Source organism: Amblyomma mixtum, chromosome 1, assembly GCF_055824585.1.
Source record: "Amblyomma mixtum isolate Tamu chromosome 1, ASM5582458v1, whole genome shotgun sequence".
In the NCBI taxonomy this organism is placed as follows: domain Eukaryota; kingdom Metazoa; phylum Arthropoda; class Arachnida; order Ixodida; family Ixodidae; genus Amblyomma; species Amblyomma mixtum.
Window position 1 is genome coordinate 168,109,382 of NC_143012.1, and position 68,590 is coordinate 168,177,971.

Below are 68,590 nucleotides of genomic sequence, written 5' to 3' on the forward strand. Positions count from 1 at the left end.
TTTATCGATTGACTATTGCTCAACTGAAGATAGATCTTGTAAATGTTAAGGGGAATCCCCCAATGTGCAGTAGATTTGCAATAAGGGAGTAATTACTCATTGACATCCACCCGAGCGCCGCCATACTGGTACAACCATGCCACCTACAACCTCGGACCGGGACGAATTATTATTTAACTACGTAGTTTCTGAGAAAGCTGTATAGCTTTCTTTTGTAGTCGTATGGCTCCGTTCGGGTGGATGTCGATCTGTAATTACTCCGTTGTGAAGATAGATCTGAGCAAAATGTGCAGTGAAAAGCTGAAGCAGCAGTTTCTTGCGCAGACAGCCGCTTCGCCTTTTCACTGTGCATTTCGCTAAGCTTTATTCCCAAAGACTGCAAAATGATCTTCTCAGAGAACTCCCACCCCTTCTTCGCGGCCGTGGTCTTGGTGCAAGCTGAAATAAAGACCACAGTTATTTAACACATGATAGATTATATATGTGTGTTTGTCGCTTTCTGTACATCTTTCTTTATATCTACTTTAGTCAAATGATTCCATTCAGACATCTGTCTACTCAATCTGTACAACTAAATGACTTGATCGTGCGCTTTGGGAGTAACTGAAGAAGAAGGCAGAACACAGACCAAATTAAAAATGAATACTTTAAACGACGTTTCGGCTCCCACACGGGAGCCTTGTTCACAAAAAGGTACAGACGTGAAAAGGCTGTCTATTTATGCTTGAAAATGTGCCCTAGGCAGCGGGCGTATGCACTAGGAAGTGCCCCGTCATTGCTATTAAGAGTGTGTTCGGTTGCCTGAATGATTAAGGATTCCAGATATAGGCGGCTTTTGAGATTCTCTTCTGTTTTTAAAATGCGCGCATTGCTCCAATCTATGTCATGCTGCCTGCTTTCAGAATGTTCGGCGAGTGCATTTGACGAAGCTTTCTTGTTTTCAACATCATACTGGTGTTTTCAATCTTTCAACAAAGTTCCCACTTTCACCCACATACACATGGTGACAGTCTCTACACGGTATACTGTACACTACGCCCGGAAACTTTTCCTTTGGCAGGCAGTCTTTTACGTTGACGAGAGTTTGCCGCAACTTTTTCGCCGGCACATGTGACACCTCGACGTCGTAAGAACGCAGGATGCGCGCCAAGGTCTCGCTGATCCCGGGCACATATGGCACAGGTGCCCGTTTTTTGGCGGCTGGGCCACTGTCAGATCGCGGGGGTCGCAACAGTTTGCGTTCCACAGCGTTGACGAAAGGCAACGGGTAGCCACATTCGGAGAGGTCCTTGCGAAGTCTTTGACGGTCGGCTTTGGCGTCCTCTGGCTCTGCAGATGCGGTCTGCTCGACGAAAAAGCGAGGCAACCACTGATCTCTTGTGAGAGGCTGGGTGAAGGGAGTTAAAATGAAGATAGCGGCCAGTATGACTGCTCTTTCTGTACACTTTGAATGAGCGTGCAGATTTGCTTCGTTTCACTAAGACGTCCAAAAATGGAAGCTTTCCATTCTCTTCTTTTTCGACTGAGAACTGGATGGCTCCTGCGATACTGTTAAGATGCGCTGTGAAATCAAGTAAAGCATCCTTCTTGATAATAGAAAAACAGTCATAGACGTACCGCACAAAAATCTTTGGTTGTGGGCTGAATGAATCTAGTGTGTGGCTTTCCAGCCATTCCATTCTTAGGTTTGAAGCGGTAACAGAAACTGAAGCGCCCCTGGCTGTGCCATGAACTTGTTTGTAAAACACATGGTCGAAAGTAAAATAACTGTTACACAGGCAGAAATGCAGGAGTCGCCTAAGATCCGGTACATCGATTGGCGACCTGCCAGGCAGAGCGGCATCAGATTCCAGGGCTGCCGCGCAAACTTCGACTGCTAAGTCAATTGGAACGCTCGTGAAGAGCGACTTGACATCAAAAGAGACCATCATGTCACAGTCGTCAAGACGCACGTTTCGAACTTTTTCTATAAAGTCAGCAGAATGACGAACATTGGTGGGGGTTCTTCCGACGAGCGGAGCCAGTATGCGATGCAGGAAGCCGGAGAGCTCGTAGAGGGGTGAACGGGTGAAATCTACGGTAGGCCTCATTGGAGCATTGGTTTTGTGTATCTTAGGAAGGCCATACAACGCAGGAGCTGAGCCATTGTGACATAGTAGCGCGAAGTAGAGGGACTTGTGCTGGGGTGGCACCACTCGAAAGACGTCCGATAGAAGCTTTTGCAACTGTGTCTGTATCTTTGCCGTTGGGTCCTTCTTGAGACGCACGTAAGTGCTCTGGTCATTCAGCAAGGCCAGCATTTTGCACTTGTAGTCGACCTTGTCGAGAAGAACAGTGGACTTTCCTTTGTCAGCTGGTAGAATGACCAAATCGGCATTAGCCTGGAGTTGCTTGATTGCGTTGCGCTGAGCTGAAGAGAGTGTCGAGGAGGCCTAAAGCGGACGCAGCCTCGAAAGAGCGCCGATTGGGCGACTACGTGCTTCTTCGCGGCGGAAGGGTTCCTTCCACCTTGCTGATTGCATTCTCCACCGCGCATACAATTTTTCTTTTGTCTGGCGCCGGCGCCACATTGAAGTTTAGGCCTAACTTGAGTACGGACATTTCAGCCGGATTAGGCTTATACGAGGAAAGGTTGCGAACTGTTGACAAAGTGACTTTGCTGCATGCCGGCCTATCCTGATGTGCAAGCCTGTTGAGTTTGTTTTCGTGAGACTGTTCTGCTCTGGCTGAAGATAATTTGGCCTGAAAATTAGCGTGTAGCTGCACGCTTGGGAAAACTGCTGAGTACTCGTGCTCTAGCTGGCGTCGTGCAAAGAAAGCTTCGTTTTCTAATTTCCTAATCGTTTGTTTGAAATCTAAATTTCTTGCCTGTAGTAGAAGTCGTTCAGCCTTGGCGACCACGCTGTAGCCGAAACTTGTTGCAACGGGCCTGTTGAGGCGGAGGGACCGAGGAATGAGACCAAGGGTCTTGCATGTCATGTTGAAGTTCAAGTGACCTTTGAATGATGCCACTCGAGTAGTCACGGAAGTAAATCGACGGATTTCGGTTATTGCTCTTTGGCCATACGACCGGCGTAAGTTAATGAAGTCGAGGGTTGGACGGAAACCCGTCTGGTCGGGGGTGTACATGAAGAAGAAGGCAGAGCACCGAACAAAATAAAAATGAATACTTTAAACGACGTTTCGGCTCCCACACGGGAGCCTTGTTCACAAGAAGGTACAGACGTGAAAAGGCTGTCTATTTATGCTTGAAAATGTGCCCTAGGTAGTGGGGGTATGCACTAGGAAGTGCCCCGTCAGTGCGATTAAGAGTGTGTTCGGTTGTCTGAAGTGTAACGACGAAGAAGTTCCTGTTCAAGCGAAGACGACGACGAACTTCTGACCGTTGTGTTGAGCGGCATTGCCATCGCTTTGGGTGTGTGCTCGTGGTGCTCGACCTCTGTGTCTACGATGCCTGTGTCTCTGTGTCTACCGCCGGCGCACAGTAATCTAACCATCCCAGTACCCATCTTACATTTGGTGGAGTCGCGGGGTAGAAATCTCCATCGTGGAGCTGCGTAACCGCACTCTTCCCACGCTTGAAATGCCAGAAGACGCCCAAAACCAATCTGTGCAAACGGGACCAGCTCCCATCTGCGCCGGCTCCCTTCGCCAGTGAGATCCGGCAATCTTCAGCGCAGCCGATGAGAATGACATGGAAGACTGGCTCGCGTCATACGAACGGGTGAGCCTGTACAATAGATGGGACGACGATACTAAGCTGAACAACGTAATTTTTTATCTAACGGGGGTCGCTAACCTCTGGTATCGGAACCATGAGGGAGACATTCGAACATGGGCGGCCTTCAAAACGAAGCTTGCCGGTGTCTTTGGTCGCCCCACTGTCCGGAAACTTCGGGCTGAACAGCGTTTGCGTGAACGCTCGCAGCACGTCGGCGAAAGCTTCACCAGCTATATAGAAGAAGTCATTGACTTATGCAAACGTGTCAATGCGAACATGCCCGAAGCCGACAAGATAAAACGCATCTTGAAAGGTATCGACGATGATGCCTTTCAGATGCTATTGGCCCGCGACTTGCGCACCGTTAAGGATGTGTTCACGCTCTGCCAGAGCTTCGAGGAGCTGCGCAAACAGCGGTTAATGACTCGGCAATACCAAGCCCAGGTTGAATCGCTTTTTGGACTGGCGCCTGCAGCTGACAACACCTCTATGCTGCAGCAAATCAAAGATTTCGTCCGTGAAGAGGTAGCTCGGCAACTTTCTCTTCTGCCTAGCCCTCAACAGGCCCCGCCTTATTTGGCCCCGGCTCTTTGACAGGCCATACAACACCAGGTTACTGAGGCGCTTCCATCCTTCCATCCTCCGCCACCTGTCGCCGCACCCTTGATTTACGCCGATGCTGCTCCAAGGTCTGTCACCAGTCCCATGCCTTGCGCCGACGTAGCCCCAAGACCTGTAGCCGGTCCTCGGACTTACGCCGACGTCCCAGTACAGCCCCCGCCGTCGTCCTATCCTACAATGTACGTGCCTGTGCAAGCATCTGCACCTTCCCTGCGACCAGCTCGAAGAGCAAGCAATCCGTTGCGCACGAGTGACAACCGTCCTGTATGCTACACTTGCGGAGTGCCTGGCCACGTCTCGCGCTACTGCCGTCGCCATCTCCAAGCGCCAGCACCACGCGCGCAATCTTCGGGGTACTGGCCTCCAACCCATCAATATTCTGAGGCTGTTGACCAAGCGCCAAGTCGTCCTTTCTCCCCTGATCGTTCAGCCCTCTCCAGCCGCCGCTCCCCTTCGCCACGACGCCGCTCTATCTCCCCCATGCGACGTCGGCCTAATTCTCCTCAGCAGGAAAACTAGGCGCCGCAGTTCCGGAGGCAAGAACTGTGCCCCCGTCGAAATTTCGAAGACCTCATCGATCACCTGCGAATCTTATTGATGTTTTTGTTGAGGGCGCGTCTGCGATGGCTCTGATAGACACCGGTGCAGCGATTTCGGTAATGGACGAAAAGTTATGTACTTCTTTAAAGAAAGTTAAGACGCCAGTTTCGGGACTAATGCTGCGCCCGGCCAGCGCACAGCCGAATACGCCGTTAGGAGCATGCATCGCTCGAGTTCGAACCCAGGACACACTATACTACATCGAGTTCGTCGTGCTGCCTTCTTGCTCACATTCTTTAATTTTAGGGTGGGATTTCCTGTCGCGTCACGAAGCTGTCATCGACTGCGCTCGCGCAGAAGTTGGGTTCTCCGCTTTGCCTAATGTCTCGCCAGACGCTGCTCCTTCTGTTCCCTGCGCTAAAGCCGTCGTCACCGAAGACATCGTCCTTCCTCCCAGCTCCACTGCGCTTGTAAGCATCTCTAGTGACTCTGTTTGTGATGACGTTGTTCTCTTCACGCTGGCCTGCACTGTCCTGCGCCGCAAGTCCCTCCCGTTGCCGTACGCTGTGCTCACTATTTCTGCTGGCCTCTCCGTGCTATGGGTCTCTAACCCGTTTTCCTTCCCTACTGATTTGCGCCATGGCGAATGTCTCGGCAGTGTACAATCTATTGCGTCCATTCTCACCTGTGAGGACCCCGCCGATTCGCCTCATCTAGCCATGACTGCGCTCAGCCCTCCATCTTCTGCGCCTGATTCCTCCGCTACAGACCTCTTCCTTCGCTCTATCGCCACCGATCTTCCTTCCCCGCAACGGACGCAGCTTCTTAACCTCCTTCACCAGTTCCGCTCCTCCTTCGACTGTCATCGGAGTTTCTTGGGCCAAACTTCAAAGGTCACCCATCGTATCGACACCGGCAACCACGTACCAGTGCGGCAGCGCCCCTATCGTGTACCTGCCACCGAGCGCCATGCTATCGAAAAGCAAGTTGATAAAATGCTCCAAGACGGCGTGATCCAGCCCTCCAGTAGCCCTTGGGCTTCGCCTGTTGTGCTGGTCAAGAAGAAAGACGGCTCCATCCGATTTTGTGTCGACTACCGCCGCCTTAATACGATTACGCGGAAGGATGTCTACCCTCTTCCGCGCATCGATGATGCTTTGGACTGTTTGCAAGGGGCCGAACTATTTTCTTCCCTCGATCTTCGTTCCGGATATTGGCAGGTCCCCATGGAAGCGGCCGATCGCCCCAAAACCGCTTTTGTAACCCCCGACGGCTTATACGAATTTACAGTTATGCCATTCGGCCTTTGTAATGCGCCTGCAACATTTCAGAGGATGATGGACACCATTTTGCGGGGATTAAAATGGAAGGTATGCCTCTGCTACCTCGACGACATCGTCGTCTTTTCTGCGGATTTTGACACCCACCTCCATCGCCTGAGGCACGTCTTGAACTGCCTTTCTGACGCCGGTTTGCAGCTAAACTTGAAGAAATGCCGTTTTGCCGCTCGTAAACTCATTATCTTAGGGCACGTTGTCTCCAAGGAAGGCGTTTCTCCAGACCCAGCCAAACTTCGTGCGGTCGCTGCTTTTCCCAAGCCTACATCTGTCAAAGAACTGCGCAGCTTCCTTGGCCTGTGTTCCTACTTGCATCGATTGCTGCACCTTTAACACAACTCCTATCCAACAGCTCCGACATTTCACAGTGGTCACCCGCATGCGACAACGCGTTTTATACCTTACGCCGCATCCTCACCGCACCACCTATCCTGCGCCATTTCGACCCGACGGCCCCTACCGAGGTCCACACAGACGCCAGTGGTGTTGGTCTCGGGGCTGTACTCGCGCAGCGCAAACCTGGCTTTGCTGAGTACGTTGTCGTCTATGCAAGCCGCACCCTGACGAAGGCAGAGTCCAATTACTCAGTAACGGAAAAAGAGTGTTTGGCTATCGTTTGGGCTCTTACCAAATTCCGCCCTTACCTCTACGGTCGTCCCTTTGACGTCGTGACGGACCACCATGGGCTTTGCTGGTTATCCTCACTGAAAGACCCCTCCGGCCGCCTCGCAAGATGGGCTCTTCGTATGCAGGAATACGACGCCCGCGTAGTTTATCGCACCGGACGCAAGCGCCAAGATGCCGACGCCCTTTCTCGCTGCCCCCTTCCGGTTGAGCTCGCCGGCCTCTCAACACTCGAAGACTCCCCTCCGTTGCTTCAGATCGACGACATGCCTTCAGCGCAGCGCATGGACCCTTGGGTTGCGTCTCTGCTTGATTTCCTCTCTAACCCTACGGCGCCTTCTCCATCACGCGCTCTCCGTCGCCAAGCTCCTCACTTCGCCATTCGTGACAATCAATCTCCTTTACCGCCGCAACTACAGCGCCGATGGTCGCAAGTGGTTATTAGTTGTTCCTCGCCATCTCCGCTCGCAAGTCTGTGATTATTTCCACGCTGACCCACAATGCGGACACGCAGGAGTCTTCAAAACATACAATCGGATCCGGCTTCGTTACTACTGGCGCGGTATGTATAACTAAATCCTTAAGCACATCCGCTCATGCCTGCCCTGCCAACGTCGCAAGCCCCCTGCTCACCGTTCTGCAGGCGAGTTGCAGCCGCTACATTGCCCACCGCGCCCATTCGACCGCGTAGGCATTGATTTGTATGGACCTCTTTCCTACACTGCAGCCGGTAACCGTGGGGCTATAGGCGCCGTTGACCACTTGAAGAGGTATGCAGAAACCGCCGCCCTTCCATCCGCCTCAGCGGCTGACGTAGCCTCCTTCATTTTGCGACGGTTCATTCTTCGCCACGGCGCACCGCGCGAACTGCTGAGTGACAGAGGCCGCGTTTTCTTATCGGAAGTTGTCAAAGCCTTGCTCCGCCAGTGCAACATCATTCACAGAGCAAGCTCTGCCTATCACCCGCAAACTAACGGCCTTACAGAAAGATTTAACCGTACCCTCGGCGATATGTTCTCTATATACGTCTCATCAGACCATTCCAGTTGAGATCTCGTCCTTCCGTATGTGACGTACGCCTACAACACCGCAACGCAGTCGACTACCGGCTTCTCACCGTTCTATCTTCTTTACGGCCGTCATCCTTCTGCTCCACTCGATACCATCCTCCCATACCAGCCTGACGCATCTGAGTGTACTCCTATTTCGCAAGCTGCACGACACGCAGAAGAGTGTCGCCAAATCGCCCGTTCTCTCACAACTGAGGCCCAATACCGTCGGAAATCCCGCCACGACAGTCATCACACGTCCCCGCACTTTTCTTCTGGTAGCCTTGTGTGGCTCTGGATTCCATCCAGTACTCCGGGCCTCTCCTCAAAATTTCTTTCAAAGTTTCACGGCCCCTACCGAGTTTTGGAACGAACCTCGCCTGTTAATTACGTGGTGGAACCGCTGATGCCGTCTCCTGATCTTCGCCGGCATGGACGCGAGACTGTTCACGTCCAGCGCCTAAAGCCGTATTATGACCCGGCCATCCCACCTACGCCGTAAGTCGCCAGGATGGCTCCTCTTCTCTTCGGGGGGCAGTTGTAACGACGAAGAAGTTCCTGTTCAAGCGAAGACGACGACGAACTTCTGACCGTTGTGTTGAGCGGCATTGCCATCGCTTTGGGTGTGTGCTCGTGGTGCTCGACCTCTGTGTCTACGAGGCCTGTGTCTCTGCGTCTACCGCCGGCGCACAGTACTCTAACCATCCCAGTACCCATCTTACAGACTGATTAAGGATTCCAGATATAGGCGGCTTTTGAGATTCTTTTCTGTTTTTAAAATGCGCGCATTGCCCCAATCTATGTCATGCTACCTGCTTTCAGAATGTTCGGCGAGTGCATTTGACGAAGCTTTCTTGTTTTCAACATCATACTGGTGTTGTTTCAATCTTTTAACAAAGTTTCCACTTTCACCCACATACACATGGTGACAGTCTCTACACGGTATACTGTACACTACGCCCGGAAACGTTTCCTTTGGCAGGCAGTCTTTTAGGTTGACGAGAGTTTGCCGCAACTTTTTCGCCGGCACATGTGACACCTCGACGTCGTAAGAACGCAGGATGCGCGCCAAGGTCTCGCTGATCCCGGGCACATAAGGCGCGAGTGCCCGTTTTTTGGCGGCTGGCCACTGTCAGATCGCGGGGGTCGCAACAGTTTGCGTTCCACAGCGTTCACGAAAGGCACCGGGTAGCCAGTCGATGACTAACAAGTTTCGGCTACAGCGTGGTCGCCAAGGCTGAACGACTTCTACTACAAGCAAGAATTTTAGATTGCAAACAAACGATTAGGAAATTAGAAAACGAAGCTTTCTTTGCACGACGCCAGCTAGAGCACGAGTACTCAGCTGTTTTCCCAAGCGTGCAGCTACACGCCAATTTTCAGGCCAAATTATCTTCAGGCAGAGCAGAACAGTCTCACGAAAACAAACTCAATAGGCTTGCACATCAGGATAGGCCGGCATGCAGCAACGTCACTTTGTCAATAGTTCGCAACCTTTCCTCGTATAAGCCTAATCCGGCTGAAATGTCCGTACTCAACTTGGGCCTAAACGTCAATGTGGCGCCGGCGCCAGACAAAAGAAAAATTGTATGCGCGGTGGAGAATGCAATCAGCAAGGTGGAACCCTTCCGCCGTGAAGAAGCACGTACTCGTGCAATCGGCACTCTTTCGAGGCTCCGTCTGCTTCAGGCCTCCTCGACACTCTCTTCAGCTCAGCGCAACGCAATCAAGCAACTCCAGGCTAATGCCGATTTGGTCATTCTACCAGCTGACAAAGGAAATTCTACTGTTCTTCTCGACAAGGTCGACTACAAGAGCAAAATGCTGGCCTTGCTGAATCACCAGAGCACTTACGTGCGTCTCAAGAAGGACCCAACGGCAAAGATACAGACACAGTTGCAAAAGCTTCTATCGGACGTCTTTCGAGTGATGTCACCCCAGCACAAGTCCCTCTACTTCGCGCTACTATGTCACAATGGCTCAGCTCCGGCGTTGTATGACCTTCCTAAGATACACAAAACCGATGCTCCAATGAGGCCTATCGTAGATTTCTCCCGTTCACCCCTCTACAAGCTCTCCGGCTTCCCGCATCGCATACTGGCTCTGCTCGTCGGAAGAACCCCCACCAATGTTCGTCATTCTGCTGACTTTATAGAAAAGTTCGAAACGTGCGTCTTGACGACTGTGACATGATGGTCTCTTTTGATGTCAAGTCGCTCTTCACGAGCGTTCCAATTGACTTAGCAATCGAAGTTTGCGCGGCAGCCCTGGAATCTGATGCCACTCTGCCTGGCAGGTCGCCAATCGTTGTACCGGATCTCGGGCGACTCCTGCATTTCTGCCTGAGTAACACTTATTTCACTTTCGACCATGTGTTTTACAAACAAGTTCACGGCACAGCCATGGCCGCTTCAGTTTCTGCTACCGCTGCAAACCTAACAATGGAATGGCTGGAAAGCCGCGCACTAGATTCATTCAGCCCACAACCAAGGATTTTTGTGCGGTACGTCGATGACTGTTTTTCTATTATCAAGAAGGATGCTTTACTTGATTTCACAGCGCATCTTAACAGCATCGAAGGAGCCATCCAGTTCACAGTCGAAAACGAAGAGAAAGGAAAGCTTCCATTTTTGGACGTCTTAGTGAAACGAAGCCAATCCGCACTCTCATTCAAAGTGTACAGAAAGAGCACTCATACTGGCCGCTATCTTCATTTTAACTCCCTTCACCCAGCCTGTCACAAGAGATCAGTGGTTGCCTCGCTTTTTCGTCGAGCAGACCGCATCTGCACAGAGCCAGAGGACGCCAAAGCCGAACGTCAAAGAGTTCGCAAGGACCTCTCCGAATGTGGCTACCCGTTGCCTTTCGTCAATGCTGTGGAACGCAAAGTGTTGCGACCCCCGCGATCTGACAGTGGCCCAGCCGCCAAAAAACGGGCACCTGCGCCATATGTGCCCGGGATCAGCGAGACCTTGGCGCGCATCCTGCGTTCTTACGACGTCGAGGTGTCACATGTGCCGGCGAAAAAGTTGCGGCAAACTCTCGTCAACGTAAAACACTGCCTGCCAAAGGAAAAGTTTCCGGGCGTAGTGTACAGTATACCGTGTAGAGACTGTCACCATGTGTATGTGGGTGAAAGTGGAAACTTTGTTGAAAGATTGAAAACACCAGTATGATGTTGAAAACAAGAAAGCTTCGTCAAATGCACTCGCCGAACATTCTGAAAGCAGGCAGCATGACATAGATTGGAGCAATGCGCGCATTTTAAAAACACAAAAGAATCTCAAAAGCCGCCTATATCTGGAATCCTTAATCATTCAGACAACCGAACACACTCTTAATCGCACTGACGGGGCACTTCCTAGTGCATACGCCCGCTGCCTAGGGCACATTTGCAAGCATAAATAGCCAGCCTTTTCACGTCTGTACCTTTTTGTGAACAAGGCTCCCGTGTGGGAGCCGAAACGTCGTTTAAAGTATTCATTTTTATTTTGGTCGGTGTTCTGCCTTCTTCTTCATGTACACCCCCGACCAGACGGGTTTCCGTCCAACCCTCGACTTTGTGAGTAACTGCTGCAAAATAAATTATTGTATGTTTCAGCTTTGTTTATGAGTGCTTAGTTTTCCTCAAATGAGCGAAGAGCAACAGAACACAATAATTTATATCACATATAGAGGCTGGCTGCTTTTACTTGAAAACATGCACATCTTCCAGTGGTGAAGTCTTTATGTGTGGCCTCAAAAAAATCTCCTTAATGATAGGAAGTGCTTTTCTATCTCCTGAACTGCAAATGAGTAACAAAAGTTGTGATGTGACAGCCACAGTTTCTCTTCTAAAACACATGGTAGCATATATGCATGAGGTTTTATCGTACCAAAGCAACTTTTGGACGTTTTGCACCACCAATCCAAAGCCCTTGACTACAGTATCTTTGATATGCAATTTCGACCTCTCTGGATTTTTCAAACTGCACTGCCATCGAACAGAACCGTCGCAAACAATTTCAGCCCTAATATATCCTTATTATATATATGAAAAGTTCCTAATTTGAGAAGTTTCGAATTAACACTTTCTATTGCTGGATGCAGGTAGCTTATCACCACAATCTTCATATCATCTGCCTGTCTAACTTGCTGCTACCCCTGCTGTGCTTGCTTTCATTCCCTTCAAATCCACTCTTTTACGTTAAATGACCATCAACTGATTATTTTCACTTAGCATTATACAAAGTGCTCATTCTGTCAAATTTTAAAAATATTGATGGTGCAAATCTATTCCAATCAATACAGATTTCCGTGTACCCTGGGCAGGCTTTCGGGAAATATCCAGCTTATTTCTTACAAATGATAAACAATGCATCACAGCAACAATTAAACCTTATCATATCTTAGCACTCATAATTCACACTGTTCATACAGCCACTGCAATCAGTTAATTTGTTTCATCAGTAATCAAGAATAAACGACAAAAAAAACGTCTGTAGTACGCCTCAAACAATGAGCAAAGCACCCACATGAATTAAAGCAGGAACAAGACAGCAGCTAATTTAGCAGAAACCAAATAGTCACGGAGTCAAAAATGCAGGAACTCACTCAAAACGGCCCCGACCGCAGATGGCTCCAACGATGAGCGTTGCTGATTTGTCCTTTGAGTTATCTTGGCACGGGTTCCTTTCACTAAGCTTGCTCCATAAAAACGGCTGTCAGCAGGCCACGGCGGTCGCTGTTGCAGTCTTGGACAGCTGTTCTATGTCTGTGGCAGGCAATGGCGACACAAAAAGACCACATCCAGGCTCCAACTCCATTACCTGCAAAAACAAAGCAGGCACCAAATAAAGTCAAGTTTTAAGTTCAAATAGGAGACTTTGAGGAAAAGATAGATTGTATCAACACTAGAGATTTAAAATTTCAAGATATTTTGAATGGCATGAAAAAAACCGTTTTTTTTTTCAAGGTTTTTTTCATGAAAAATTGGAAATTTTGCAAAATGTGACAAAAACAGATTTATTTGCAACAGCACAACGATCAATAATAATGCTCCGAAGTTCAGTCGCATATGCAGTTATAGATGTCATATTGTGAAACAAGCTTCTTGTTCTATTGCACCGAGAAGATAAATAATGATTTGCACTTCAGGGGAACATGGAGATATAAATATCATATTTGTGGAACGAATTTCTTGTTCTATTGCACTGAGAATGGGAACATGAAAACTGATCTATAAGTCACTCTATAAGTCACTCCACGTTTCTCTACGTAAGTCACTCCACATTTTGTTAGATGGCAGTGCGAGTCCATTACGCTTGATCTCGTTTAGTATTACCAGAGTTTCAGGTGTTATTGTGTAGCCGTCCTACCCAGTCTCTGTCGCCAAGAAGCTGGGCGTATTTGGCTAAAACCGCTTAGGTGCATAGCAGCCTATGTTATTTATGCCGTGTGTGCCGCGCTGTAGAATTTGCAGTCATTTTGTTCTACTTCAGCGATGAGTTCAAGTATTAGTGTGTTTTTAAGTCATGTCCGGGTCTTATATGTGACCTGGCCTTCAAACCGCTTGCTCGCAGTCCGAACATTTTAAAACCACTACCTGGCACCGATGACAACTGCTCTCCAATCATTCAACGATGCATGCTATATTGGTTTTCAAAGCAAAAACAAAACCTCAAACTGAAAGCAAGCAATCCTAAAACCTTGAAATTGCATTGTGAAATTTTCGATGTTTTTTTCCATTTTTTCTCCTCTGAAAAAAAAACGAAAAAAAAAACGGTTTTTTCCTAAAATTGCAGTGTTTTTTTCAGGCCTTCACATCTCTAATCAACACGCCACTGCATTCTAATAAACGGAGACCACTTCTATAGTAAACTGAGTAAAAAAAAGCTAAAAAAAGTCTACTGGGGGCCTTTAAGTCTCCTTACATTCTGAGAGTCCGTAAGCATTAAGTGCTACTGTTCCACTTCTGTTGCTTTTTTTAACCAAGTTAAATGCGCTTTTGCATGGTTGTTGCGTGGTTCAGCATTCGATTTTGGATTCTACTCGTGGAGACATTTTCAATGTTATATGGTATCATAGTGTATCCTACATTTCAGTTGTTAATCACAATTAACCAATAGTTAACCGAGACCTGTAACTAGGCATGTGCAATTAAACTCGACATGACCTATCCGAAGTTCTATAATTTGATGCTGTAGCTTAATGTTAAATTTTTAATCGCAGATAACTAATTAATGGTAACTAAGTCCTACAATTAGTTTAGTGCAGTTCTACTTCAGAGAAGCTATCCCATGACATAACACTTGTGGCGATTATGCTTGACATGAGCTACACAGCCACTATACTGTACACTTAAGGCGTACACACACGAGTCATGTTTTGCATTAATATATAGGTGTTGCCATGAGTGCCCAATTTCTCAATAAAAATGAGTGTCCACACAGATTTTCAAGCCTGGATCTAAGCGCATAGCCTATACGGTCATTCCCTTCAAAATGATGGCGTAACTAGTTGTTTTCGATGCAGATCCATATCTGAATTAGGTGGCAGGAATATTGGGAATTCAGTTTCCTCAGGCATAAATGTGTTTTAAATGTGGGCAGAAAAAAAGGTCACTATAGACACAATTTTTACGCAGCGCAATCACTGGATACAATTCCTTTGATTGGTGATGGAGAAAAAGCTCTTTCACCATATGACGCGGAAGTTGAATGCAGCATTCCAGACCACTATTCTAAGCCTCCTATTGTGTACACACATGGTAAGCAGCAGTTTTGAGCTTCTTTTCGCCCTTTTTGTGCGTAACTAGTGGCTTGGCAATTACCTACTATCCTGGCAGTGAAACGTGGAAGGAGGGAAGCGGCATTATTATGACCACATGTTTATTTTATTTATTTATGTATTTACAGGTGCCTTACAGGCCTCCAGGGAGGCATTGTGTAAGGGGTGAGCAATAAATATGTGCAGCTGCAGCAGTAGCTAGGGAAAGCCAAAAATGCATAGAAACAAACACTGTTACGTTCTAAAAGCTGATTACAAATTATCACGACTGTACAAAATACATGCAGGAAAACATTGAATAAGACATAAGAGTAACGGGGAAAACAGAACATGAGCAAATACACAGGAAGGCAAACGGGGCTGATATACAGGGTGTGATAAAAATAAAAAAAAATAAAAACAGTTGCTCCGCATTTCTCGCCGGTTAAATCTGGATGAAGTCAAATTTTGATAGTCAGGGGACAAAATTTGGGAGTGGGCCACCCAAATTTGCAAGTCACCACTTAGTTCGCCACACTCAAATTTTGGTCAAATTCCGATGAACTCAAACTTCGGAGGTGCATATAGAGGCCGAATTCCCGGCTTGGGCCCACGTAAATTTGGAGGGCACCACTGAACTGGCTACAATTGCATTAGATTAGACATGAATTTTGGTCCAGTTCTGACGAGGGCAAACTTTGAGCGTACAAGCAGGGGGCCAAATTTTGGGGATGGGTCATCCAAATTTGGACATTACTATTGAGTTGGCCGTACTCGAATCAGATTGCGAGCCAAATATGGCTAAATTACCTGGCCATTCGTGCTCACGTGGTCTGATAACAGTTCATGCAGAAACACGTTGTCACAACTTAATTTGCTCCATTAATTTACGTATGATTTAAACGTTCCAGTGCCGTAATTACTCCTACCGTTTACATCTGTCCTTAATGAACTGTTATTTTAATTATCCATGCAATTCATGATTGATAGTTTGTGCGCACAGTTCTGGCAACACGTTTGATGACATGCTCTGTCCACGCCAGCCATGGCACAAAAATGCTTTCGCAATGCATTTACCCAATGCTCCTAACAAAGGACATGATCTGCAAGTGGCTGTCATAAAAATAGCCTTTTCAAATGTAATGAATTGGTGGCTATAATGCGAGCATTTGTATTTAATGTTGCGCAAGGTTGCTACAGTCTTGTGAGTTGCGTCGTCCCATAGCAAAAACCAATATTGACAGCTCAGATTAAATGGTGCCGAATTACCAGCATCCTGAGTAGCCACAAGTCCTATGGAACCAGCCTTCACAAAATTTGCGTATTCATTAGAGCCACACATTTACGCAGCAACCGGTCTGGCCAAGGTAAGCACTGCCACATGATTAGGACACCTTATGAACAGTGTAAATTCTGCACGTAATGAATGGTGCAACACACTTCACAGTTCATGAAGCCTTCTTCCGACAGGTGGAATCTCTAACCATTCCATACACTATGGCTCAAACTTATGGCTTTTAGGCAGCTGAAAAAAAATTAATTTCCTTGCTGTGCTCCTCAGTCGATAGAATACAGCTTAAAAATGCAAGAAACAAATGTGGTTAACTATTTTAGGATGATCTCTTCCACACCACATCTTGCCCAAAGAGCTATTTTTTTGCATTCTGGGCACTTCTTACAAGAGGTTGCACTGAATGTATCTCTACAAAGGGAGGGCATGTGAAGAAAATAGCTCATACAAAATTATGGAATGTGAAAGAAATGCAATGTAAAGCAGTTGAGCAATGTAGGCTGGCTACCGCACCGGTTCAAATATAGTTATCTCATGGGTGGAATGCGGCAAAGAGACACTGCTGGTAATGGCACACATTCATTGAGCTCCTGCCTTGTCTGCCTCCTCTTACTGATTAAAAACGAATCACTGGTTTCACTATAAATACTGCTCTATTGTACAAGAAACCTTTTCTTCAAACATTCAATATGAAAGGAGGTTGTCTTTTTCCTTGCAGGACAGTGCTGCATTTTTTTCTTTGTGATGTCAGCCCAAAGACACAAGTGGACTTAACAGTAACGCTCCTCTCAACTGCAACACTTTCACAGAGCAAGAAAGGTGAAAGATCTCACTTTTCCAAGAGTTTAATACCTATAGACAAGTTGTATGACAATACTGGCATGCATATTTTTTTAGTAAACCTGTATTTCACATTTTTTTTCTGGGTGTTCGTTACTGTCAGAGAATAGTTATGAAGTGTGACAGATGTGAACAAAAAGGCATCATAGATGCCTAGAAAATTAAAGAATACCACGAAAAGGACTTCCAGACACGAGCAGAGAGTGCAAAGCCTCATGGTATAGCTATGTTCAGTAGAAGACACTGCAGCGCTTTCACACAGAAACATCATGCAGAGACTCTTACTCCGGGTCGCTCCATGTGTGCCGCAGCTGTGACGACATGGTCACGTTAGAAGGTCCCGCAGCTGCGCTGACTCCAGGAGCTCTATGTTAATTTGGTAGCTGTCCTGCAACACCTACTTCAGGATCCCTAACTGCCTGCGCGTGCTGTTATCTTCAGGTATAGTGTTCAAGCATCTGCTGATTCTTTTCCAGACGGCCCAGCTTCTTCCGTGATGGGTAGTTGCCGAGGGTAATTTTTTCGCTTCTGTTCCTTGACAAGCTTTTCAGCTCTTTTAGGGTAGCCGTTGAGCCCTGGTGCCAAAAAGATACCGCACATTCCAGTAAACATTGGTAAAAAGCTGAACAGAGGAAAGAAAAAGTTGGGTAATCGCTCTCCTTCAACCTTCCTATCTGCTCGTTAAGCCCTTGCTCCATTTTGTGCATACGTAATTTTCTGATTCTCTGGCTAAAAATGGCTGAGGCTTAGCTACGGTTAAGCCTAGTCAGATGCGAAGCATATTGATGGCTAGGCTTGGTAATACATGGCTTTCCTTGGTTGAATACTTGGTCATTAATACAACCACTAGAAGTGTAGCAAGCATTGCCGTGGCAGCTATATACGGGATCATCGGTGAATTCAATGCAGAGTGTACAACTGCTGCCCCAGCACCGGCTACAACAGCATTCTTGGCACCCATGGAAAGTACATTGAAAACGCCCTTAGTTATTCCACCACCGCCACCATTCCCTGTAGACTGTATTGATGTACCCCCAGCAGCAGCAGCAGCTGTAGTACCGGCGGTTGTAGCAATATTTCCCCTCGACGTACGAGCAGGTGGTTCTACATAGTTCCTCGGTTACGTTCTTTCTCAAGTCGCTGCCGTCGCTCTTCAGAAGTTTCCCGGGCACGCCTATTCCGTTTCGTAGCATTCCAGCGTTCCGAACTTGTAGAACTACTGACGGACTCGGTGGCAGCACTAGTGGAAGCATTGCTGACAAGTTCCTCGCTTTGTTCTTCAGTTGTTGTAGAACGTTGTCGCCGAGCCGCATATTGAGCACGCCGCTTAGCCAGACGTTCATCCCGCTCTTCGTCGGTCTCTGTGGCACGCTGAAGCTTTCGCTTCTCGTTCAAATCGGCCCTGCTTCTAGGCGGCATCCCAACACCTAGCCGCCTCGTAAGTGCCCGGAGAGCGAGGCAAGCTCAGCTTTATACCGCTGATGTAGCGTCACGTGGTCAGCTGCAGCGCCTCTGATGTGGAGCCTCCACCGCCGCGGCCGACCGCGCGAGCCGGCAGCCCATCTCTCCTCGGCTGTGACGTCATGTTGTCACGTGGTCAGCCGCCGCGCCTCTGATGTGGAGCCTCCACCGCCGCGGCCGACCGCGCGAGCCGGCAGCCCATCTCTCCTCTGCTGTGACGTCATGTTGTCACGTGGTGTCACGTGGTCACGCTAAAGGTCAATGGTAGCTCCACCGCCGCGCTCGACGGGCTGTAGTGTAGCTCTAGTAATATGCTTCGCATAAAAAGCAGGCACAATGGTATGTTTTGTTAGCTTAGTGTGCCTGGAATTGTATCCCTAGATTTCTCTTTTCCATTTTAGTCTCAGAAAACCAACACGTCCGGTCTTCGTTGGCATGAATTTTAAGGACGAAAAATGTCAAGATATTGTTCCGTCAGTTCAGAGGTGAAGCTTAGCTCTTCGAGTGATATTTTGAAGAGATCACCAACCAAGTTGGGACCAGCAGGACTGAGACTGTCTTCGCGAAAACAAAGCAAAAATGATCAGTATGCAAGAAACAGACCAGCTCGTCTACACCGAGGGTTTCCAACACAGCTTTTTTTCCTCTTGCCACGTACGGGCCTCACCGGCAGGATGGGCACCAAAACCAAAAAGCCAATGCAAAGGCTAGAGCCAGTGCTCAAATCGAGGTCAGAGATAGACTTTAATGACTAAACGAGAGGTCTGAATTCTAAGGCAGGTTTTTCACGCAGCGCACTGGGATATGCATTGCCTCTTGTTTGGCGCCCATCCTTTCGGACTTACACATGGCAAACAGAAACAGCTGGGGCCTTGAACCATCGGTTAAATGCCCTCGGAGTGGTGGCCTGCTTCTACTATGTCGACAATTTTGTGCTTTGTGTTTCCGGTGATGACCTCAGTCCTGGCAACCCACGTTCGTAAGCGGCGGACGTGGAACGTCCTGAGTTACCGCTGGTGTGACGTAGAACGCCATCGAACGGCGAAGGTGGAAGCCGTGTGAGAACCCTATTATGCTTCCTATGGCGTCAAGGCTACCAGAAGCGAGGCCCTCGCTAAGAAATTAAGCAAACAAGGGAAGGGGAATGAGGGGCTCGTTATAAAAATGAGAGAAGCCAGCAGCCACAGAAACCAAGGAGCACAGGGGATTTTTATTTATTTATTTTTTTGTGGTGTTGATCAAGTAAGAATATTACTGAATATGTTGTCGCTTAAAGCTAATTGATTAGAAAAGCAGAAGAAAAAATAACCACATGCCGCCGGTGGGATCTGAACCCACGACCTCCGAATTACGCGTCCGGCGCTCTACCTTTCAGCTACTCAGGCAGTCCTAGATCTTACCCACACCAGCCATAGGCGTACAACAGCGTACCACCCACAGACAAATGGTTTGGTAGAGCGCCTTAACAGAACCCTGGCCTCTTCTTCTTGCTGGTGACCGCTCGGCTGACTGGAACAGTTCTTGTGTCTCTAACTGTGTGCTGTGTAATATTCGTGACAATATTGCACTACTCACTGACATGCGCACGATTTGTTTCATTACAATGAAGCCCCATAACGCTGCTTTTTCGTTCGGCGGATCATTTTTAGCTTCAATTAATTTAATTACTAATCACTATAACACCACTATACATCGCCAATGCACCTTACAAAGTCATGAACACCACTACAATCTTAAGCACCAAAGTCATAAACGGAGCAGGTTGGACCCCCGTGCCAGATGATTTCTTTCTCCAGCTTCGTTCGAAACTGCTATTATTCTTTCCGACTGACACCGCCGACTGACGACCGACGACGCCGGGTTTTCAGCGGAACAAGCTATCGGGTAATATAGGTAACAAGCTTCGTGGCCGTAACTCACTTCTGAGTGGGCTATCAAACAGTCAATTCGTACATGAGACATCGCTAGCGCTAACACATGTTGCCATATTGTTTCAGGTGCTGTGCGTTCGGTGGTCAGCTTTGCGCAGAGGCAAAGTCGCATCCCATGAAGTCTCCTCTCCTTAATGCTAGTGGCGTCTGTTAAAAACCTGGGAAAAATATGTGGTTGGACTACGATTGCAATATGCAGTAACTAGAAGGAAGCAGAAGTAATATGGATTGGAAGTGTTTTATTCAACTAGTGACTGGTCAAATGTCCCTGCAAGGCGATCACTTGCGCTATCCGCCGTGGCATTGAGTTGTAGAGCGATGTAATCACATCCGGTCGTCCACGTAACACCTCCCATTCCTGCTTCACTGCCTCCCATAAGGAGTTGGCCGTAGCGGGCATATCACTGCGGGTGCTGAGTTGTTGTTTGATTACGCCCCATGCATTTTCTATAGATTGAGGTCAGCTCCTTTGGGGGGCCAGTTTAGCTGGCGCACTACGTAGCTGTCGAGGAGTGCCGTCACTTTACGGGCTGTGTGAAATGAACTTCTATCCTGTTGGAAGTGAAAGGCGCCATCAGGGAAAGGGCCGTCAAGAACGAATTGCAGCAGGTGGTCAGTGATAATGTTGCAATACTCTTATGACGTAAATGACCCTCCGATGCGGACAAGCGGGCCCAGCCCATCATTGCTGATCGCCCCCCAGGCGTTTACAGTGCACCTCCCGCTGCAAAAAATGCTTTGTGTGTATTCCGGGAGATACTGTAGTGCCGGAGCTCCTATTTCGCTGGCGGGCCTGTCTAAACCAGCGCTGCGCGCCCGCCGGCGCTCAAAGCAGGCCCAGACTTTCTCGGACAAGTCGCGACATGCAGCGCGACTCATCCCGGCGCCGCGGCGCCGACACGGACCCTTCCTCCTCTCCTCTCCGTCGGTGCGAACTCCTTCGACGCTCGCCGGCTCTCGACCATTGGTCTAATTTGAACGGTGGCCAGTGATTGGAGGATTTGAACGGCTGGCTGCCGTAACCGTTACAAGCGGCTATAAAAACGGAGCCGCGCTGAACCCGAGCAGCAGACGGGCAGCAGAAGAGCCATCACGCCGGAGCTACGCTCGCCGCCGGGGCCGCCCTTCTTCTTTGTGCTAGCTAGTGGTGCTCTTGACCCTTGTATCATGTAAAAGCCCTTGTACATACTGTACATAAAAGTTATTTTACTCACCGTCGCCTCGACCGTTTCCTGGCTCGGACACCGAGTCCCAACAGTGGATGGCAGCTGCGGGATCGACCGGCGTCAGCTACCTCGGCGCGGTGAGTGTCTGATGTTTTCCCCTCAATTCGCCAGACTGCTCTAGCACACGTGATCGTAGTCTAGAGTAGGGCTGTGTGTGTAGCACTGTAGGAGAGCTTTGCTGTTTCGAGCCAAGTCGGAGCGCTTTGAAACGAAAGCTGGTGCAGAGGGAGTAAACGAGGCGTTTTGGAAAGAATTACTTGCGCGTGTCATACTAGTAGCGCTATAGTAGTGAACGGCAAGGGAATTCTAAGAAAAGGGCAAGCTACAAGAGGCTATTGTGCGCGATGGAGAACTTCAAAGTGAAGGAACTCATCGAAATTTGTGAAGAGTTGGGCATTGATTTGGGCCCCGAAAAACGAAAGCATGCGATTCTTGAGATCATGCGAAAGGAGAATGTAACGGCTGAGGAAGCCAATGAGGCCTGGGAAGAGATCACAGAACGCCGTGAGCGCGAGGAGGCCGAAAGACGCCGTGAGCGCGAGGAGGCCGAAAAACGCCGTGAGCGCGAGGAGGCAGGAAAACAGATGCAGCTTGAGCGCGAAGAGGCAGAAAAACAGAGGCAGCTTCAGAATAAACGACGTGCTCGCGCTAAGAAACTGATGGACCTGGAGTTTGAAGCACACGAGATCTTTTATGACAGAGATAGAACATTGTTCGCTCTGCATGAGACCAACGGTCAGCAGCTGAGAGACAGGCCGCAGCCTTTCGTGATCGCCGAAGATATGGCAAAATATCTTGCGGAGTTCGAGCGCGTCTGCGAGAGAAAACGCGTTGAGCGGAATGGTTGGGCACAGAAGTTGGTAGCCCTGCTTTCCAGCGAAGTGTATGACGTTGTCAAGCGCCTGTTGGACGACGGCCTGGCGGACTACGATGAGCTGAAAAGCTTCTTACTGGCGAGATATAACGTGTCACCGCTGGACGTTCGCCAAAGGTACCTGCGAGAGAATAGCACCCCATCGTTTAACGATTTTCCGTACCAGTTTAAAGCCGACATTTTAGAGTGGCTCGAAAATGCTGAAGGGTCGGAAGATCGTGACGCAGAGGTAGAGTGCGTAGCTGTAAAGCAGAGCTGCCAGTGCGGCACAGAGGAAGGTAGTCCGTACGTGGCAGATGTAACTGCTGCTGTAACATTGGGAATTGCCCCGCATTCGCCAACTGAGAAAACCTCTACACCATCGGATAAGGTAGTCACAGCATCGGACGATGCACTAACAGAGGTCTCGCCCATTGAGATTGTGGTGGAGTTACCGGAAAGCGAATCCCCTAGCGTGTCGAAAGCAGGAGAAGTTGCCGAACAGGGCAGAGAGGACGTCCGTCTGGACATTAGTGAAAACACTTGCGCCGACGCAAGCGAAGTAGATGAGGACGGCACACCGTGTTGTTCCGCGCGTTCGGCAGAGATGCAGAAACCCGAAACTTACGATCAACGGAAGCAGGCGCATGGAGAGTTTGCGGACGCTGAGTTGTGCGTTAGTGTCTCTGGCGAGGAATGCAAAACGAGTCCCGTGCTTTCGCACTGCTCTGAGCTTTGCGACATTCCAGAAAGCAGCTGCAGTAGCGGGAACACCGCGACTGAGTGCACAGCCGACCCTCAACCGAAATTGGCTGAAACGCGTCAGGAGCATGACGAGAGCTGCGTGTCAGCAGTAATGTCGACAGAAAACACTGGTTCGTCTGCGCCTGAAGAAACTAAGGTGCTGGACGACAGTGGAGAACAGAACGTTCCAGACGACATAGGGGCGGTAGACGTCAGCCCGTCCGAGAAAGATGAGGACGAATGCGCACTCAGTGACGCTGACAAGGAAGAACGCAGTTTGGAGGAGGCTAGTAAAGGCGCCAAAGACAGGCCTGATCTAGGTAGCACATATGAATCAGCTGACAATCAAAGCGACGTTGTCAGAGAGCAGAAACTTAGGCGACGGAAGCAGAATGTGCTTTCACAGGCGAAAGTGAAAGGAAAGCTCACGATAAAAAGCTGCAACCGGAAGGAAAGGCACCGCCAGTTCAGGAATGTGAGCTATCGCCACAAGGTGATAGCGAAACAAGAGAAACAGTGCTGCCGTCGAAAGGAGAGGAAAGGCAAGCTCAAGAGAGAGAGCTGTCACCGAAAGACGATGGAAGGCAGGCAAAAGAAAGAGTGGTGCCGCCGAAAGATGAAAGGCAGGCATAAGAAAGACAGGCGCCGCCGAAAAGAGAGAAAGGGCAAACGCGCGAAAACGGGTTTCCACCATCGGAAGCGCCAACGTCGCCGGCAAAATGACTTCAGTAAAGTCAGTCACATTGTCAGCCCTGAAACTAGCGTCAGAACCAGAGCTAAAGAAATGTGCGAGGCATTACTATCGCGCAAAGCGAAGCGCATCAGTGTGTCGAGGCACATAGATCTGAGCAGTCGAATAAACTGCAAAAAGAAATCGTACAAGTATTCGTGCGGGAAAGAGTATCTTGGGGGGAAACTGAGATACAAGAGAGCGCTGCCCGTGAGGCGAAAAATTAAGGAACGGGACAAGTGTGAATCTTTCCGCCAGAACAGAGAGAGCAAGACGCGCAAAGGCACGTGCTCTCATGCGGGCTCTCTCTTTCCGCTGCAGTCACGGGAGAAACCGCGCTCCCACAGAAAGCGGCACGCGCGCGCAAGGAAAACGCGAGTACGGCTCAAAGAGCGAAATATTGTAGGAGGCCGCAGTGACAGGGGCAAGAAAATTGCCAAGAAGAAACCGTCTAAGCGCTCAGCCAAGCACAGTTATCGCGATAGAAAGCCGCGATTCGAAATGACGCCACTTAGTAGGCGTAAAATCAAAAGGCCTTGTAGAGGCGAACTACACACCGAGCGGAAATGCAAACGGATGCGCGAGGAAGTCAAGACTCGTACAAGGTCTGACTTGCCCCCACGAACAGAGAGAAAGAAAGAACGGTCCCATCGGAAGCGTTGCGCACTCGCTATGGGACGTCGCGACTGGCGCGCGAAGCGCAAAGAAAGGGACAAGTTGCCAGTCTAAGAAAGCGAATCGCTCTCGTACTGTAGCTCCCGTAGAAACTGGAAAGACAAGTACAGAGAAAGAAAAACGCGTATACCGCGAAAGAGGCAGAGACATTAGCTACCGCGGTAGTAGAGAGAGAAAGAAAAGCGCGTCTACCGTGAAAGAGGCAGAGACGTTAGCTACCACGGTAGTAGAGAGAGAGAGAGAAAAGCGCAGCACAGCGAAAGAGGCAGAGTCACTAGTTTCCGCTGTAGCGGGTGTCGTTTACCGTCCGTTAGAAGCGAGGAAAACGCGAACGTAGACGCACTAAGCCGTGTATTATAAGCAAGGCTGGCTTCGCCTCCTCGTGACGTACATTTTGTCTCTTCGCGAACAGCTGTTAAGTTCGCTCGCAGATCGAGGAAAAATTGATATCCTCATTTGTGGCCTCAGTTGAGTATTTTCCTGGCCGAGTGATCTCCAGAGAGCGAATTTATTTTGCATTTATTTTATTCCGAGTGTTTCATGTGTTTGACACTTTGTTTGAGTTAATTACTTTCAAGTTCTTGTATCCCACATGTGTCTCTTGTTGAAGAGGGAACAAAAAGGGGGCAGAACTATTGCTAACGGAGTTTTGTGACTTGAAGTCTGGTGTATTGACGGGTGACGGAGGGCACTTGCTCGTGTTGGGTGTTGCCTGTTGTCGGTCGGTTCTTGGCAACATGCAGAACGATCAACGACCGATGCTGAGAAGCAAGCTCTTCCGAAGGACCGAGCGAAGCTGATCCAGTCACCTGGGCGACAAAGCTGCGGAGCAGTGATCCTGTCCTGACGAGCGGGGCCTGTTCATGGAAAGGAGCCTGGAGCTACCTGCGGCTGAACACCGGACGAGAACTTGGAGGAGCCTGGCGTACGAGCGCGCCCCGCATCCGAGCCACGCGGAAGTACCTCGTCTTCGTGGCGCATTGTCTGGCGGCGGTGGTGCTGTAGTGCCGGAGCTCCTATTTCGCTGGCGGGCCTGTCTAAACCAGCGCTGCGCGCCCGCCGGCGCTCAAAGCAGGCCCAGACTTTGTCGGACAAGTCGCGACATGCAGCGTGACTCATCCCGCCGCCGCGGCACCGACACGGACCCTTCCTCCTCTCCTCCTCTCCGTCGGTGCGAACTCCTCCGACGCTCGCCGGCTCTCGACCATTGGTCTAATTTGAACGGTGGCCAGTGATTGGAGGATTTCAACGGCTGGCTGCCGTAACCGTTACCAGCGGCTATAAAAACGGAGCCGCGCTGAACCCGAGCAGCAGACGGGCAGCAGAAGAGCCATCACGCCGGAGCTACGCTCGCCGCCGGGGCCGCCCTTCTTCTTTGTGCTAGCTCGTGGTGCTCTTGACCCTTGTATCATGTAAAAGCCCTTGTACATACTGTACATAAAAGTTATTTTACTCACCGTCGCCTCGACCGTTTCCTGGCTCGGACACCCAGTCCCAACAATACCTAAAAGTAGAAAAGTAAGAAGAACGATGTTTTATCTCAGTAAGCAATGTATGTTGCACTCAAAAAGAGGAAATAGCATACGCAATCATTAAAAAAAAAGAAACGTTCGACAGGACAAGGAGGAAAGGCGTAGACACGACACTATTACTGAGGCGTAGTGAAGGGGACGTATTTTTGTCAGTACCAAACAAGCATGCTCACATGATTACACACACAAAAAAAAACAAAAGCGCCAGTTAGACTGAGTAAAAAAATGACCTCTGCTATACAAAAATTCACCACGTGTGTATTACGAAACTTATTAACTTCCGTTTCTTGCTATATACAATATCAGCACGCGTTATAGAAACCTAGGTGGCCGAACCTACCCTGACGCCTGCCATACCCCAAGTAAAGTGCAGGGTGCAACCGGCATGGGCCTACTACCAAATCTATGTCTTTTAGAGTAAAATTATAAATAATATTAAAATATAAATCAAAAATAAGTTTGCTTCGACATCGTATGGAGGCGAGCGCTAGTACTTTAGGGCGAAGACGCAGTTTGGCCCGAGTTCTAGGTCTCCCTAATTAAAGTTGCATATAATTTTGGCATGGCATAATGAAGAAGGCAAAAATTCAGCGCAAGGAGGTACGCAGTGGGAAACTAATTACATATACCTTAAAAAAGCGATATGAAATAGGCGAATTACACGCAGAGTTTTAAGGGTGTCACTGCTACACAAAAATTAGCGGAGAGGTGTGACCGTATCTAAAATTTTAGCCCCGATCTGGGTAGGAATTTAACCTTCGAAATGAGCGTTTGTTTTGTGCAGTAGACTTGCTCACCTGCAGCTGAGTGGTCGCCACACACGCCGTTGGTGGTCCCAGCGTGTGCTGAAAGTCGATTGTCTTGCATGAAACATTGAGAGAGCGTCCTTTAGTTCTTTTGCACTGAGGAACGGGTTGGCCACTACCGCAGCGACAATTAGTCTGTCCGCATCTTCTGTCGTTGCCTTGGTCTGCAGCTGCGTTGGGCGTCACCTAACCTCCCTTCATCCTTTTTATAGGCTTGTATTATCCTGTTCATGGTGTCTCTTGACCTATTAATGCGCCGGCAAATTTCCCTTTGGGAGACACCTTCTATAAAAAAACGAAGAATGCGCCATCTTCTAGCGGCACTTTCGGCGCCATGATTCTGACTGAAGTCCGAGCTGGAGAACGGGTTGTTTCAATGCCTACAACCAGCCTGTCACCGCGGTCAGAACATAGGCGTAAAAGTGGGCCAAGGGCTTCATGCATTGCCAGGCAGCGGCAGTAGCATTAAGTTCACCAAATGGCAAGCGAGGCGAAGCGAAAGTTAGATGGCCGATGACTTGCATTTCCGAAAAGATTACCGAGGTTAAAGTATTGAGGAAAAAAAGCGTTTTCGTTGTGTCATTCTCGATCAGCACCGTAACGGATAGGAGAGTTAAAGGTGCAGTGAAGAGGAATATGAACTCGTCTTCTTGCCGCGGGAACTCAAACTACACGTTCCGAGCAGTCTTAGAAACTTCGAATTATTGCCCTGTGTGGCCGATTTCCCTAATTAAATCGAATTCACGTCCGGCTCCCGCCTTTTATTTTTGAATTCTCCCCCGTACGGTGGGTGGAGTCGACCAACGCGTGGAGTGCCTTTCACCCAGTCCCGTGGCGGCTTGCCGCTCTGCCTTCGGCGTAGTAATACGTAGTAGTCCGTAGAAGCAAATAGTCCGCGCGTATTTTTATTTCTGCGGGCTTATTTTGCGCCTATATTATATGCGAATGAAACTATTCACAGAAACCTAAAAAAACAAAATAAAGCGATAGTAAAGCCCCCACGGAACTGGCTGAAAGGCATTCCACGCGTTGGTCGACTCCGCCCACCGTACGGGGAGAATTAAAAAAATATAGGCGGGAGCCGGACGTTAATTCGAGTCGGAGTTTCTAAAATGCTCGGAACGTATAGATCGAGTTCCTGCGGCAAAAAGACGCGTTCAGATTCCCCTTCAGTGCACCTTTAAGCGTTCCAAGAAGATAAAACAGAAACAAGTGCAACTATCGGCCATATACACGGTGCTTATCTTGAATGGGTGGCTGGAACACACGAGCGGGACCGCAACACGCTACACGCCTTGTCTGGAAGACTGCGTGTGGAACGAAAAGCGAGGGGAGCCTAGACTTCCAACAAAACACAAACACATCCAGTGTAACTTGGCATCCATCACCTTGGCTACAGGAGAGTTCTGGGCTAGCAGTGAGATTTGAATGCATTTGGCATCTAGTTTCCTGAGCACCTAAACTGCCCGTACGGCAATGAATTCTAAAACCAGACGGGGAGGCTCAGGGGTCAGGGCGCTCAGCTGCTGAGCCGGAGTACCCGGGTTGGAACCGGGCCGTGGCGGCAGCGTTTCGATGGAGGCGAAACGCAGAAAGGCGCCCTTGTGCTGTGCGATGTCAGTAAATATTAAAGATCCTCTGATGGTCGAAATTATTCCAGAGACCTCCACTACGGCACCTCTTTCTTCCTTTCTTCTTTCGCTCCCTTCTTTATCCATTCCTTACGGCGCGTTTCCGTGTCCTCCGAGATACGTGCGACAGTTACCGCGCCATTTCCTTTTCTCAAAACCAATTATTATTTTTGTTATTATTATTATTATTATTTTTATTATTATTAATCAATCTGAATGTCTACAAAGCACCAATCGAGTTCGCACGGTGAATAGGAATTATTCTCCGTTGACGGCAGTCAGTAGAATCTGAAATAGAGATGGGGACACTAACAAGAAGAGGTGAAAACGCGCTATAAGGCGACAAATTAAGCGTTCAGTGTCTCTTCACCCCGGCGTACCGAGGCTAGTTTATTATGCAGGCACCTATTGCGAATGTATCTTGCAAATTATTCTGCAACTGTATCCTCATCCATATTGAGCGCGAGGCGAATCCTATCTGTCTAATCTGCAACCTGAGAAGGACGCTCCATGGCGTGGAACACTCTCCAAAGATGCCGATTACCCTGCGTAGAGAGCAGGCGGGCGCACCATGCAGCCCAGAGTCGCCTGCGTAGTCGCTTTCCATAGCGCCGCGCACGTGCGGTACCTCTGTGAAGAGAGGGAAGAGACGAGGGTTCCTCGGGGTGACGATAAGCATAATGGTCGGCCTGGTGACGAAGAGCCCACAGATTCAGGAGGTCTATCTCCGGGTTTGGGTCGTCTTCATTTACAGTAGCGGTAACAGTTTGAGTCCAGGGAACAGCAGAGAGAGTACACAGTGCTGAAGATAGGTTGAGTGTAGATAAACGATTGCCTGCGCGTACAGAGTCTCATAACGTTATGAGTACGCTGCGGCGTATTTTCCGTACACGAGAAGACGCGGGGGAGGTAAAAATAGGGCTATGATGACCACTCCAAGTATGTGATTTAACAGCCCTACGAGGGTTACTGGGGCCTAACTACCAAGCCAAGTCAGGTGAATACGGGCCACCTCATTGTCGGGTAGAGGCCTGCGGGTGATTTAAAAGTTGAGAGAGAATAAACATTTATTTGTAAAAAGGATCGGATAGGGGTAGAAAGGAATGATCTTTAAAGCTTCCTTGGATCTGTGCAGCCCTGCCCCACCAACTATATAATAGGGACAACCGAGTTGTGTTTCCTTGGTCTGTGTCTTTTTTGCGCTGTTTAACAGACAATTTGAAAACGTTCTTTTCAATGAAAGTTCCCCACGGCGCTACATAATACATCCTCTACGAACAAAGAAACCTAGTTACTACTTCTGGCCCGCCTGATAAAGGGCTAATACAAAACGCGCATCACCCTAGCCGATACGGTATCAAATGTTCGCGCTAGCATTCACTCATCCACGATTATTTCACAGCCCGCGCAGACGTAAGTTATGCCCGCACAGCTTGTTTTCTATATTTTTCTTCGCCCTACAACATTCGACTGCTTAACCCTTTCGGCCCTGGTGTCCTATAAAAAGGACACGAAGCAAAACGGCTATAAGTCATGATTAAAATGCCCAATAACCTGAAACAAGGACTGAGCCAACTCCCAAGGCATCCCTATAAGCACAAACATCACTTTCTCCTTCGTCTTCCTCATCGTAGCGCCGAGAGTAAACAAACAAAATGGCGGAAGATGTGAACGGCGGCTGCAATGGTAAGTGCCATTTTGCCATTTTTTTACTCCACACCTAAGAGCGTGTTCCCGATTAAAATTTTGCAGGTTGTTTCAAAGACACTAAAGGCTTTAACAGTTGCAGAACGTTTTCTGTGCGGTTAGTACATTTGTCACAGCACGCCGCAATATGTGTGTCCTATATATAGGACACCAGGCTTCAGTGGTTATAAACCACCGGCGCGTGTTGCATGCAAGTGCGGAATTTTTTTTTTGGTAATGCCTAATTTTTGTTTTTTTTTTTTTATTGCAGAGGCAAAAACTGTGACCTTACTCAACGGCAAAGCGGCTTTAATTAAGACATCTGCGTCTCGAGGATCCAGATGTCATGTTTGCTGCACTGAAGGATGGTTACGTGTCGGAGGTTGAAGACGCTGAGGAGGACGTGGGTTTGAGCTCTCGGCTGCCTCCAGCGGTGATGAAGTTGACAAAGCAACACCGGAAGACAGGTCGTAGTGCAGGAGAGCTTTCAATAAGCTAGCAGCCATGTATCACCCTCAATAATCTGGTGACGAGAATGAGAATGATCTTGATGGTCTACCGACCCCTTATGCGTATTTTTCTCGGTACGTGCTGTAGTGTTTTTTGCTGTTCTTGCCGAGGAAACAAACATGTATTCTATTTATCAAGAAGGAAAATTCGTTGAGATGACGAAGAAGAAATCAGAAAGCTGATTTCACAGCATTTAGCGATGGGTGTCTTTCGCTAGCCACGGCTAGAATCTGCTTGCACATTGTAGACCTGAACGGAGACCTGTTGTGAACGCTCTGCCTTCACTACGGCGAACGCTCTGCCTTCACTACGGCGAACGCTCTGCCTTCACTACGGCGAACGCTATGCCTTCACTACGGCGAACGCTATGCCTCATTACGGCGAACGCCAAGCGCATGCTCCTCACGCTTTCCCTCGTCCCTTCCTCCCCTTACCCTCGCCCGGTCACGCTATGTAAGCTGGCTGATCGGGATGAATAAACACTCTTTCTATCCCGAGCGTCCGTTTGTGTTCCATGGGAGCACGGCACGCGCAATGCGCGTACAAGCTTTGTAACAAGACCACACCAGCAATGATCCTTTCTGGAAGGTCAGGACAGATTTGGACACATTTCGTGAAAGATGCCTAAACCTCTCTTTCGAGGAGCATCTTTGCAGCGATGAGTAAATCATTCCGTTCAAAGGACAGCGAGACATAAAACAATAAATAAAAGGGAAACCAAATACGTGGGGAGTGTAAGTTTTCATGCTGTGCGGTGCCTTGGGGATTTTCTACGACTTCCTCGTTTATCAAGGTTCATCCACTGAACTCATTCCAGCTGTTTCAAAACTTTTCACACGGATTAATCAACGTCCACTATTAGCGGCACCTCAAGGCAACCAGCATGTTTGTTCTCAATATTTGAATTTTTGTGAAAGTCTTGAAGTAAAGAGTAACGTCAAACTTTGCTTTATTTTTGTTCTTGCAACCACTAAGCCCTGGTGTCCTATATATAGGACACGACGCCATCTTTAAAACCAAGGGAGTCCTAGAGAATTTTTTTGCTTTAGTGTGTTCCTTGGGTGGCAGTGAAGCAAAATAACACTTTAGAAAAATTCCCGAACCAGCAAAAAAAATTCAGGGCTGAAAGGGTTAATACTCGTCCGTGCGCTCTCAAGTTTACAGCGTCTTGTCTGACCGTTGAAATGTGAAGAGGCCGCATAGTGCGAAAGGCACTATGGATCATTCATTTCTTGCGGCGTTGTAATTGTTGTTTTATTTAGCACGGCCTTCTCATGCGCTGCGCTGAAAAGTGGCGAAGACGAGCGTTATCGTAACATTGTGTGAGCGCCAGGGCAATCGAGCGACAGGAGTCCGACAGCGCCCATGAGTCAGCAGCGTGCCACTACGGCAACGGCGCCTAGCGGCGCGTCCCAATGACCGACAGCGGCGACTCAGAGCGAGTAAATCGGCATGCTCGCAGATAAGGAAGGATGCGCATGCGCGCAGCGTCGGTCTCGTCACCAGGTGCGTCACCGCGAGAGCGCGCGGCGATGCGCTCCCCGCTGCTCCGGCGGCCGTGCGTGGTGGTCGGGAGCATGGAGGAAGAAAAACTAGGAGGGAGCATGACGTCACAATCTTGAAGCCTAGTCATAAAAAATATAATGGAAAGAATCATGGGAAATAGGCCCTCACGTGACAAGGCAGCGGTAGCTCTTAGCTGGATTTCGGTTTCGCTCTCTCGCTCTACGAGCAAGTGCGCGACCATTTGCTTGTGTTCACTGACGGCTCCGTGGTGAGCGCAAACTGCCCGCTCGCTGCAGCGGCCGCCATACACGAGCGACGCGCTCTTGAAAAAGCACCACTGGCTGTTTCCAGAATAAACCATTTCTCGCAAACACTGCGGGGTCAGTATTCTTTATTGTCCTGTCTCATTTATTGTTTGCTCTTTCGAAATATTTTTACCTAGCGTTGTACAACTTTTTCTTCATTCTTACTTGACGCTCCCACAGCTTGGAACTCTTTTTACCTGGCTGCAGGAAAGTCCTGCCTGAGCAGCTTCTGCTCTTCTAGGAGAGCAGGGAAACCGAGACAAGCTGACTTGCCTCTGTATTGCCTTCATATACATTTGTGCACGATAAAAAATCTAACTCTTGAGGCAGTATTATTTTCTCTCACTGTTCGAATCAACACTATGTTCTAAATTTAACAATTAACACGGGAAAAAAGGCCATATTGAGGTGGTGTGTATAAAAATAATTTGACCCGAAAGTTGCAGACGGCCACTTGTTAATCTGGCCACGGCGGAGCACTCACCACTGTGCTAATTAATTAAACCCGACGAATGACCGTCACCTTTCGCACAAACCTCTCACTTGCATGTAAAATAGTATAGTCACAATGCTGCAGAATCGGGAAGAAAACCGCTACTGGTGACCAAAAGCCGGTGCGAGCCCATTGACAACGAATTTCGGACAGCTCACATTAACGCGGTATGCATCAAATGAACAGATGCATGCAATTCATTTCAGAACACGCCATAATATTCAAGTGATTCTGAACAAAACGAGTTTTCTCATTCAAGTCACGCGAAATTCAATTTGCGATGAAGAAAAAATGTGCGAAAAGAAACGTTTCACCATCCGGGATTTGAACCCACGCACCCCCATCGCCTGTCGACTCTCTGGAGCGACGCGTTAGACCACACGGCCACAAAACAGCGCGGAATGATACACCTCTCTTTATTTTTTTCTGCGGACTGCTTCCGTAGCCTTAATTTTTATTGCTAATTAATTAATTGCAAAACAAACAATCACCTATGATGCGCAAGCCGGTTGGTAGCAGTATGTAAGTGGTTTTTCTGGCCTACCTCAAATATTTTCTTTTTTAACCCTTCGCTAAAGTTAGCGTGGAAGCCCTGTATAATTGCCGTTGTCCGGAAAGGAAATCGAATAGCTTAGGCTTTCGCGATGAGTTTTTACCAAACATGCGGCCCTGCTTGTGATTGCAGACATCGTGTTTTCCCAGGTTTTGTGTCCCTCAAATGGCACTGTGTCTCCGCGTCTCCCTTCTTTGTAAAAAGTTCGTGAACTACAAACAATAGATGCATCCTTTGCAGCTCGACAACTGTCAACATAGCCAGAAGAATCAGGGAATAAATTTTTACTCAGAACACTGATCATAAAGTGTTGTTCTGAGTGCCGCTTTAAGACACAGTTAATCATGCGTCTAGCAACTGTTCGGATGAACCAGAAAGCTTGCAATGAATACATTTCAGTGTACCCACGCTTACCAGGCTGCAGGAACTTCAGTCTGCCGATCAACAACTTTAAAGGCGATTGCTGTGAAAATAGAAGCGGACCTGCATTGTCCAAAACGGGTTATCGGGGAGAAAATGGTATTTAAAAATTTCCTCTCCCACTCGATTCTAATGCCGGGATCAACGTTTCAAAATGAATGGCGGTATTGCCTAGGCTAGCGATACCGCATTAAAAATCTCCACGCTGTACGGCAGCTTTCCTTCCAAAACGAACTGGGCAGTGACATGTGTATGTAAATTCTTGCCTTTTCTATCCTAACCTTGCGGTTTCCGCATGATAGCCACCGTTGCTTATGCGCCATAAAACCCCATATATCTAACTTTTCTGTCCTATGGATGTTTCGTTAATTACCGGTGAAACAGGTATATTTTGTCATTGCGAGGCGGTAATTTATATCCATGCTGGCGAATTTCAGCTTGTCCTTACGTTAAATAATGTCGAAGAGGTGGGGTACGTGTGTAGGGGCATTTTCACTGTAAAAACGCGACCAGTTGCCATTGGTGTGGTACCATTTGAAGTAAATGCGAAAATTTCCGCTATCACCATCCTATTATCCACAAAGGGGCAGCAGCTGTTATCCTAGTATGTTTCCAAAACAGTCTCACCTGTGTGTGCTGCGGAGGACCGCGTTTCAGCGCAGCCTGTGGGTAGGCGCACAAAGTCGTGCTCCAAGCTGAAATCCACTTTTTTCATCGCTGCAGGAGCAGTACACGCAGGGCTGGCATGCACTCTTTCATGCACGCGTCGGTGCAAGCTTGTGCTTTCCTGGACACATTGCCCTCTTCACTTGGCCCATGAAGCTTTCCGCGGTCAGTGCGCTGAAGCCATCGAGTGGTCCAAGCAGTCGGATGTCTCGAGCGAGGTGCACGAAGCCGTGGATTTTGTAGGTCACATGTATGGTTCCGTAAAGCTTGGAAAATGTATTAACAAGGTACACCAGTAACCTATGTGCGTAGCCTTTTGTATCTAAACAAAGTCTTCTGCCTTCTAAGATCGTGATCGCAACAGGGAGGTGCAGGAAGTTTATATTTCCGGTCAGGATAATCTAGAAGGATTGCGGCAAAAGTGCAAACGAGAAATTGGCGATACTTCACGGATTTGCATGCGCCAATTTTCGATAGAGGTTGTGGCTTCCAGGAAAACTCTCGGCAGGTATAACTGCCCACTGACACCACAAGCTTTGTCGAAATAGTAGTCATCTGCACTGAGTATAGCGTTAACGCAACCGTTGTCCTCCTTTCCTGAGCTGGAGCAGTTTAGGTTCCACACAAAGGCACACAAGGTGCACATTTTAGTCGGGAAATCCAGTGACCACGCTTAGGGGTACAACTGACAGCGGCGTGTAACTCACGTAATGGTCCGGGATCGTCCTCGCATCAAAGTCCTCATTCTCAAAGTTCTAGTATGTTTATTTCGTGGCATTTTTCTTCGAAGCGGAGGAGGAGTGGTCTGACAGCATGAAGTTTGTTCGTAAAGAGTATTCTGGATGGGCATTTAGTAACTATGTAGTAACACAGATGCTTTGGCAACGACCCTATTTTAAGTACACATGCACAATTAAGCATTGTTCTGTTGTTGACAGGCGGCGTATTTGCGTCTACGTGAAGACTATTTACGGGGGATGTTCTATACGCCCCAGTTGAGAGGCGCAAACCAAGGTTATGTACTGGATCCAGCTTTTTAAGGTTCGATGGCCTCGCAGACCCGTATACTATGCACCCATAGTCGAAGGAAGAGAGCACTACTGACAGATGGATGTGCAATAGGCACATACTATCGGACCCCCCGAGTTTTAGTGACAGCACTTAAAGTATATTCAGGGATGGGGTTGCTTTCTTTTTTAGGGTGTTTATGTGCGGCAGGAGCGTGAGCTTTTTGTCGAAAGTTGGGCCTAAAAATTTGTCTCCTTGTTTTACAGGAAGTACGGCTTTATTTAAGTGGAGGGTGGGATCAATAGGCAGTCCTATTTGGAGCGGGAAAAGAACAGCAACTGTCTTTCGCGGGGAAAACCTAGAACCATTTCTGTCAGCCCAGATTGCTAATTTCTTTATGGTGAGCTGTGTTTGTCTTGCACAAGTACACTCTTAGAACTAAAGGAGTACAGAGGAGTGCCCAGAACACACTTTGGAGGAGTATTCGCTTGTCCCATATCCCACTCCTTTTTCCAGAATAAAATTATTCCCTCTGGACAAAGAGTGATTGAACACCTACTCATGGAGTACTGTCCTACTCCTGCAATAGAGTACAGGCACTCCTCCGAGGCAGTAAAGCTACCACATTCAAGCAGCATCCTATTACTCTTTCAGGTGGAGTTCCAGGACTCCGTTCGTTAAGAGTGACTGTACTCCTTCAAGGAGTATCAGCCCAGATGTTATTTTACTCCTTCGAAAGGAGTTTCACGTGTTTCCAATGTATCCTACCAATTTTCTTATTTCACATATTCTTCAAAGCAAGTTATTCATATCTTTTGCAGCATCCACCTGCTCTACATCTACAAAAGAGTAATGAGCAAAATAGATTATGATCTTTGAGCAGAATAATTTTTGCTCATACAACTACTTTATGGCTACACTACAGTTTGCGCATTAGTATGGTGCTCAGTCTGTGTTGGGAATAACAATGCTTCAATAAATAGTGCCAAAAATTTACAACACTCATAACTTTTTATTTTTCACTCATTGCTGCGATTGTTGTGGCTGCCCGAAACACACTCGGGAGGCGCTCGCTGGGATCAAGCCCCATTAGCGTTTCAAGAAGCAGACAGGTCCGCTTTGCTTTTGGGGTGTACTTGACATTAAATGCCCAGAACACCGCCAAAAGCAAAGCGAACCCATCTACCAAATCCATCGCAGTGAGCTGTAATCGCTCAAAGGAAACAAGGACGCTAGATGATGCTGCAGCTTGCTCGGCTGAGTGAAGGACCTTCGGGTACATATGCATTTCTCCAGGTGCCTGCAAATATGAACGACAATAATGCAAGTAAGGGTCAAATTCAATGCCCTTTTCATATTATCCTGCATATAACCCCATGAAAAAAGAATGCAACTAGAACGTAGTGATCGTGTGCGTCATGTTGCCACTAATGTGTACCTAAGGCAGTAACATATTCTGACCTAGTGCAGACACCTTTCATTGCAAACCTTTATTCACAGCTACAATTTTATGAAGCTCAATACAATTATCACTGCACTAGTCCTTTCAAAAGCTGTGTGCAAGTAAAAGAAGCACATATTTACCAAATGAAAATTGCAACATGAGCAAGCTCTTCTGCAAGTATCAACATGATCAGCCTGACTACGCCTACTGCGGGGCAAAGGCCTCTCCCATATCTCACCAATTAACCCTGTCCTTTGCGAGCTGCGGCCACCATATCCCCGCAAACTCCTTAATCTCATCCGCCCACCTAACTTTCTGCCGCCCCCTGCTACGCTTGCCATCTCTTGGAATCCACTCCGTTATCCTTAAGGACCATCGATTATCTTGCCTTTGCATTACATGCCCTGCCCAAGCACATTTCTTCCCCTTGGTTTCAACTAGGATGTCATTAACCCGTGTTTGTTCCCTCACCCACTCCGCCCTGTTCCGATCTCTTAACGTTACACCTATCATTTCTTTTTCCATAGCTCGTTGTGTTGTCCTTAGTTTAAGCTGAACCCTCTTCGTTAGCCTCCACGTTTCTGCTCCATAGATACAAGTAAGATACAAGTGCGGCATACTTTTCTCAAGTCAAGTCAAGTCAACTTTATTCCAGGCATGTGGGGGATATTGGAAAACTGCCATACATGATCTGAGATAACCTGCCATATTCGCTCCACCCCATTCATATTCTGCTAGTTATTTCCCTCTCATGATCCGGATCAGCGGTCACTACCAGCCCTAAGTAAATGCATTCCCTTATCACTTCCAGTCATTGCTAAAACCACACCTATTGTGGATGATGGTTGCTTGCCACATAATACATTGTGCAATTTAAAATATATAGTAAACTTGAATCTGGAAAACACTTTAACCAATGACAGTTTTCTCGCTGAAGAGAAATGGCTGTTGCAGTTTCTCTTTCTCAGATACCATTAACTGAATTTCATGCTCTAAAAATTGTGAAGGAAAAATTATTGTAATGGGAACGACCGGCAGCCGTTCACGCGGTGGGACGAAGAGGAGAACGAAGTGCTGTGCTGGTTTTCGGTGTGACTCCTGGGTGTGTGCCTGCCGTGACGCGTCTTTGATCAACGGCCTCCGACCTGTGCTTCGAAGACGCACCTGTACACTTGGTGGAGGTGCTTCGATCCCCGTACCGGTGCTCAACCTGGAACTCAGGAGCGGAACGCTACTTGCACCGCCAACAATGCCAAACAGTTCGACGCAGTCGTCGCCGGCCACCCCTGCCACCGTCCTCTGTTCCGGGGTCCAACGACAGCGCGACCCTTCCACATTTAGCGGTACGGACGACCAGGACGTCGACGACTGGTTGGCGTCCTACGAGCGCGTCAGCACTTACAATCGGTGGGACGATTCCATCAAGCTGAGAAACGTGCTCTTCTATCTCACAGACGTTGCCAACTTATGGTTTCGTAACCATGAAGCGGACCTTCCCACCTGGTCGTCATTCAAGACAAGCTTCGCCGACGTTTTCGGCCACCCCGCCGTGCGGAAACTCCGCGCCGAGCAACGTCTCCGTGCTCGAGGCGCAGCTACCGACCGAAACATTCACCAGCTACATTGAAGACATTGTCGATTTATGTAAGCGCGTGAACCGACAAAGTTAATAACATTCTTAAAGGCATAGCAGATGACGCTTTCCAAATGCTCCTGGCGAAGAACCCCACCTCCGTCATTGCCGTCATCGAGCTGTGCCAAAGCTTCGACGAGTTGCGCAAGCAACGCGCTTCTACGCGGCAGTCTGGTGCGGCCCCCGAGAGTCTTGCTGGCTTGGCCCTTGGTCCCTCGTCTTCGGACCAAACCCTCTTCATGGAGCGCGTGAAAGATTTTATACGCGAGGAAATCGCCCGCCAGCTTTCTCTTCTCCATCACGTTCGAGACCCTGTCTGCCCTACTGCCGACCTAGCGCCCTCCCTTGCGCCGACTATCCGCCGTGTTGTTCAGGAGCAGGTCGCTGCAGTCCTGCCGTCCAGCCCCCCGCCTCCTCCTGTCGCAGCACCACTCACCTATGCGGACGCCGTCCGACGGACACCGCGCTCGCTTGCCTCTCCTACGTACCGCAGCAGCCCTGCCTATTATGCTCCAACCCCATCCATGCCACTTCCGCCAGCCTCGTTTCCTCGCACACGATGACACCCTACGAACCCTTGGCGCACCGCCGATAATCGGCCCATCTGCTACGCTTGTGGGCTTCCAGGGCACGTCGCACGTCTCTGCCGTCAGCGCTTGCCTCGCTATGGGGATGCTGCGCGCCCGTACGATCACGGATACGATCACGAGCCGACCTTGCCCAATGGCTCTTCTGGCTCGTCTATGTCTCGACTCGACTCGACTCGACTCGCCGCTCGCCTTCGCCTCGCCGCCGTTCAATTTCCCCAATGCTTCGGCGACCGGAACCTCTCCGTGAGGAAAACTTAATGCCGCAGTTCCGGAGGCAAGAACTTCGTCTTTTGCGAACTCACCAAGTACTCCGTTTGCTCCCGCTAATGTGGTTCAGGCGTTTGTCGAAGGTGTACCTGTTCTCGCGCTCGTTGACACGGGCGCTGCCGTGTCTGTGATTAGTGACTCTCTTCGCCGCAAAATTCGCAAGGTGACGACGCCCCTGTCTGACTTTTCGCTCCGTACGGCCACCTCACAGCGCATTCACCCCATCGCAGCCTGCACCGTACGAGTTTCTATCAACGACGTAGAATATCTCATCGAGTTTGTTGTGCTGAGTGCGTGCTCTCACGATATCATCCTAGGATGCGACTTCCTGTCAACCCACCATGCAGTGATTGATTGTGCTCGTGCTGAACTTGCGCTATCTTCCGTGTGTAACGTTTCCCTGTGCGACCTGCCTGTGCCCTCCGCTAAACTTCTCGTAGCCGCCGACACCACCATACCTCCCTTTTCTTCTGTCCTCGTCCCGCTCTTACCTGACTCTGCCTTTGGCAGCCCTGTTCTCTTCACACCCACTACTGCTGCCACCCGCCGTCGCCACCTTCTGATTCTTTTCGCTGTTCTCACGATTTCCGGTGGTAACTGTGCCATTTATGTCTCCAACCCTTTTGCTTGCCCGTCCTCTCTCCTTCGCGGCGAATGCCTCGGTCGTATCGAAGAACTGGACCCTGCACTTGCCTACGAGTTCTCTGATAACCGTGCATGTCCCGAGGTTGCTCTCCTGGACATTTGTGCGACCACGCCCGATCCGCGTCCCGCCGACGTATTTCATCGCGCCATCGCTACCGACCTTCCGCCCGCTCAGCGTGACCAGCTACTGCAACTTCTCCAACGCTTCAGGGCGTCTTTTGACCTTTCCCAACCTTCTTTGGGCCGTGCGTTCGCCGTCTCTCACGAAATTGACACAGGTACGCACGCCCCCTTGCGCCAGCGACCGTACCGCGTCTCGCCCACAGAGCGCCGCGTCATCCGTGACAATGTCGACGATATGCTACAGCGCGGCATCATACAGCCTTCTCACAATCCTTGGGCCTCTCCTGTTGTCTTGGTGACGAAAAAAGATGGCTCCATCCGGTTCTGCGTGGACTACCATCGTCTCAACCAGATTACTCGCAAGGACGTTTACCCTCTACCCCGAATCGACGACGCATTGGACTGCTTGCAGGGAGCGGAGTATTTTTCGTCCTTAGACTTACGCTCTGGATACTGGCAAGTCCCGATGGCTGCTGCTGACCGGCCGAAAACCGCCTTCGTCACACCAGACGGCCTGTATGAATTCAATGTCATGCCATTCGGCCTATGCAATGCCCCAGCCACATTCGAGAGAATGATGGATAATATTCTCAGCGGGCTCAAATGGGAAACGTGTCTGTGCTATCTGGATGACATTGTCGTTTTTTCCAAAGATTTTTCTTCCCATTTACTTCGCCTCCAGCGTGTTCTCACGTGCCTTACTGCAGCCGGGCTACAACTAAACCTCAAGAAATGTCACTTCGGTGTCACGAAGCTGACGATATTAGGTCATGTCATCTCCAAAGATGGTGTTCTTCCTGACCCTGCCAAACTTCGCGCCGTCGCTGACTTTCCCAAACCGACCACCTTAAAAGAACTTCGCAGTTTTGTAGGCTTGTGTTCATACTTCCGCCGCTTCATCCGGAATTTCGCCCGTATCATCGCCCCTTTAACGCAGCTTTTTGCCGGCAGCCCGAACCTCTCGTCTTGGTCACCCGCCTGCGATGCCGCATTCGACACTTTACGTCGCCTTCTGGTCTCCCCGCCAATACTGCGCCATTTTGATCCTGACTGTCCGACCGAAATTCACACTGACGCGAGCGGTGTGGGGTTGGGCGCAGTTCTTGCCCAACGGAAGACTGGGTATCCAGAATATGTTGTCGCTTACACCAGCCGCACTCTCACCAAGGCGGAATCTAACTATTCAGTGACAGAAAAAGAGTGTCTGGCCATCATTTGGGCGATTGCCAAGTTCCGCCCTTACGTCTACGGCCGGCCGTTCTATGTCGTCACCGACCATCATGCTCTTTGCTGGCTGTCCTCCCTCAAAGATCCCTCTGGCCGACTTGCCCGCTGGGCTTTACGTCTGCAGGAATTTGATATTCACGTCATTTATCGCTCTGGACGCAAGCACTCCGACGCCGACGCACTTTCCCGTTCACCACTTCCTTGCGATTCCGCCTCTGCCCTCGTCTGTGCCTATGATTTCTCGTCGTTCGGTGTCCCTGATATGCTCTCCGAACAGCAGCAGGATCCTTGGATCAACTCACTCCTCACCTTCCTCTCTAATCCCTCGCCACCTTCTTCATCCCGTACTCTTCGTCGCCAAGCCCACCATTTTGCCGTTCGTGATGGCCTCTTATACCGGCGTAACTACCTGTCCGAAGGGCGGAAGTGGCTGTTGGTGATTCCTCGCCACCTCCGTGCTGCGATCTGCGCCTCCTTCCACGCAGACCCACAATACGGCCATGCCGGTGTATTGAAGACGTATGCTCACCTGCGTCTGCGATATTATTGGCGCGGTATGTACCGCTTCGTACGACAGTACATTCGGTCGTGTACAGCCTGCCAACGTCGCAAGAACCCTCCCCGCCACCACACCGCCCCATTGCAGCCGTTACCCTGCCCTGCCCGCCCCTTTGACCGCGTCGGCATTGATCTTTCCGGTCCGCTTCCCACCAGTTCGGCTAAAAACCGCTGGGTCATCGTGGCCGTTGACCACCTAACCCGCTACGTAGAAACATCGCCTCTCCAATCTGCGACCGCACAGGACGTTGCTTCTTTCATCCTACACCGTCTTGTTCTTCGTCACGGCGCCCCGAAAGAATTGCTCAGTGACCGTGGCCGTGTTTTTCTATCGGAAGTCGTCGCGGCACTGCTCAAGGAATGCAAAATGGTTCATCGCCGTACCAGCGCCTATCACCCCCAAACCAACGGCATGACTGAACGGTTCAACCGCACTCTCAGTGACATGCTCGCCATGTACGTTGATACCGCCCACTCCAACTGGGATAAAGTACTTCCTTTCGTAACCTACGCGTATAATACGGCTACGCAGACAACGACGGGATTCTCTCCTTTCTTCCTCTTATATGGTCGCGAGCCTACCTCCACAATGGACACCATCCTTCCCTATCGCCCTGATTCTTCCGAGACAACATCCTTCTCCGAAGCCCACATGTATGCCGAAGAATGTCGACAACTTGCGCGCTCTTTCACCACACAACTCCAGCAGCACCAGAAGCACCGTCGGGACCCCTTGGACCCTCCCTCGTCATATCCCTCCGGCGCACTCGTTTGGCTCTGGGTGCCTTCCTCCACTCCCGGCCTCGCCACGAAACTACTTCCCGCTATCACGGCCCTTACCGCGTTCTTCAACAAACTTCTCCCGTGAATTACATAGTTGAGCCCCTTGACCCCTCCCCGGATCATCGTCGCCGGGGGCGTGAAACTGTACACGTCGAGCGTCTTAAGCCCTACTACGATCCGACAATTCTTTCGTCCCCGTAAGTCGCCAGGATGGCTTCTTTTCGCCGGGGAGGTAACTGTAATGGGAACGACCGGCAGCCGTTCACGCGGTGGGGCGAAGAGGAGAACGAAGTGCTGTGCTGGTTTTCGGTGTGACTCCTGGGTGTGTGCCTGCCGTGACGCGTCTTTGATCAACGGCCTCCGACTTGTGCTTCGAAGACGCACCTGTACATTATAAATTTTCATCTTAATGGTACAGACAACAAATTTCAGTTGCACATTTTTTTTCTTTTTAATGATGCATAAGGCATTACTATCCATGGATAACCACACAGCATTTGCCTATGAGTGCTGAATAATTTGTAATTAAATATCTCCTCTCTCCTGCTTCACTTTTAAAAACAGCAATGGCAATGCCATCAAAGATCAGTATAAGCCAGGTGAGGCATGAGGAAAACTGCAATTAGTTGCTATGCTTTAGCATAGCAACTAATTAAAACGATGAAGTAGCGATATCATAGCTTTTTTGTGCCTTCCATGACCTATACTGAACACTGATGTAATAGCAATTGCTATGCTATTGAAACTGAAACAGGCAAGAAAAGAAATCTGATTGTAATTATTTACTAATCACAGGCGAATACCATGCAACAATTCTATGCATACGAATGCCCAGCACGTCGCTACAAAGAACACACATAACCAAAAATTTCTATATACTCATTTAAGGTAATACTACTTCCCACGCAAGAACAAGACAGCGGTGTGTAAAGTTTTTGCTTTCATAGTAATTAAATCTATCAAATGGCAAATTAGACAAAGCATGTCTGCTCTTTATAAGTATGCAATACTGACATTGTTTGACCCTAGCATTTGGCATGAATGAGAACTGTGATTACTTTGCACATTATGCGCCAGTTCATACCATTATGCACAGTTTAGATTTGCAAATGTAATATGTAATTCCTATGACTGCCACACTAGTGCACTGCAAGCCAATGAAGCTGTCTTGCATTTGCAATGTGCTCACTACTTTTACGCAACACTGATCACTTCAGTATATCTGCACCGTCCTGTAGACGGCCACGGGATAGCTAAAGTTAAGGCTACTTTATGTGATGGAAACCAATGACAAGACAACAAAGATGAAAAGCCTCAACCACTGTCCTGGTGCTGGGATGTCTAATAAGAGCCCAGAAAGACTCGGTTTCAATATGCCAAACCCTCTGCATAAAATTACCCTGTGCGAAAATACCCCACCCCACCCTAGCTTAATTTCTGTCCACGTGCACAAGACACTGGGAGATCATGTGCAGCATGCGATCTGGGTATGAAAACTTGCTACAAGTGAATCATTTGTAATCAAATTACTGGGCCCTTACTTAAGCCAGAAACTCAAGCACTCATCAGAGCAATCCTATAAGGAAGGAAATGTGAACCAGCAAGAATATTCCACTGCACAGAAAACCAGGTTACATTTATATGTCACTATTTTGAAACATTAAGTCTTAGAAGCAAAAAAGCAGGTGCATACCAGCTGAGCAATAATTGCAGCAGGGCTTTCCTTGACTAGTCGTGGTATAGCCATCAAGACTTCTGCAGCATAGTGATCTGCAGCAAAAAAAAAAGGAACTTAACAATATACGTGGACCGCATGCAAACAGTACAAATCTTGACAAGGCTGAAAGAAAGTATTGAGTGATGAGCCACAATGCTGAAAACCACACAGAGCTCCCTGTTCATGGCTAGGTATGGCAAGCTACATTGGCATGCATCATTTGGAAATCTACCAAAACAAACAGCGAAGGACATGCAGTTAACCCCTCAAAACAGATGCTTCCAAGGCTCGCTGCACCTGTTATAAATATTACCCTAAATATTGCAATCAAGCTGCCCGTGTACTGTTCTGTCAGTGTAATATTGTGGTCGACGATTGCCATGGGCTCAAGATTACACGCGCATCCAAATTCTACTCTAAACTATCACAGAGCCAGATTACGATAGCAACAGGCATATGTAGTCACCTGGCAGCCTCCCAGGAAGAGTGCAGTGGAAAGTGCCTACGCATGCTGAACACAGTTGCTATTTGTGGATTTTTTCCCCCATATTACAAGCCCTCAAGTTGGGGCGTGTGGCCTTTAGTTGACTATAAATGTTGTCCTATGTTTTCCCTGCATGGCTGATGAGACTGACGAGGCTTTTTGAGGGATTGCATGTCATAACACGTTTCCCTTTTGTCAATAACCAAAATCTGCCTATCATTTGTTGCCATCCTGTTTGAAAGACATTTGTTGTTTGCCTCTGGCATTCGATGCGCTATTTTAGGCTGCTAGAGAAAGTGGAACTTTGAACAGGTGGTCATTTTGAGCATTCTTTTTGCCACCTCACCAACAACGTTGAACATTTAACCTTCACGACGACCTCTATTTGTGCTCTTTCAGCCACTTGCGCGGCTTTTCATGAGGCATTTCCTTGCATTTTCAGTTGATGTCAATGAAAGTGGTCACACACAGATGCACGATGAGGATGAATAAATGAAGTGGAGTTCACTAATTCAAGCGTATTAAATGCCTGGGGAGATGAATATCACAAATATAATTCATTTGCCTTAACGGTACTTACATCTTAAGATTTAAACAAACGAAAATAACACAATAAAAATGAAAACAACTGTTCGATACAACTCAAGATCAGAGTGGGAAATCCCCTCACAAGAGACCCCCCCAACCAGTGGCAGTGACCCGCTGTTATGACGTTGCAATCAACTTTTCGATCCTGCCAGGCCACAAGCTGTTGGCTGGCAGGTGCAAGCCGACTGAGTGTGATGTCATGCTTCACTGCGACAGTGTAAGAAGCCAGCGCCACACTGCGGCTACATACGACGCATGGGGTGGCGGATGAGGAAGAGAAAAAGGAAAATGATACGTGGCAGAGAGAACGCGTGGCAGAGTGGAGGAAGAGCGCGGTCGGCGACGGATGCGTACGAGCTCTGCTGGCTCCCCGAGCTCCCAGGCTTGGGCATCAGCCGCAGTCGTCCGGGTGACCAGACCCGGACAGCCGTCATCGGGAGCCTCAGCCACCAGAACCAGGCGCCTCTCTTCCCCTCCGCTGCATACCCGGGCTACCTGACCTAGGGGCGTGCCCGGAGTACACCACGTGCCTAAAGACTGCCCTGACGCCCAGCCACACCTCCTCTCTCTATGCACCAGGCTCATCACTGGGACACAAAAGAAACGTAAGTGTGCTTTTCCTTTTTAACTCTCTTCTCGCAACTGTTTTGTTTTCCTTTTCTTTTTCTTCTTTGTTCTCTTGTCTCTTGGATTTTTTTTCTCGTTTCATTTCAATACTTAAATTAGAGTTTCCTTTCCTGCAAATGCCGCCTTCTTTATTTCTTTCCTTCAACTCAAATTTTAATGCGTAAATTTGACCTGAACTCTTTCCCCTCAAAAATTAAAATTCATGAGTTAAAGGAAAGAAATAAAGGAGGCGGCATTTGCAGGAAAGGAAACTCTAATTTAAGTATTGAAATGAAACGAGAAAAAAACCAAGAGAAAAGAGAACAAAGAGGAAAAAGAAAGGGAAAACAAAACAATTGCCTGAAGAGAGTTAAAAAGGAAAGGCACACTACGTTTCTTTTGTGTCCCAGTGATGAGCCTGGTGCATAGAGCGAGGAGGTGTGGCTGGGCGTCATGGCAGTCTTTAGGCACCTGGTGTACTCCGGGCACGCCCCCAGGTCAGGTAGGCCGGGTATGCAGCGGAGGGGAAGAGAGGCGGCCCGTGTTGAGAAGCTGTGGGCTGGGATGGGAGAGAGGCGCCTTGTTCTGGTGGCTGAGGCTCCCGATGACGGCTCTCCGGGTGTGGTCGCCCGGATGGCTGCGGGTGATGCCCAAGCCCGGGAACTCGGGGAGCCAGCAGAACACGTCCACGTCCGTCCCCGACCTCTTCCTCTTCTCTCCCGTTCTCTCTGCCACGTATCACTTTCCTTTTTCTCTTCGTCCGCCCCCCTCCCCCCCCCCCCCCCCCGTGCGTCTTATGTAGCCGCAGTGTGGCGCTGGCTCCTTGCAGACAGTAGGCCAGCCACAATGGTTGGAAGGCCTCATTTCAGAAAATTTGCCGCCGTGTTCTTGGGTTAAGTGATAAGAGACAACAGCAAAGCATAAAACTTAATTCTAAACTTGTATGTTAAGAAGCACCTGAAACATGCATTAAAACTGCTATTGGAAACACATGCAATAACTTTTGTTAACATGCTTTTTGAGAGGTAAGTAAGAATAAGAAGCTAGTGACAAAGAGAGTTAGTGCATGCAGATGTGTTTCACGCTGAAAAGCGCAGGTCCACATGTAGAAGGGTGTGATGAGTAGACTTGATATGGAATGCAGGGAAGCATGGTCAGCCTGTGAAAATAAAGCAGTAGTGTCAGTAGCCGCAGCTTTTAAGAGACGGCGCCTTTCAAAGTTTTTGCTGGGCATAAGTGATGCTAAACGCTTATTATGGCTGCTTCAGAAGACTTTAATTTGGACAGGCTCTAATTTGCTCCTTCAACGTACTAATATGATTGTTCCATGAGATTAGATGCATTTTGAACACTAAAGCTTTCAAGACTGCTACTGAAAGACTGATGCCATTAAATGTTCAGTACAGCACAACAACAACCTCAGTAGAGAGGCTGGCATCATGACTAATTTTGTTTTTCCTAATGTCAATTAGATATTCAGACCACATGGAAAGCTCACACTCATTGTCGAAGTCTTGTACTGTATGCTTGCTTCTGCAAGCTAAAGCCAGTATTGTTTCGCCGTATTTTTCCACAAGTTCACACATTTTTTGTTTCCCATTCACACCAGTCAGCCTCTGGAACTCGCTGTGGAGCTGAAAAGAACAAAAGAGAGGCCATGGTTCAGCATTTACTTACATTGGATGTTGTTCTTGAAACATTACTGAGTAGCTGCATGAACTACACTTGTATTTAGGCTATCCTCTTTAACTACTGAGTTAGTGAATGCTGATTAGTGAATGCAGAGACCGGAGCCAGTGTTCGCGTCTCAGCCATGAAAGAGTTTTAGTTCAGAAAAAATGTTTTGTCAATATAGCCATTATGAAAAGGCTGGCTTTTTAATTCTCTGCTTTTAAATAAGCATACTGATTCAGGAATACTAAAAGGTATGAAAAAGTTGTACAATCAACAAGGACAGGTTATAGGGACTTGCTGGCACCAAGCTACCACGTGTTTTAAGTTCAGGCTTGCACACCAAATATGCCCATACACAACGGCTGTTAAATTAGAGTTGAAAGAAAAGTCAACAGAAAAAAAACCATGCCAGTAGGAGGTGAAGCACACAAAAAATGGCATGTTCTTCCTCATTATTGCAGGTAATGCATTAATAGTGAAATAAAAAGCTCCGTAAGAACAGCGACCACCTTATAATGATATGGTGCAGCACGCATATGAAAACCGAAGCCAGAAAGTAAGCAGGTGCTGAAAACAAATCCCAAACCAAACTTAAAATTAATTTCAAAAATGAAACACAAATAATGGCACTGCAACAGAAGATAAAACTATGAATTTAAATTTGTTTTAGAAGAGGTGCTTGTCATGGTTATTTTCCTTGCCAGGCTTTAGTTTCACTATGCATGTGTAGCACTGCCATTGTAAGCTGGTCTCTATTCTTATCGAACCTTAGTCTTTGTTCCATCCTTGCACATTGTCTCTAAGAATGCAAAACATGACATTTTTTTAAAATTCATTTTGCTCTAAACAGCTACACTTCCTATACTTTCTAGCATCACTGTAAAAAATTCATAGCATATCAATTAAAGCACAGTAAAATGTAAGATGGCATTGGCACTTAGTGACAGCAGCTTATTCATGCAGTCAAAAAAGATGTTGCACTCGCCTCTCGCTCAGTGCCTAGGGCTGGGTAGACATCAAGTAGCTCTTCCAAAGCTGGTTTTTTCTTGATGTAATCCCTTCGAATCTGAAAAGTTTTATCCATTGACTGTCTGATCTTCTCGGCATTTCCACCTGCCATGCGGATTTCTTTCTTCATCAGTTCAATGTACCCTGCAAGGCTTCTTTCGTCATCCGCATTCAAATAGGGAGCATTCTAAAATGCTCTCTGCAAATTAAAAAGCAGACATGACACATGCGTACACATACAAAAGGTATCACAAAAGACTTAATCAGCAGTAAAGTTCCACTGAGGTTTATGATTGGCTTTAGACCATGCCTATCGTGTGGCTGCTGGGCTAAAATTTTCAAAATAGCTGTACAATTTCTCTGTTACAGTACGCATTACAACTGCAGCCCTTATGTGAAATTGCTGACTATTACCGACGTGCTCCTACCGCGCCAAGCTTAGACTACATAGAATGGACATGACAAAGAGAAGAAGTCCAGAATTCCAAATAAAATTTCATTAAATGCACAATAATTTATATAGACCACTTTCAAAGGGGGCAGCCATGTTAGAGACATGGTGATCCAATTATGAATATTATACCGAAAGAAAACAACTCGTCGAATAAGGACACAAGATCCACATGAGCGCTAACTGAAATTTTACTTACGTACAAGATGAGTAAATAGGCAGCAGGAAGGAGCGGGAAAATGTGGATTGGTGCGTGGTCACCACGAAGCAGTGTAGTCACGTCACAGAGTGAAAAGATTATAAAGGACGGCGCAAAACTGAAGTTAAAAGCAATAAGAATCGACAATATAAAGGGCTGTGACAGGTAAAGAACTTTGAAGAAGGTAAAAACGATAAAACACATGGCCAAACGCTGGGTAAAAAAGTGAAAATTGTAAAGGCACAAAAGAGAATTGAAAAATAAATAAATAAAAGAAAAAATGTTTACCGCTGGACAAGATTTCACTTCACGTTAACACAGATCACTAGGTAGCCATCCTGGGCGACACCACCAGAGAAGTGCAACAAAACAACTGCATAAAGGTTTGCTTACAGGCAACACATGATGCACATGAATGGCAACAAACGATGGTGCAGTGCTCATGCATTCCTCTAGTGGGGTAGTCTAGGCTTAGCACAGAACGGACTACAAGCTTATCTTTTATACTTTTACTAAAGCAGAAACCAATATTTTAATAAAAAGGCATGATTCGGAGGGTGTGTTTACCTTTCTTTCAAGGAACTGTGGTCCCTCAGTACAGGTCACATCCTCCCCACTGGCAGAATTGCGTTCTTTTGCTTTTCGCCTTTTCGCATCCACTTCAATGAAGCCTGCTGGGAGTTTTTTTTCTGATATTTTTGGCTTTGAACTTTAGGGCAGTCTGCCATGTGAACTGCAGAGTTGTTTTTTTTTAAAATAAAATCAGATCAGTAAATCAGTACTTTCGCTTACATCAAGAAAATAACAAGCAGTAATTGACACAGTAAAATGCCATATTTGAGAAACAAGGTATTCTATGCAGCCAAGGACTTGTACGTCCAGACACAGATGTAGAAGCAAAGAAAAACAAGCTGCATGATATTTTTTTTAGGCTGCTTGCATCAGTGAAGAAAAGTCAGCCCGAAAATTTCAGAGTACAAAAAAGAAGCCCAGAAAGTCCAATTATTTTGTTGTGCAACTAGGCGAACATTCAGAAACAAAAATATGTGCAATGATGAGCTGCAGCCAATGGAAAGCAGCGCATTTTTGCTTTTCATAAGTAACTGCATTCAACTGTCATTCATTTAAACTAAGCAGCTTGATTTGGAAACCCACCCAATACACAACTGCTTTCAGTTGCTAGCAATTTATTATTCTTTATCACCGACTAGTTCCAAGGAGATAAAGGCAATCAAACATGTTGTAGTCTTAATAAAAAAGGGCGATTTCAGAAAGCTTAAAGTCGCATTGGGAAAAACTGCAGGAGCATTAAATTTTTGTTCTTAGTAAAATTTAAACATTTGGTTCTTGTGGCTCTGCTAACATTTCTTGGTCAAAAAAGATATCAAATACAGAGAAATTCGATCTTGAAAATGAAATATTTTCACTGCAACTTAGCATAAACTTGTGATGATGACACTGTGACTATTATGAGGTCTTCGTGAACCCTGACTGGAAAACCGTGGGTGTGCACTATCATTTCAGAGGTGAAAGAAAAAAAGTAAGATAATCAGACTAACGGCATTGCAGGTTGCTTGAGAAAGCGACCAGTGGCATTGAGACTTGTCTGTATTTCATTTTTTGGTCTTCCCTAGATTATGGGAGCGTTGCATTCAGTGAAAGTTCTCTCTCATTAAAATATGCAAATCAATTGACTCAGGCCATCTAACATTGGCCTTCACTGTTTCTTAAAAATGCACAAGCATTTTCAATTGCTTACACATGTTTCTGTAAAAGATTCAAAGCCAGTATGCTAGTATCAGGCATCTGTTAAATCCACACATTGGATTGTCATGGATGGCATACAAGCAGACTTTTCATGAGCTCAGACTTAAGAGAAATTACTGCTGCTGTGCAATTAAGTCAGATAAAATCTTAGATAAGCTGCAGACTGAAAACAGTTACGAATGCACAGCTTGAACATATCACAGATGCCACTAACATGCATCACTCATAATTTCCACTCCTGAAAAGAAGCCAACCTCAAGACTATGACAGTAAGCTAAATTCCATAGTCACTATAATATCAGTACTACGTAATTTGATTTTACAAAACACCAGATCTTTGGTAATGATTACTATGTGACATGTACATTGTAAATGACTTATTTACATTACTCACCTCATTATTTCATGAGTTTGGTTAAAGTGTCAGTTCTAAATTTCGTGAAGCAAAACTGACAGGCCCCTTAGTGCTCCCCTCTTCCCTGCATACTGCACCTAACAAGCTGTTTGCAATGCTGTGAAGTCTGTGGCAATATGAGCCAATTCGAACGCTGTGCACTGCGAAACATGTTCCTCCGCATCTCACCCCACAACTCGCGGCTCCATCACTGGGAAGGAAAGAACACCAGTGACCAGCTGTGCTGAGCAGGAAGCTGGGCTGACTCGGCAGACCCCATGCTGACGAACGGCAGTGCACCGTTTCACAGCCAGCCTCTGCTGTGCTGTGTTCGTGTGAACTTTCTTTGCTAATTTAACCAGTGAATGAAACACTCTCTGTACTTTCAAGGCAACATCCCTAATTACACTTTCTATTACTGCAGTAACTGTTTGAAAAAGAGTCACAACGCCACTCAAATATTTAATGACTATTGGTTGCCTTCCTTATGCCTGAGAGGTCGAACTTTCAAAGTGCGGCAAAAACAACTTGTGAGATAAAGAATCAATGTGCAAGCTCTTGGATGCTGCATAGACAGGAAAGTGGCTCAGCAATGCATCATGCCTCGTTCTTGTTGCAGTGGTCATAACAGAAATTCGGCACAATACATAAAGAGAAAAGCACCAATAGCTGTTATTCCTGAAAGGGGACATTTCTCAAAGTAATCCAAATGCCTGCAAAACCCTCGCAAAGTAATTCAAATGCCTGCAAAGCTCTGTATCTTGAACAAAGACCTAAACATTCCTTTTTATGGCAAACTGATTCACATAGCAAATACAATTTGTTTTGCCAAAGCCACCACGAGCTGACAGCTTTTATGCTCGTTGCAGCTGCTTTAGAGAGGAGAGGCACTCAACACAAAGGAAAAAAAAGAACAAATTTAAGCAGACAGTAGGTAAGATTACTTTTCAACTGCTACCTGTCAGCACTCACCGACTGAACAAGTTAGCCATGAGGAGAGAAGGGAACCATTTTTAGAAATTTGGAAAGAGAGAGCTCATGAGGAGTTATTGCCACATTTTTTTAAATAAAAAAACAACATGCCAATCTCAGACACATCTCGTCTGCAATATTTTGACTCGAATTATTCGTGGGAACAATTTTTGCAACTTATGTGATTTATAAAAAATTGAAAAACAGATCACAAAAATAATTTATTTACAGCATAGAGGTCCAAACTGTCCAACCACTTAAAGACAACTGTGAGGAAACAAGAAAACTGCTCACATGTCCTTCACCACAGGCATCCCTCAGCTGGGGATATTGCAGCACAAGTTCTTTTGCTACCTGAGCATACAGAGGTCCTGGTTACCTGTAACAACCAAAAGTATAGCGACAATCTCGCCCCTATACAGATTTAATAGTTCTAAGTTCTCATCCCTCCTCACCTGGGCACATGGGGCAGTTGAATTTAGATGAAAAGATTTTAGAGGCGTCCCCCTTTTTCAAGTAATGTGGCACTCGTCACCCAGCCAATGTATACATATCCTACTTTTCATACGCAGCCTTGGGCCAAAGGTTTGTACAACAATGACAATGGCTCGATTCCCTTATCATGAGTAAAAACTATGGATTGGATGCATATAAGGAAGCAGCAAGCAGGGAAATCACTGCTGCGACCCAGAACGAGGAATTAGTCCTGACAATTGCCCACTGCCTAGAAACAAGTAGGCGAATGACAGCTAAAAATGGCAGCCTACCACCAAATGACTAGACGTTTTAAATGCCGTGTGCTGTTCACAGGCGTGCAGAGTGGTAAACACATTTGAACATAGGAAGTCTGAAGTTCCCACACATACATTGAGTGCATTCCATTAATGCTGCAGCTATTTATGCAAGGCTGGATATTTAATACATATATCTAAGCATATATGCGTCTTTAATGCGTCTTGAATGTATCCTTTGAGCAGCAGCATCAAGGTATTTTATCGCATTGCGGTAGCCCAGATTGGAATATGAGTGTTGAATTTAAAAATACCATAAAGAGCAACAATTCTTTTAATAAGCACTTTAAAGATGATAAAATAACCCTTACATTTAGGCTGATAAGCCGAAGTACCCTCACACACAGTTATGCATGCAGTTAATTGATCACTTACAATGTATATGATGACATCTCAAACCACAGCCAATCCACGATACGCTTTCGTAGAGCATAAGGGACGTCGTCCGGCTTGCAAAGAGTCAGCTGAGCTCTAATGTCAATTGGTGTCCTTGGAAAAGTGAATGGCACCATTGCTTTTTGCTGATAATGGTTTCCTGATGATGCAGCCATTATCTCCGGTTCATCATTGCATTCAGACACTGCAATGAACGAGGCAACCCTAGAGAGAAAGCCACATGAAGGAAAAAGAAACAAAATCAGAAATCGAAAATACAAACAGAATAAAGGTTACAGACAGGGCCATGATGGCTATTATGACAATAGACATATATAACTTGATCACAGTTGCCTTCTTGTTACTGGATATGTTTGTGAGCAAGGCACTCTGGCTAGACTCAATCGATGAGTACTGTCGTCAGCACACTTAACACGAACGTTCGATTGCGTGTCCTTCACTGGTATCACAGCCCCTCAGCGCTGGGCGCTGAGTCTAAGACCATGCTGCACGGTGTGTTTGTGGAAGTTGGAGACAGCTCGTGCCCTGCTTCCACTTTAATATTGTCTCAGCCGCAGTGGCCAGCGCCCAGCAGCGCTAATGTCAGTGGAAGGCACGCGCTCCAGCGTTCGTGTTAAGCGTGCTGACGATTGTACACTTGGGCTGGTCACTGTGCATACAGGGTGGTCCACCTCAGATTGCAAAAAATTTTAAAAATAGGCTTTTTGAGTTAGAAGAGCGCTTTTTTCGGCACAGCATTGTCAGCGGTGGAGTATATTGGAATATCGCTAAGACATGCCGACTAGTAGGCTGGTTAACTAATATTGAATACTTATCTTTTAACTATTACAGTTAGGGTCCTTAATTATTGACAGGCATGTAAGTAATAGCCCACCGTAAGTGATATCCATATCAGTTTTAGAATTTCGAAACTACAGTTACCCTTGACGCTGTTGCCCATCAAATTTTGGCTACATCACGCCAAAATTCATGCACTTTTGAGAAGCTTGCACACAAAGCAACCTCTGCAGTGCACTAACTAGTCGAAATATCCAAAATTTGTTGGGCCGCAACGGTGAGGTTAGCCGCATCTTCGAAATTCTAAAAACTGATATGGACATTACTTACAGTAGACTACACGCCTGTCAATAAATAAGGAGCCTAACAGTAATAATTAACAAGTTAACTATTCAATATGGGTGAGCCAGCCAGGTAGTTAGCATATCCTAGCTGTATTCTGATGTACTACACCGCTGACAATGGTATGCCGAAAAAAAAGCGCGCTTCTAACACAAAAAGCCTATTTTTAAAAATTGTGTAAAGTCTCAGGTGAAACACCCTGTATACAAAAGGCTTCAAAGCACAATATATAGGAAACAGCAGATGACTGCAACAAAAAAGTGCTTCTAAATTTTTGAACGTAAAACAAAGCAGCCACATTAACAAGCCACTCAACTTGTGTGCGTACAACTTCCAAATATACCAGCTTTTTTCCACAGCACTTTTGAAACATACTAAAATAACTTTTACTATTGTGCCCTCTCAAATGCTTCCACAATGATGCCTCTGCCATGGTAGAGGCATTCTTAACCTTCATGACAACCTCATAGCAGTGGCCACCCGTAGTGACAACAATGAAAAGTAAGACATGAGTGACTGATGCTACACAGCTGTGCTACGCTCACGCAGCCATATACACTCGTGCCTTGTTAATACGACCACCATTAATATGGACAACTTAAACTACGAACAGTTTTTATGGGAACCAAATTTTCCAATGTATTTCCGCCTTGTTAACATAGGAACTTGCTGTCCAGACAATAGAAGGGGGAAAATGCACAGAGCCTAATGGGGCCCATGCATTTTTGTCATGTTAATATAGATTGTGATAAAACAAAATCTGTACTGCCCCGATCAGATGTTTAATTTTATGCATTTCGACTGCAGGACACCAGAGGAAAGCAGAGAAAAAGTGTAAACGACTAAATGATGGCCCTTTTCTTTCATACTTTCACGCTTTACAATACGAAGTTGCCCCGTTGGTGCACCTTAATTAACCGTACCCCATGAGTGGCTGAGAAGAAAACTCTCTCTGCAGCTTGTGCCTTGCAGTTAAGCCACATTCAGCCGCTTTCAGCCGAACAAGTGACAATATGTTGTTAAACTGATCATTGGCTGGAAGGAAGTGTTGGAGAAGTCTGCACTGAATTCCAAAGCCACACGCTCCATGAATACAACAGCAACATATCAGTCCTCACAATAACCAAATGAACCATATTATGCAGTTCGCAAGCATAAATAATTAATATAAGATTAAAAGTGACAGCAATAACTAACCCACATACACACAGCACACAAGGTAGCAGCTGAGCTGCATTATTCGTGCCAAACCACGCAGTGATAGGTCACGCGCGTGTGGAGCTGTGACTGAGCTTATCATTTTGCTTGTCACAATTGCATTCACCTCAGGATAGACATTTATTTGTAGTAGCTCTTTTGCAGAAAGAAAGAGTGCAGGTGACAAATATGACTTTCTTAGGCTGCTTACATAGGTTTATCTGAAATGGTACATATGCCCCACTTCAGGTGATACCCATGGCACGCTACATTTCTGTCGCCCTGCTACCTGGCAAGTTCTGTCCCAGTGTGAACTTGTCGAGCACATTTAGTTGCTCTGCCCTTTAATATAAGTAGGCAAATTCTGACGAAGTAATCGAAACAGGAAAAATCACAAAAAGAAAGCGGCTCCTAAACGACTTGTTATTTGCCTCATCAGGTTGTACAGTATATGCAGGCAAATAAAGAGGCGCTTATCTCAACAAAACTTTTCTGCTGATAATATCAGTGGTAGTAGCACAATCTTTGAGAACGCTTGCGGAAGGAGAACGCACTTGCGACACTTACGAGCTTCCTGCGGCTTCGTCTGAAGGGGTGCCTTCAGCAACCAAGCAAACATCAACGACCCTGATTTGGCAGCCGTCTTCCAATACCGTATTCTCATCGACGTCGATATGCGTGTCGAACGCCTTGCTGTACACCTGAAAGTGGAAAGCATAAAACTAATGCCCTGGCCATACCACTACTCCCTCGGGTGTGACATAAAGGCCGCGCGATGATAAAACAAATCAGCAGCTGTCACAAAATTAATGCACAAGAATTCATGCGCAAGGAACTGTGGTTAAAGCACTTCCAGAACAAATCTGTTTGCACTTACTTATGACAACGAGAACTGCTCAGAGCTGCGCTTTCAAAAATTCAGGCTCTTTATACACAAACGTAGCTTCCGCGTATGCATGTCTTGTAGCACCAACGCTTCAGAATTGAAGCGGCCGGTGAATATGCACAGGAAAAAGCAAATAGAGAGCACTTGGATTTATAAGAAAAGATACCTTGCACAATTAGCAATTTCGCGACAGTTCCTTCGAAACAGTGACGCGTACTGGTTGCGGTATACCGAAGCAATATACCTAGCAATTAAATGTGCGCTTTGTTAACGCGCGGGATTCTGTGGCGGCAATGCTATAGCTCCAATTACGAAAACTTAACGCTGCAAAAATGAGTTTTCAAAATACGTGCGAATGCAGAATACACTTTCGCGCGCATTTAGAACTTTCAGTTGTGAAACAAAGACAATGAACCGTACCTGAATGATCGCATTGTCACCCACGGACTGCAACGACGAGTGCGCCTTGAAAGCCACTTGCAGGTCACTTCTTTTGGTGCCGCACACAGAAATCAAAAACTTCGAAGGTCCGCGGCTAACGAGGCATTGGATAGCCATGGCCGAGCCAGCGCTGCCAGGTAACGGCAGCGGTAACGGTGCAGCGGAGACAGCGGGGAAAAACGCGCGCGAAACCAGCGTGGCATCAAAGTTGAATAAGCAGAGCCGCAGTCACGCCGCGCAAAATGGGAAATTGTTATGATGAAAAAATGTTATGATGCAATTTAAATTACTAGACTTCTGTTCAAATTATTGAATAAACTCTCTCATAGCCTTAGTCGCTTTGGGACGTTAAACCCCATAAACCATAAACCTATTGAATAAACAGTTATTAAAATTAAAACGGTTATGGTTATTGAAACTTCATATATAAAGTTTGAAAGAGCCGTAGGCAGTTTCGTATGTTTTACAGTATGATGGATACCAGCGCTAAAGTTACCAGCGCGACGGATGCCGGAGATAGATAGATAGATAGATAGAGGGAGAAAAGCTTTTTCTTTTATTATTCGTGCTGTTTGCCATTAGGCATAAGGAAAAGGGAAAGAAGGTTATAAAAAAAGAAAAGCTTTCACACGCGCCCATGGCCATTTGGCCAAGGCCAGATACAAGCGAAAGAGCGAAATTGTTTCTCTTTATAAAGCCGGTCGTGATCTTTCTAGACGCGTTCAAAATGGCGGCTCCGCCGCAGGTGCTGCTGTATCGCTGTCAGAAATGTGAGTTTTTCGACACAAAGTGCATGCTTCTTTTAGCGCATATTCGTGACGCGCATAGCTGGGAGTCGAACTTCCGCGTAACGTGCGGTATTGAGGGGTGCCCAAAAACGTATGTCATTGTTGATTCCCTGAAAAAGCATGTCTACCGATGTCACCGGAGCGTTGTTGGCATCGACGCGCTGCCGCAAGACTCTGGCAATGCCGGCAGTAGCCGCACGGATATGGGCAGTGAAGACCAGGTCGGTGCAGAGCCTTCTCAACAGTCTCCGCCTTCAGCAGACGCCAGTAACGTCACTGCTGATGAAGTCTATGTCGACGCGACGCTCGAAAGCCACCGTCGTGCAAGCGGAGATGCTGCTTTCGCGCAGTTCCTTGCTCGAATGCCGAAGAAACTGTGCTTATATTTCTTTAAACTCACGGAAGAGCACAAAATCCCGTACTTGGCAGCAGAGAATGTTTTCGCCGACTTCAGGTACCTATTGAAAGAAACGCTGCACGGTTTCTCTATTGCAGTTCAAAACTACTTGCCACCAAGTTTCAGTTTGAATGAAGAGATTAATAAGCTCCTCAGCCGTGACTTTGTCGACGAGATGTTTTCGTGCTGTCGATCCAGTTACACCCGAGAACTGTTTGCCAAGCAGAATATGCCATACACAGCACCACAACAGCACAAGTTCACCCCACAAAGTGTGCCAACGTTTCAGTATGTGCCAATAACAAGAGTGCTGAAGAATGTCCTTGAAGTGCCGGATATTGCCAACATAGTTTTCTACCCTTCACCTTCGCAGCCATCTGCATCACATTGCCAGGAAGGCACTGAAATCCTGAACGATTTCAGAGATGGAACAATCTATAAAAACAACTTGAAGGACGTGCTAACCACTTTAGAAGCGGATACTATTTTTTTTGTCTATGTATGCTGATGAAGTTGAAATTTGTAATCCTTTAGGGTCCAAGAGAGGCCTACATAAGCTTTTTGTTGTCTACTTTACTATTGTGAACATTCCTGCTGCATATCGCTCACAACTCAAAGCCATTCACCTTGTGCTTGTAGCTCGGTTCACAGATGTGAACAGGCATGGCCACAACAAGGTTTTCTCACCTTTGATAAATGATCTGAAGCGGCTAGAAAGTGAAGGCCTCACACTGCAAACAGAAAGTGGTGTCATTCAAGCAAAAGTTGTGGTGCTTGCTTTTTGTGTAGACAACCTCTAGATGCATAGTATAGGGGGATTTAGTGGTTCGTTTTCAAGGGGGAGGATCTGCCGTTTCTGCATGGCACATTCTGGAGACATACAATGCATAACCAACGAGTCAGCATGCAATTTGCGTACAGATGACATTCACGCATAACATCTTGCATCCAGTGCCGTGAATGAAGACCTGAAGAGTATGTATGGTGTTAGTGGGCCTTCATCACTCTTGTCCTTGAAGTACTGCTCAGTGTGCAATCAGCTGCCACCTGATCTAATGCATGACATCTTTGAGGGGACTGCATCTCATGTTCTTCGCAGTGTTGTCAGTGGTCTTATAAATGATTCTGTGCTGTCTATGGATGACCTAGACAAGGTTAGTACATTTTCTTACGGGTACAATGACAGGAAGAACCGACCAGAACCTGTAACGCAGTCTTTTTTGTCTCCGAAAGGAAGCTTGAAAGGTACAGCAGCCCAGAAATGGTGCCTTCTAAGGCTTTTGCTCTTCATTTGTTCATCTAAGATACCTGAGCGTAACCAGCACTGGGAATTTATCTGGAATTTCGAGAAATCAGCGATATGGTGTTGGCTGAAGAGGTGCCAGTCTCATGGCTGCCTTATCTTCAGCAAAAGATCGAAGAGTTCATGCAGCATTTTGTGGCCACATATCCCAACTCGGGCATAACGACCAAGATGCGTTTCATGGTGCACTACACAAGAATGATCAGCCAGCTTAGGCCACTCGTACAGTACTGGTGCATGCGTTTTGAAGCCAAGCACCAGTACTTCAAAAGGCTGGCTTCTCGCTGCATGAATTTCAGAAATATTTGCAGGACACTAGCGGCCAGGCATCAGCTCTTTCAATCATATCAATTGAACAGCCTGAGCATTGGCAGCAACATGGCATCTACTGGTGCGAAAAAACTACAGCACAATGATCTCCCTGCTGTGCTCCAAGACATGGTCGGGGAAGAGCAAATCTGGCAAGCAACATCTGCCACGTTGAATAATTCAACGTACAGAAAAGATGATATTCTCATCCACGGCCGGGCTGCATGCAGCGCAGCGCGCTCTCTCTTGCGGCCTGCGCATTCGCCTGAAGGGCAAGGGAGAATATTCTCAGCGCCTCGCGGCCCCACTCGCCGCGAGAGCGCGCGATGGGCCTACCCTCCGTCAGCTCCCCGCTAGCCTTCCGGCCATTCTAGCAACAGCGGGACGCGAGGCTTCAGCGCACGCTTTTTGTTGCAAATTTCGAGTTTTTTTGCACTCCGAAAGTGGCCGGTTTGTGCGTCACGAGCTTGGTGTACATTGACCCTTTTCCCTTCAGCGGCTATTTGTTGGCTTCTGAAGCGAATGCGTTGTACAGCGGGGGACAGAAGCTTGCAGCACATAAGACGTGATTGTGATGCCTCACATACTGTGAACCAGTGCTCGTTGAACTGCACATCGCGCGATGGTGTACTGCTCTGTTCCTTTTTGTAAGTCTCGGTCCGGTAAGAGTCCCGGAGTTTCTTTTCACCAATTCCCCAGTGATAGTGAACTGTGTGCTAAGTGGCAGAAGAACATTTCGAGAGAAAACCTGGTGATCAATGACAAATCTGCATCTACTCTAGTTTGCAGCAAGCATTTTCGTGAGAGTGACTATGATTCTAAGTGTCGCATTTGGAAGCTGCTTCCAGGGGCTGTGCCTACTGTTTTTGAAGGGTACCCCTCCTACAAGGCGCCATGCGCGAAGAAAGCTCGGAGAGATCCCACAGATGGAGAACCTGTGCCTCCGCGACGCCCAGTCAAGCGGAAAGCAGACAGAAGATTGGGAGCATGATGTTCACAGCCCAGCGAACAATGCCGCCGAAAAGCGCACGATGCTCGATATAAGCACACAAACGAGGAACGATGCCACTGAGCGCGCAAGTCGATACTTCGCAATGATCGGGAGACTTCGCTCGCAGGTTACTTATCACCGTTCAAGGTACACGAAAGTCTTGCGAGATCTTGCAGCTGAAAAGAAAGTGGTTGAGTACTACCGTACCAGCAAAAGCCACTCTTCACTAAAGAAGATAGTGGCGAATGCGCAGGGAGGCGACAAAAAGGCATCATTTCTTCAACACCAAGTGGAATGTTACGAAATGCAGAGGCCATGGTACCCAGAAGAAATCATTCGCGAGTGTGTGATATGGCGATTTCTTTCTCGAAAAGGCTATGACCACGCCCGAACGTCTGGCCTTTTAACGCTGCCAGCCAAATGCACGCTGGCCACGACGCGCGAGAAGAGCTCCTCAAACGTTACAACGACTCTTGGCTCGACGGTGCTGTTCCTCAAGAATGGAAATCGAGTCGATTGATACCCCTACTAAACCAGGGAAATCTCCACTCGAGCTCTCATCGTATAGGCCAATAGCTTTGGCCAGTTGCTTAGGAAAGGTCATGGAGAAAATGATTTTGTCGCGCCTTGAGTGGTACCTCGAACACTACAAAATATACCCCGACGCTATGGCCGGCTTCAGGCGGGGTCGCTCTTCTATTGACAACGTCGTTGACCTCGTATCCCCGGTTCAACAACAGAAGCACTTGAAACGTTTGTCAGTGGCACTCTTTCTGGATGTAAAAGGTGCCTACGACAACGTGACCCATGAGGCCATCCTTGATGCGCTGGAAACTGTGGGCATCGGTGGTCGGATGTTTGCATGGATAGAGAGCTATCTGTCCAAAAGATCATTTTTTATCCAATGTGATGATGGCGCGACGCCTGCGCATTACACTTACCGTGGCGTGCCCCAGGGCGGTGTCCTTAGCCCTACATTGTTTAATCTGACTCTCATCGCCCTCCCTGAGAACCTCCCCAACACCATCCAGGTGTGTATGTACGCCGATGATATCTGCATTTGGGCCTCCTCTGTGACGCGTCCCCAGGTGCGGGCAAGACTTCAGCGGGCAGCATCAATCACTTCTTCCTATCTCCAGAAGAAAGGTGTCAGCGTTTCACCGGAAAAGTGCGCGCTAGTGGCATTTACACGTAAATGTATGACTCCATATCCGGTACGCATCGACAGTCAAGTCATTTCTTACAGCAAATCTCATCGTTTCCTAGGAATCCTGATCGACCGCAACTTATCATGGAGCCCGCATTGCACTCTACTGAAAAAAAAGCTAACATCTATCGCTCATTTACTTCGATTTCTGGGAGGAAAATCATGGGGCTCGTCGGTCCAGTCAATGCTGGAGTTGTACAGAGCTCTATTTGTGGGATTCTTGCGGTACAGTACACCTGTACTCTCAAACACGTGCAAACCTAACATGCGTGCCCTCCAGTCAGTGCAGGGTCAGGCCCTTCGCACATGCCTAGGTCTCCCTCGGAGCGCATCAACACTGGGTAGCATTGCACTCGCCAAACACCACCCGATCTCTACTTATATTGTCCTAGACTGCTTGCGAATGCACATACGTCATATCTCAAGGATTCCACAGTATCACCTTGCGCCCTTGCCACTGCAGAGACCACATTCTGCATTTGCGAAGGTGATAACGACGCAACAGTCGTCGATCCCACAACAGTTCACCCCGGCAGCACTACCTCCCTCTCCTCTGTGGTGTACGCGGCTCCCATGTGTGCGCCTTGCTATTCCGGGGATAGCGAAGAAGTCAAATTTATCGACGCCAGCCATTAAGCAACTGACACTGTCCATGCTCCACTTCGAATACTGGGACCGTACACGCGTCTATACGGATGGATCAGTGACCTCTACTAGTTCTGCTTGCGCTGTGGTCGTTCCTGCGCGACAGACTCAAATTCACCAACAAATTTCGCATCGGACTACCTCTACTGGAGCAGAGTTGGCCGCACTTCTTGCGGCGGTACAGTATATCTCACAACAATCACCTCAAAAATGGGCTGTTTTCTGTGATTCAAAAGCTGCCCTACAATGTCTTCAATCTGCCTTGAGACATAGCGACCATGAGCAACTTATAGCGGAGATACGATATCTGCATCACCAGGCAATCGAACAAGACCATGAAATCATCTTCCAGTGGGTACCAGGCCATAGCGGCATTGTTGGTAACGCCTTAGCTGACGATGCAGCTCGATCTGCTCACGAGACAACCAACACTGTCCGCATACCACTGACAAGAGCTGACGCAGCAAGGCACCTTGAACTGCTCGCCCGAAACCTGACTGTAACATCGTGGTCTGCCCCTGGAGGTTGGACACCCCGCTCGCATCACTTCAACCTCTTGCTCCAACATCATATACCATTCGGCCTCCCCCGCAGTGATACTACGCTGTTGTGCCGCCTGTGGCTGGGAGTGGCGTTCACAAACGCCTATTCCCATCTCATCTCAATGGCTGACTCTCCTGCGTGTGGCCAGTGTGGTTGTGACGGGACGATCAGCCACCTCCTCTGTGACTGCCCTCGTTTTGAGCGAGAGCGCGGTTGCCTAGTTGCTTCTCTGCTCCGCTTGGACTCGCGTCCTTTAACAGAGTCTAACGTTCTGGGGCCTTGGACGCAACCTTCCAGACAACGGAAAGCGGTCAATGCGCTCCTGAATTTCCTAAGGGACTCAGGGTTGCATTCCCGCCTATAATCTAAGTTTTCTGTGCGCGCCCTCTGTCCCTGTGACATAGTGGTCGATGGACACTTGACAGACTCATTTCTTTGCCGCTCTTTTTCCTTTTTTTCCCCTTTGTTCCCCTCCCCAAGTGTAGGGTAGCCAACTGGGCATCGCCTGGTTAACCTCCCTGCCTTTCCGTCCTTTTCTCTCTCTCTCTCTCTCTCTCTCTCTCCAGCGATACATGGGACCAACCCCAACGTCATCAGGGATAAGCTCTGCGGTTCAAGAGAGGCTGGTGCAGGAAGCTTCGATGCTCAGCAGCAAGCAGCACTTGGCGTCTCTAATAATAGACGAGGCTTCTATAAAGCCCAAATGTCTTTATGACAGAAAGTCAGATACAGTCTTTGGCTTCAAAGACAGACCGAACGAAAACGTGCCATCCAACTCGAAGGCAACTTTAGCAAACCGAGTCTTGTGTTTTGTACTTCACGGTGTCACAAGCAACTATAAAATACCGTGCGCTTACTATTTCACCAGACAGCTGAGCGGAAGGGACTTGTTTGCATGGACGAAAGAGGTGATATCGGCTGTAGAGTCATGTGGATTCACTATTGTCCGCATCGTGACCGACAATTACTCTGCGAACACGACGATGTTCAAGCACTTCGGTAACGGGTGCCTTTCGACGGTAGTGGAACACCCCCATGATAAGGAGCGAATTATTTTTTTGAGTTTTGATCCATGCCATGTGCTCAAGAATGTTCGCAGTCAGTTTCTGGAGCGTGAGCAGACGGACGGCGCAGGGATCGTCAGCGGTGTGTTTGTGCAAAAACTCTGAGTACCAAAAAAACATGACTGTAAAATTGGCGAGGAATTTAACCAGAAAGCATGTGTATCCCTCGAGTTTGGAAAAGATGAATGTATTACGGGCTGTGCAGATATTTTCACCACAAGTGGTTGCAGCGTTGGAGCACCTTCAAGAAAACTCACGCAGTGATCACACTCTCTTCATTTTCAAGGATGCAAGCTCTTCGATTCACTTCATGAAAGTCATGAAAAAATGGTTTGATATTCATGATACAACTCTGACAGGAACTGGCCAAAAGTTGCCGATTTCTAAAGAAAATGACCTACGTTTGCTGTGGCTTGAAGGCGAATTTCCCAGCTACATAGAAAACTTGCAAAAAGTTTCCATGGCCTCGGGAAAGGATGCTTTCACCAGTGAGACATTCCAAGCCCTGCTATTCACATCAAAGTCAACTGTGGAGACAGTGCGGTACCTGTTGAAAAAAGGTGTGAACTACGTGCTGACAAAAAAATTTAACAGTGACCCCGTTGAGGCACTTTTCGGCAGGCTAAGATCAATGTGTGGTGGCAACGATATGCTGGACGCGAGGGCCGTTACGGCAGCACTTGATCATATTGTGAAAGAAGACATCCCGCGTCAAAAAGACGTCAAGGTTCTCGAAGTTGACGCCCAGGAAGTGGCTGCAACACTGTCACCAGCTCTGCTAGAAAACCTCAAGAGCGTGACAGATGATGATTCAGCTGAACCGACACCTTCCGTGACATGCTCGGGCCTCGTATATGTAGGAGGGTATATAGCTAAGCTCATCGCCGGCTTCGGTTGTGATGCCTGCACTCTTCTTGTGACAACTAGTAATTGGAGTGATCCGATTTACAAGCTTCTGCAGAGTCAGGACAGGAGTGGACTTTACTATCCAAAGCCGGAGCTGTTAGCTGTTTTGGATAAAATTGTGATCTTCTTCGAAAAGGCTGTGGAGCAGTTGCCCCGCACAAGCGTTCTTGAGGTGCTTCAGACTGTAATTGAGCCACAGCTTGAAAAGTCTGCTGTACTCAGATGCCCAGAAGGGGTGGACAATAGCCATGCTAAAAGGTCAGCTTGCTTAATTGCTGAGAAATTTGTAAAAATATTGCTGATCAATTACACAAAAAAGATCACAGACCAAAATGATAGGACATGTACTTATGTTCACAAGCCTTCAAGGAAACATTTCAGGCTCTGATGTTATGGAAGCGAGAGGTATTGCTGTTTCTGTGCTAGATGCTATAGCAATGTGCAGCTTAGTGTTATGAAAGGATTATTCGCACTTAATTTGACGGCAAATTTTTGAATCAGTAACAGAGTTTTTAGCATTTAGAAACGTTAATTAGTCGTGATGTTTCGCAAGCAAGCTCGCATGTAATACCAGATTTGTAGTGTCTTGCTGTCAAATTTTTGGTATTGTAAATAAAAGGTATTTTGCATTTTGATCGACGTACTTTACTTAGTGAAATGTCAGAGCTTATGTTATTTATTATTAATATTGAGCGCACTGCTACCGTTTACCGGTAGCTTTACCGTACAACGATGCAGTGGAATCCTTCAATGACCGAGAATGAAAAATTGGTTAAACAAACTCGCCAGAAATGCATGGCGGAGTGGTTGTGTTGCTATTTTTCCGCTCGCCAACTGCTCCTGTACGATCCTAGAAAGCGAAAGTTGATCATGGTACATTTCTGCACGCTTGCTATCTCATGCCTGGCAATCCTACCGAGCCCGAAAAAAACCGCAGCATACCCGCGCATGCATTCCGAAGCGCGGCGGCGCAGGCGGAGGGGCAGGGCAGCAGCGCCGCCTCCAAGCTGCGGCCGCAAGCGGCAACTGCCCCCATTGCGCAGGCCGGAAAGAGAGAGCGCGCTCCGTGCATTCAGTCCGGCCGTGTCTCATCATGGCAAAATGAGAGCCCCCTAGGTTTGTCCTTGTGGACTCCATATATATGACTGAGCAAAAAGTTTTCCTTGTAATGGTGCCACTGAGAGTGGTGCAGTTTAGGCGGCACCGCTACTCCTATCAAGGGGCTAGAAAAGAAGAATTTTTCATCAGCCATCCTGGACAAGAAGTTTCACCGCAGCGACTGGACGTTTATTTTCAAGCGGAAGTGATGCCGCGATGTGAAATCTTCTTTTGAATGATAGCACAGGTACAGAACAGATGAAAAGCCTGTAATTGCCACGTGCTCAAGTTAACACCACTCAAATAAGAGGCTGTTGTATACTTATTACTAACATTTTTCAAATATTGAACTTGATTATCAGTTAGTACATTGCAATTTCTTGAAGTGTACATGTCATTTTTCATTGCTGAACTTGCACTCTTGTTTTTTTAAATAAAAAGTTTTCATTGATCAAAATAATTAAGCATGGTGCTTTTGATGTCGACCCATTGCAACTTGAAGTAATTTCATGTTGAGTTTTGCAGAGCTAGCAATTCAGTGACATTTCTTGTTGATGCTGCACATACTGCTTCAAAAAACATGACAGTAGTACTAAACGCTTTGAGCTATTTATTTTTAACCATCACTGACCTCCTAAGTGCTGCAAAAGGTTTGGTAAAGGTTTGCTGCTAAACTTAAGCACGTGAATCATTGTTACTGAGATAAAAGCAAAACACTGTTTTGTTTTTTTAACGAGTCAGAAATCATTCAGCACTGTTCTTATTCAGACAGGGAGACTATATATCAACATAGATAAATTACATAAAAGCTTATGCGGCATAAAAATAATCATATAAATGAGAGGATATGCTCGAAAACATACCAACTATGCCAGCAGACGAGACGGGGAAGAGTCGCTGGGACGAGCCCAGGCAATGCCACTACAGGCAGCTTTGCAAATATTTCCCTATCTTTGGTTGGGCAATTAAGCAATCAAGGACCCACACAGTTTGCCAGGACAAATGGAGCTTTTTAGATGCTGATGGAATTTGAGACAAAAATGAAGGTATTAGGCTCTGTCTCTGCACACATGTGCACATAAGCGCTCAAGTTAGCATATAAACTAGAAGAATAGCTCGACTTAGCTGCACCATCATGCATGACATAGAGAAATAGCGGGGATGAACACAACGAGTGCTATACAGGCAGCTTGACGAAGCTTTAATGTATGGGCAAGTCAAGTTCACACACATCGCAGCCCTAGTGAGCTTTTTGCATTCTGACAGGGAAGTCAGACACAAAACAGATGAGGGTATTAGGCTCTGTAGTGTTCATAACTGCGTACATGCGCATGTTAGTGCACACCTAAGTAAACGTTTCAAAATGTATATAAATGGGCTTACAGCCAATAACATAACATGAAAGGAAAATTAAATACAATACATTGAGCAGACTGAGTTTGAAGCAATGAGAATAACTAATGAATAAAGATACGAAATCGTCTGTAATTTAAGTATGAACAAGCAACTATGCTCATCACAATGTATTGCATATCGAGGCTACCTCCTCAATCACCACTTTGAAGTATGTTTCTCAGCACTCACACTGTTATAAGCCTTTGGATTGTGAGTTATACCAGGCAAACTGTGTGCATAGGAACACCCAGATTTTATTCTGTTCTCAGAGCATGATGCTCACATTTTATGTGGGTTAATTGTCTATGGTAATAGAGCTGTTTTCTGAGCGAGGTGTAATCAGGCAATCACAAATGCATTGGAAATGATTCTTATTACTTTATTTCAAAATCTGAAAAACTCTAATTAATACATTTGCAGAATATTGTACTAAAAGCAATTTCTCATATGCAAAAAAAGAGTAAATAATTAAGTGGTT

The 68,590-nt window shown here is 47.3% G+C and overlaps 1 protein-coding gene across 1 annotated transcript; it reads right to left on the minus strand.

The window, feature by feature from the left end:
* Positions 1-36,518: 36,518 nt before the first annotated feature.
* Positions 36,519-53,924, minus strand: LOC149369723 (uncharacterized). Its single transcript, XM_089576225.1, has 7 exons — positions 53,803-53,924; positions 52,931-53,015; positions 50,049-50,236; positions 48,831-49,048; positions 47,670-47,805; positions 44,470-44,546; positions 36,519-36,806 (listed from the first exon to the last, which is right to left on the minus strand). The coding sequence occupies exons 4-7, from the start codon at positions 48,981-48,983 to the stop codon at positions 36,519-36,521; spliced, it is 654 nt and encodes a 217-aa protein (XP_089432351.1). The 5' UTR covers positions 48,984-49,048; positions 50,049-50,236; positions 52,931-53,015; positions 53,803-53,924.
* Between the last annotated feature and the right edge of the window lie 14,666 nt (positions 53,925-68,590).

Excerpts from the sequence above, each read along its gene's own strand:
- LOC149369723 (XM_089576225.1), bottom strand. The coding sequence starts at position 48,983 with ATGAAGAAAGAAATCCGCATGGCAGGTGGAAATGCCGAGAAGATCAGA. Across the intron at positions 44,547-47,669 it reads ACAAGACTTCGACAATGAGT|ATCACTATGCTGCAGAAGTC; the intron begins GTGAGCTTTCCA and ends TTTTTGCTGCAG. Across the intron at positions 36,807-44,469 it reads CTGCAATTATTGCTCAGCTG|GCACCTGGAGAAATGCATAT; the intron begins GTATGCACCTGC and ends TCATATTTGCAG.